At 40.4% G+C, this 72,089-nt stretch overlaps 1 protein-coding gene across 6 annotated transcripts; it reads right to left on the bottom strand.

The window, feature by feature from the left end:
- Nucleotides 1–772: 772 nt before the first annotated feature.
- ZC3H12C (zinc finger CCCH-type containing 12C) lies at nucleotides 773–57,898 on the bottom strand. Of its 6 annotated transcripts, none has more exons than XM_081155185.1 (6): nucleotides 57,757–57,898; nucleotides 27,466–28,217; nucleotides 11,815–11,954; nucleotides 7,917–8,151; nucleotides 6,695–6,801; nucleotides 773–6,033 (listed from the first exon to the last, which is right to left on the bottom strand). In XM_081155185.1, the coding sequence occupies exons 2-6, from the start codon at nucleotides 28,143–28,145 to the stop codon at nucleotides 4,637–4,639; spliced, it is 2,559 nt and encodes an 852-aa protein (XP_081011311.1). In that variant the 5' UTR covers nucleotides 28,146–28,217; nucleotides 57,757–57,898; the 3' UTR covers nucleotides 773–4,636. The 6 variants fall into 6 exon arrangements, with proteins under 6 accessions (XP_081011311.1, XP_081011310.1, XP_081011312.1 ...); XM_081155184.1 differs by lacking the exon at nucleotides 57,757–57,898 and adding an exon at nucleotides 57,245–57,350; XM_081155186.1 differs by lacking the exon at nucleotides 57,757–57,898 and adding an exon at nucleotides 57,205–57,344.
- Nucleotides 57,899–72,089: the final 14,191 nt, after the last annotated feature.

Consider the following 72,089-nt stretch of genomic DNA (forward strand, 5'->3'; position numbering starts at 1 on the left):
CAGCAGAAAAATGTAACTGATAAATGCAGTCTTTAAAATATTTTGTGGCTAATTATATGCCAATTTTCAAAATACAACAGAATTTTTTGGTCCATGAGGCCCTTAAGAAACAAAGGGTAGGTAAGGGATTCCCATTTAGCAATAGAATTATATAGTTCATGAAAAAATTTCAATACTTACTGAAATATCTTTTTACAGAATACTTTTTCTGTGGTTCAACATAAGAAATCTTTCTAATAAATAATGGGTGTGAGCAGGTAAAACACCTAAGTGGATTAAGATGCTTTAATATGACTGTCTCATGGTCTTCTTTTGAAGGCCATCAATAAAAGATTTTCTTTCGTTGTCAATTGAAATACAATTAGTTCCTATATTACCATATATCGGGATTTAATGTATTTTTAATATGTCTGATTTTCTCCCTCTAGGGCAGGGATCAGCAAACTGCAGCCCATAGGCCCAATCTGATCTGCTTGTTTCTGTAAATTAAGTTTTCTTGGCACACAGCCACACCCACTGGCATATATTGTCTGTGCCTAATTTCACGCTGCAGGGGCAGAGGTGAGCAGTTTGCAGACACCATGTGATCCTCGAGGCCTGAACTGTTTACTACCCTATCCTTCACAGCAAAGTTTGTCAACCCTTGCCCTAGAGGGTTTCCCAGACCAACCTAAATTCGTGTATGTTTCTCTACTTTTATTAACACCCGTTCTCTTAGTCTGATGCATGTGTCAGTTCATGTATTTTATGCTCCACTTTATTTGTTGGTATGTACCTAGGAAGCCAACACCCTAGCTGAGCTCCCTTGCTTAATACATCTGGAACACGGGCATTTGCTCTGGCTATAAGCCGACCGGCTTCCGGTCGCTTGGAACTCTCCAGGTGTTGGATGAGCCACACGCTAACAGAGTGGCCAAAGCACTGTGCATCTTATTTTATCTTGAATAAGGAAGCTGGGTGGCCCGAGGAATAGCCACAGCCAAATGTACCTTAGGGTAACTGCCATTCGATCGGGAAAACAGCCCGATAACACACAGGCGCGCACACACCCAGGCACACACACACACACACACCCAGAGCCACCCGCCCACCTACCACACACTAACAGCTACAACATAAAGTATATTTGTTTTATAAATATATTACTGTCTATATACATATAGATACATCCATAAAACACATGTTAAATAATTATCTGTATAATCAATACTACTTTAAGGTTTTTTTGTGTGTTTTAAAGTTACACATTCTATTAAAATTATCAAAATAATTCTTTAAAAATACCAGGAATAAAAACAGTGAAGAGCTGCTTTCCATTCAAGTGTTTCTAAACCTTGCCATTGGTCATCCGGACTCCAGACTCGGGCATGTACATCTCAAGGAAACGTAGTTCAACTCAGGAAAAGTTAGCCATCGAAAGCATAACACCCTCCCATTGTTAATACTTCATGACAAATAGGTATGCATGTATGTGTATATATAAAAACGTTCTTTTTAGTTATAGTACATATGCTTATAAATGAATTTTCATAAAAACACAAAGTTCTAGTTTCTACCAGTACCAAATATTTTATACTGGTTTGCATTTCCTTCAAATGTTTAGGTTAATGACAAACTCTATCAGGATACACACAGAGATCATAAAAAGGAGACTGAAAACTTACATATCACATGCAGGAAAGGAGGAAACACTTAAGGGCCAGTACTTGGCCAGCTGGGTACTAGTCCCTCTGTACTAAGACAGAGAGACAGGAACTGGCGCATCACTGTGTAAAGTACAGTCAACTCCCACTATTCAGGGGCAGAACATTCCAGTCGAATCCTTTCTCCTGGCAGCTCCACTACTCACTAACACACCCCTCTTCTTTATCAGCAAGTCTGGTAAAATATATGATTAAGGTGAAAATTTTGGCTACATTAAAGGTTTGGAGTCAGCTATGGATTTAATTTAATGATGGATCCTTTTACTTATTGCTTTAGGTAATTAAGAATTTGCTGTATCTAAAGTCTGACAAATATCTGATTCTTAAGCTCTGAAAGCAACATTGGTGTTTCAAAAAAGGGGGACAAGTTGTCCCCTTGACGTAAGAAAATGGCTATATCTTAACTTACAATTACACTGAAGGATTTCAGTGTGGGCAGTTCAGAGCTCTTCACTTCAGGACAGGTGGTGGCAGGCCCCACTACTCCCCAGAGTCTAAAATCCACGAAGCAACGACCAAACTGTTAGCTAAAAACATTCAGAAGGTAAAATGAAAGGCGTGATACACATCCCACCTAAAATCTCATTTAGATAAATTCAGTCAAGTTTGTCAGAATCTCCAAACAATTAAGATACTAAAATGAAGAGAATGGAAGCAAAACCTACATGCACAATTTAAAAGTGATTTCACACTAAAAAACAAAAAAACCCCAACAAGCTTAGAATATGACTAAAATAAAAGGTACTATGCATTTGTAACCCTATTTTTGGCACTGGTTCCGCCTCTACATTTAAGCTTGTTCTACAGACAGTGACCCACAAAATCAAGAACAGTTTCATGAGTGAGTGGGGTCGCTCTCAGACACCACCTGGAACGGTTTGTGTGGTTTCATCCGTAGTCTTTCTGGGTACAGATGAGAGCCACGCTCACCTCAAAAACAACAGCAATAATTGTGTAGAACACCACTTTCCTGAATTAAGTTTGCTGAACACGGTTCAGATTATTGGATATGTCAATATGCACAATGCCTTTTAGAAGCATTTACTGTATACCCAAACCCTACTTCGTGCAACACACAGTGTCGCACAAGTAGTGAAAATGTTATCCTAGTCAAAGGTGCTTGGACATTATTTTCAGGCAGCATTTTACCTTTATTTTAAGTTAAGTTCACACTAGATATGTTTTAGGAGAAAGAAAATGCCAATAAATTTATTTAATATATTTTAATATATATTATATAAAACTAGGACAGACACTTTTATTTACCTAAATTGTTACTTTAATTTTCTACCCTATTCTAGACCTCAATTTTACTTAAAAAATTTGTATTTAAATAAGGGATAAAATGTTGCCCAAAAGTCTAATCATAGTTACACATCTGTGTTTTAACTAGATCTACAAATCAAAATAGTTCTTATAGTTAAAAAGATACAATTTGTATCAACAGTAAAAGGTACTTTCTGGTTTTTCAGGGCTTTACTTCGAACTGTAGCATGTGGAGGAATCAGAATCACCAGGGCAGACTACAGAAACAGATTGGAATGAGGCTGTTACGCTGAGTGAAATTCAACAACTGGAGGCAACAGGGAAGTCATGTCAATCACACAACTGTCTGCCACTGATTGCAGTATCTACCTTCTAACCGACAGGAAGAATGAGCATCTAGCAAAACCCATGACTTTGAAACCAGAAATATCCCTTACTAATACTAAAACAGACTTTAGTCTGTATCTAAAACTACACTATTTGTGGCAAGAATCTGGCCTTAATAATATAACAGGCCCCCCATAAACCAACCTTCAGGAAAATGGAAAATATACAGTATCTTACAAAAATGTTAAGTTACCATTTACAACTCCTCCATCACCATTTCCATAGTGCAGTATCAATAAATGTTGCATATCCTCAACACATAAAACCACCTCAGGCCAGCCTTGATAAATAGCAGGAAAGCTGAAGAGTATATTAAATATAAAAGTTGCACTGAGAATAATTAGATTCATTAAAAACAGGCAAGTACTGCGAAAGGGTTATATTATCCAGTATCGTTGTGCCCCAAACACATTAAAAATACAGGCCAGTGGAAATCTAGGAATTCGATTCCATTTCTACTATCTTGAAGCACAGCACAGCTGGATAGCAAAGCTGTAAACTAACAGTTACAGCTTTTGCCTTATTCATAAGAAGAAAAAAAAAATGGAAACAATTTTTTCCATTGATTGCATCTGCTTTCCTTTAAATCCACCATATTAAATTAACTAATTACTTAACGACAAAAAATCCAAACAAAAATAAAACAATAAAAAGTGCCATATTATAAATCATTCTAATATGTTACCCATTTCAGCATAAACTGGTAACTTACATTTGTTTAAAATATAGTCAGTGCTGTAGTATATCTTTGTTTCTATAAATAATGATTATAGCACAAAGAAGCCCACTTTCCCCAAATAAAAATAACTTAAAAAGCTGTAAAAGATTCCAATTAAGCTTGGCTTGAAAAAATAGTTTGCTAGGTCTAGTCAAATGTTCAACATTCTGAAGGTACTGTAATTGCTTGCAATTGATAGAGAAACACCAAGTTAATAAAACATGAAATAAGGATTAAAAAGTGCTGCATATAAACCCCTGATGCACCAAAGATTAATATCAAAGACCCCAGATACATCTAATAAACCAAACTGGAGAAATCTCCAGCCAAGGATATAGCTTTAAAAAGGAAATGTTAAAAAAAAGTTTGAATGTAAAGCAATCCCGTGATACTTGCACTGTGTGGGGCTATACATACAGGTTCCATGATACAGTATTTCACATAAATGGATACTATTTAACCTCCTTGCTGAGAAGGAGATCACATGTGCTATTGTAGCAAACCTCCCTCAGCATTTGAGCTGAACAAAAAAGGACTAAACACCACAAAGATGCATCATCTTTCAATAGCCCAGCTGCGATTTCTCCACTAAAATGGCTGCGGCCAGCTGCTGGGCATCTGTCACGTGAGGGTTCCTTTTCATGACAATTCTCACAAGGTCGGGTGGGAAGATGTTGCACAAGTTGACGTAAACCTTCTCCCGGTTGTCCTGGTACCGCGGGGGGTCCTGCGGCAGCCCGCAGTAGGGCAGCCGCCAGGCGGGCTCCTGCGGCTCGGGCAGGCTCTGGAAGGCGAACTGCTCGTAGCAGGGCTGCGTGCAGCTGTCCGGCAGGGAGTAGGTCTGCCGGTAGCCGTAGGCGTCCATCCCGAACCCCTGCCGGTCCCAGCTCCCCAGCCCCTCCTGGCGGGAGTAAGGCTTCCTCTGCCTCGAAGGAGAACTGTCATACAGCCGCGAGTCGGAGATGCTGTCTAGTCTTGTGGCCACTAGGGACCGCCCTAGGTGTGGCGCCTTAGAGTGTGTCGAGCCCGGAGGAGAGGGATAGTCCCCGGGGCAGCTGGACCGGGCCCCCGCCGCCGGGTGCTGCAGATGCACCGCCAGGTGCGGAAGAGGCGGCTTGTGATGGTACTTTGGTTCTTCGTGACTGTAACTTTGCACTCTGGTTAAAGGGTCGTGGAAATTCTGCAGGAAGGGTTGGGAATTAAGGCGGCCGTGAGGGTACATGTGCTGACACTTTAGATTCTCGTCCAGTTGTGGGTCGGGAGAACTGACGTAGGACCGGTCATTGTACCCCACATACGAGTCACTGCTCCCACAGCTCATGCTCCCTTCACTGCTGCAGTCAGAAGCTACAGAACTTATCCTATAATCCGTGTCCAAGGAGAAGCGCCTTTCAGGACTTCGTGGGCCTGAGATGCTCAAATTTGAATATGCGCTCAGCATGGAATAATACCCAATGTCAACGGGGGAGTCACATTTTGGGTACTGTTCGTAAGGCATTGGCGCTCCATGATTTTTGGTTGCCATCAACATTGGGGGATACTGTCCCTGTGGTCTTTGATCCTGAGGTGGGAAATGAACTCCAGATGGAAGGCCATTGCTTAAAGATGTAGTGCTTTGGGGTTTTGCAGTAGAAGTAGCCGGTATGCTAACTAAGGAGGGTACAGACCTGGTTTCCAGTTTGTTTTTGGTGGGGAGCTTTTCTTCCAGGTCCTGGTAGACCTGAGTTCTGATGCTGGGATCCGACTGCCTCTTCGGAGCGCCTCGCTTGACGTCGGATGTGCTGTCGCCCTTGGTGCTGCAGGGCACGCTGTTGCTTTTTACCAGCCCTCCTTCGTTTGCAGTTTTGGCTGCTGTGTTTCTCGACATGGCACGAAGCTCATCAGCCACTGACCGCTGAGGCTGGCTGCCCCTCTCCGGGTGGTAATATTTGCACTTGTGTCCATACGTACACTTCTTTCCTATGGAGAGGAACATGAATTAGGTGAAGAAACATCCCCCGCCAGGCCTTGAAAACTCAGTCTGGCACTACTTTCCCTCGTGAAAGACACAGAGGCAGAAATGGGAGACACACTGAGTGTTACTCTGCTCCTTATGTCTGAGAAATGCCACCTTTCCTTCTACTATGCTCAGCACTGAGAGAGGTGGCCGAATGATTAATAATGACCTCCAGAGTTTTTGGCTAATACCCTGTGTCCTCAACTCCGACCTGCCTATTCTCTTCTAGTATGACTTTATAAATCAGGTAGAACACTCCCCCCCCCCCCCCTTTTTTTTTTTTTTTTTTAAAAAAAAACAACTATTGCTGTAATGGGATAAAGCCATGCTAATCTGATGTGCACCTAGATGTAAGAACTCCAAATTTTTATCTACCTGGAAAATTCATGTAGAGTTAACCAACTGAGTTTTTGGAACCATGTTTTAATTCAGGGAAATGCATTTGCATTGAACCCAACTAGGTAAAAATAATTACTTTTTCATGGTTAGGATGTTTTCTTAAATTTAATTACAATCAAAAGAACTACATACTATACCATCCAAAATTAAACATGTTTATTAACAATAGTTTAATGACATATGGTGTTCTGAAGACAGATATTAAATACTCATATGGAAAGTTACCGTATGGACAAGGCTGCTTTTTGTGCTCGGGGACAATGGGTTTCTTCCTCAGAAAGTTATCCAGGCTCGGGCCATGCCTGCCAAGAGGGTCATCGGGGGGCATGAACCTAGGATGAATAAAATGCAAGATTACACCTAAGCAGGGAGCTGATGACTTAGTTCTAAAGACAGTGTAAAGATTTATTACTCTAAGATATTTTATTCAATTTTAATCCAAGAGTTTTGACTCAACATTTACAGGTTAAAAGTATTAGTGCACAAGGTTCTTGATGAAAACAAAATTAAAATGTTTCAAGCTACTCTCTTATTTGTTTTAATTCAAACAAGTTTTGAGTCTAGCAGTTCTAATTATTTCTTCCTTCCTCTCAGTCTTTGGATTTTGTAAGGATTTTAGAAAACAACCACAGGGATGTTTTAGGAGAGTTTTATAAACATCAACACTGTGCAGCAGGATGGACCAGGTGGGGAGCGGCCGGGGCAGCTGAGGAAGAGAAGGGAGCGCGGAGCAGGGGCTGACGGGGAGACACCTAGTGCGGGTCGCAAGCTGTGCACAGGTCATCTCGTTTCGTCCGAGCGTGAGCCCTGCAGCATCAGCTCTGCTCTGCAGGTTAATACACTTTTCTAATCTAGGCTTAGATAAATGAAGTTATTTTTATCTAAGTTCACACGGCGCAGTCACAATGTCTAACTACGTCCACTCTCTTTCCACTCTACTGAGGTGCGTCTCAGCTGACTTAGAAAATGTCTTAAGAAAATAAACTTACTGTTTTGGATTAGCTGTGCAATGGAAGCAAGAATTCATGGCATGCACAATCAAAAGCAGTTATGACTAAAAAGCTCTGCTACTAGTTACGTCAGTGTTTGAACTTGAAATAAACTAAGTATTTACCCATAAAATGTGAATTATGTACGGACTCTTATGGGACTGTGAACATGGCTGAGTAATAACACTTGACAAATATAGTGTTTAATATTAATAAAAAGACAATATGGCAACATTAAAAGTTTAAAAATAGAAGACAGACACTCAATCCTACAATCTTAATACAATTAATTTTCACTAATGTGTTGCAGTTGAGTCATTTCTCTGTATGCATACACCATTTACAAACACAAATTTTATGCTTTGTCTTTTTAACATATTTTCCAATGATTCTTAATAGCTTTTCATAATCATAATTCAGGAAAGCAGGATTACTTGCAAGCAAATGGTTTTACTTACTTGTCATTGACAAATGAGTACATTAATAACCGCTCATCTATGAACTTCTTCCACTCTGGTTTTTCATTAGCCAGGTCCCTGTAGTTATCATTGGACACGATTATACCGTCCGACTCAAAAGCCAGCTTCACGATGAACCTATCGTCGTAGCACACTACTCGCCGGCCCTGGACTCGCCGGGACGGTGTAAACACCAGGATTTTCTCTTTCTCTAACTTACGAAGAATTTCCTGATCTGCAGGGTAGAATTTCAGGAATAAATACATATGTAGCACAGGTAAGCCGCATGCACACAATGTGAGCTCTTCTAAGATAAACTGGGCATGTGTCATCATTTAATCAGGGATTATGATTTATAGTTTGTGGACGTAGCAAATTTGTAACTCCCAATAATCTTTTTTCTTAATGGATTTCCAATAACAAAAGCTTTAAAAATACCCACCCCTTGCCTCCCTGCAAATGAACTTAAAAAACATAAAAAGTTTAAAACTTCAGAAACTTTTAAAAGTTAAAAAACATTAAAAGCATAAAACTTAAACATGACTGAGCAACTTGTGAATTAACTGGAGTTACTAATTTTTTATATCTCTGTCTCTCCAGCGGACAATCACTACATGCCTCCTCTAAGGTAAGTACTATGCTAAGTGTTAATGGCCACCAAGATTAAGAATGACCTCTCCTCAAGGAGGCCTTGGGGGTTGGATGGGACAAACATGTAAACTAGGTAAGCAAGGGCTGTAACTGCCACACAGAAGTATGAGCAGGGTACGAGGGAAGTGGGGACGGAAGAGCGATATGGGTCAACTAGCTCCGATACTGGCATGTAGACTTCACGATGTTCCTGATAAAGTTCCAAAGTTCACTGAACCAGAACTTGGTTTAGAGAAGCAGCAGAGAAGTGGAAGAAACATGGGTCTTGGAATCAGCAAGTCACAGCTAAACCTCAGGTTCTGCTACTTTATGTCCATGGCAATCAGCCCTGTTTCTTCATGTCCTCAAATGCAGCCGATGGACTCTGAGGAGTCTGAGTTAAAAGCGCTTAGCCCAGTGCCCGGAAAGCTCTCAATGAACAATGTGTCCTTCCACTTAATTTTGTTTAATAGATGTATGTAATTGTTGATCTCTTTTAAAAATCACAAAACCAATAGAAAATTAAAAGCCCAGTCTCCACTATAGGATCTGTGACCTTTTAATTATTTTGTGTGTTCCCCTGATAAACATTTTGAGGGCAGATGCCATGTCTCATTGATCTTTGTTTCCACCAGCACTCAGCACATCAGCAGATAATAAATGTCTGCAAATGAATACATGAGCTACTTAACCATGTGCATTCAGAGGTCTGCCAGCTTCTTTACTATGTTCATGAATAAGCCTTGGTACTTTACTTGTGGAAATGTTCCATCATATGTGATATGCCTGGACCCTCACCAAAATGACTGAAGGAACAAGTGTGGGAGTCGAACAGTAACCATCGCCTTGCTTACTCTGCATTTCCTTAACAGGCAATGAGAAAAACAGGACACTAATTAGGGATAATTAATTAGATGGCAACTAGTTAGGATAAGGAATCTTAAATAAATATGGGTGCAGTACAGCTAGTAAGTTAACGGAATCTCTGTTCCTAGCGCGGTACCTGATACAGAGCTGAGTACTTGCTTGTAGGTGTTTGATATATCAACAGAAGACTGGCAGAGGCTCTGGTCTGAATCTATATCTGAGAACTTTAAAATATTTCTTATAAAGTTTCTTTTTTTTATACAGTGAAAAAAATATGGGACTATTCAATTTCCCAGTTATTATCTGGTTGAGGTTTTGGTCAGGGAATGATTGTCCTGGGGGAGAGAACACCTAGCAGCCTCTGGCGGTGGTGTGTGCATGTTGCAGAGTGAACTACATGCTGACGGGTTCCACGTGATCATGCCGGTGTTTCAAAAACTACACTGAGCCGCAGCCCACACTGGGGATAATCTTTTCCCTTCGGGTCTCACATTCTGTCTGTGCTCGAGAAGCTTGCCGGCCATTTTCATGTTGAAACACTGTTTCTTTCTCAGCTCAATTACTGAGAATATTTGGGCATATTTCCTTATAATCCTTTCTGTGTCTTTCTCTCTCTCCACTGTTTATACTACATGTACATACGTATGTATATGTGTGCATACACACACACACAATAAAAAAACCTGCCTTTTATGTAAAAGAGCACTTCCTCAGGTCATTAAAAATGCTGCCTAATATTCTAATACACATCCCATCCTATCAATGTACACTAATTATATACTAATTTACCGTATGGTTCTTTTAAAGAATGTATGGTTGGTTTCCATCTTGTTTTCTATTGTAAGTATTTTGCCCTGAATGTCTTTGTGGTCAGAAATCTTTGCTTGGACCTCTCCTTATTTTCTGAGGAATTATTCATAGGAGGGGAAGCAGTAGATCCAAGATTAGTAACATTTTAAGACCAAACTTCTCCAGAAAGGTTGTAACCATTACGTTTCCACAGCACTGTAGGAGTAATCCCCTCAGGACACTGAGAACTATCCCTTTTTATCTCTGCAAATGTGATGGGTGAAAAACAAGACTTGTTTAAATGCACATTTCTTTAATTGCTAATGACACCGGCCTTTGTCTGCAGGCCGACTATCCCTACCGCACTGCCATTATATATTGGGGAGACTTCATGTTTGTTTTATCAACGTGTATGAGTTCCTGACATGTTAGGACATGGGTTCTGTGTTTATTGGTTGTATTTTTTTCCTTAGGCAAATAAGAAGATTTCTCATTGTTAAGAAAGTTTCTCCAAATACAGATGTAAATTCTGATGCAAGTAAATCTATCTTTTCCTTCGTAATTTCTTTAAAAAAATTTAAATTTAGATAGTTCTTCCCAGCCATTCAAAGACTATTTATAGTCTCTAATGGTTTAACTTTTGACAATTAATTCTTCAACCATCTGGAATTAACTGTTATATGATGTAACATAAGAACTAAATATGTATATTTTCCCCAAAGAGTTATCCAGTGCCCTGGTACTACTTACTGGCTGAATTATGCCTACCTCTCCCACTCAGGCTATGGTCTGAGTCCATGGCTCTGGACTCCACCATAACTTGTCTATCCTTATGCTAGGCTGTTAATGGTTTAATGATTACAGATAAAAATAAAGTCCCAAAATCAGATTTCAGGTACATGGTAAGTGGTCTCTCCATTTGTTTTTGATTTTGAAGTGTATTTTCTCCACCCAGTTACTCCATTTTTGCTACTGTTGAGCAAAGGCAGAGAGAGGGGTAAGAAGGGTTGGACGTTGACTGAAAATCACTTAACTTGAATAATAATTAGCAGGCACAGAGGACATTTTTGCCTGACACTCACACATTTAGAAATTAGAAAACAATGCCAAATACAGATATGTTATTGGGATAGAGTCATTTCCTTCTACTTGATACCAGACGGCTTATCCCAAGTCTCACAGATCTTTTTTGATCTGCAGCCACTATAATGTGATTGTCACCTAGTCTAATTTTTATAGCAGATGAGAAAACTGGGGTTCAGTGTGTTGCTCGAAGTCCTACACAGCTAGTGAGTGGCAAAGGCGGAATTTGAATCTAGGTCTCCTGATACCTAGCATGTCTCTAAAGTTCAAAATGTCACAAAATTTGAAGTAAAAAGTTTCCAAATTAAGAATAAAAAAACGGCTTATGTAGCAAGAATGACTAGTTGAGTTAACATAATCAGACTGGTTTAGTTAACAGAGAGTCTGTAAACTTGAAAATAACCTGAATGTTCCACCTGAGATAACGTGGCAGTCACACAGTCTGAGAAAACAGAAACAGATGAGCGCAGTGTTTGACCCCTGCCCAGAAAGGTGCGGAGAGTGAGAGCACACGGCTCGTCGGGCTTACCTGTAATGAGAGCATCAGGGCGGGACTGCTCTTTTCTCCAGGCGGGGACGAAAACTGTAATATCTTTGTGGCCTCTTTCCAAAAACCAATCCACTGCCAACTTTATCCCTCGGCAGGAAAAAACTTCTTTGTTTCCGTGGCTGAAAGATTAGTTTAGGACACTTAAAACACACCAAAACCTAAATTTAACGTAATTCCCACTTGTAAACAGGAGTGAGCACATCATTACCATAGTTACAGGGGATTTCAAATGTCAGATGGAGCCGAACAGCCCAGAGCAACACTGAGTTAACTTAGAGGCTGAAAATCTGAGAAAAATAATAAAAAAATTGGGATGATTTTTGTGTGGAGAAAAAAGAAAAATAAGTTTTCAAATGTAAAGTTGTAGAGGATAATCAGTCAGAAAGATACCTGCTCTCTGTGACCAGATGGGGAAAGGAAAGGGCCTCAAACCGCAAGAATAAGTTAGTCAAATGTAAAAGAGAAGTCTCACAGGAGAACTGTAAAGGCGGAGGAATGGAATACCTGTTCGTTTTTAAAAACTTCCTTCTCGAGAGTTATAATGTGTACATTTCAATACAACGATTAAGTAACGCACAAAATGTATACGGTGACCATGTAAGGCAACGTGTCCATGTGCACTAACAGGAAAAATCCGTTCACCATGTTTAACCTCACACGAGAAACACTTTCCGTGTCTTTCAACGAAAAGACACCTGGTTTCAGTTTAGCACTATCGTGTCAGACAAGGATTAATGGCCACACAAGGGCATTCAAAGCTGGATTAGCAGTTTCAGGGCCTAAAAGAAAATGCCCAGCTGAGAATATAGTCATTTGACAAGTATTCATGCAGCGCCAAGCTCTGCCTGTGCACTGGAACCTAATAATTCAAAACAACTCCTCCAGTGTTTGTAAAGAAACAGTCTCCTACTTTGAATGCAATAATTGCATTATTTTTTAAAAAAAATTATTTATTTATTTATTGTTGACACTGCTTTCTTTTATAGTTTGAGCCCCGAAGGCTGCAATTTTATCTATAGTGGAGCTAGGAAGTCTAAATGATATAGGTAGGTAGATGCTTTACTAACTTTTAGCACAAATCAAACATTAGGTATATTAATATATTGTTCCAGTGGTCCCCTGGGAAGCACTAGAACCATCTAAATATGGTTAATCATTTTAAAAACAAAAAGAAACAGACCACCTTGTTTTATAGACATAGAAGGCTATAAATGCAAACCAGAGACTCGATGGTTCCACACACCCATCCTAACAGTCTGGGGCAGGATCTGAGGTGAAATCAAATGTACTGGAAGTTTTGGACAAAGGGAGACAGGGTGGGGGAGTCTGAGGTCACATTTTGTAGGTACGAAGGCCTCACCTGGGCCCCAGCAAATTATATGAAGTGATGTTGGGTTCATGGGAAACACTGATATCTAATCAGTCTTCTAAAAAACTAGAGAAAATGATGGTACCATCTTTTGAGAGAACATGTATATTAACTGTTCCTAAATACGAAAACTCAACTTGCTGAAAGCTAACCATTTTATTTTACACCAATGCTCTGAGATCTAAGTGTATGATTATCTGCTCGTTAGGACATTTTGTTTACTGAGACTTGAGCATTATTAACTGCGTCTGGCGCTAGGAGTGGACTAGAAGGATTGTCTTCCCAGTGACTTCACCTGGGAAGGGCAAAGGTCACATTTTCCTACGGGAAGAGAAGATTCCATCTTTTGATGAAATAACTTTCATAAAATGTGAGTAAACAGCGAACAGGAGACAAAGATTCTACACGTGCTGAAACTGGATACTGTACCATGCAACACTGACAATAAAGGCTGTTCTCATAGCCTCTCCTTTCCCTCAACCCCCTCCCCCCAGCCCATCCCACAAAACCTCACAGGGAGAAAGCCAGCAGGGGGACAAAAGGGCCGTACTGTGAGTGGCAAATGGAAACAGAGAGAGCCTGGGTTTCTGGGCAGATGGACCCACATCTCTGATCTCATTATTAGAGAAAAAAAGGCCCTCCCCCTTATTTGTTTAAGAAACTGTAGTCATTTTTTTTTCCTGGTATTTGCAGCTACACACATCCTCAGCTGCTACATTAGTTAAACCACAAACCAAAAACACTGGCAAAGCTGTATTAGTATCAGAAAAATTATTTTAAGGCAAAAAATTACTGGCAATAAAAAGTTATTACATAATAGTAATAAAGGAACAATTCACAAGGAAGCTAAAATAATTGTGAACTCAGTCTCCATATGAGTAATGCAAAAGCTCACAGGATTACCAGAAGAAACGAATGAGTCCACAATCACAGGATGGACAGGTGAAGCAGAGAACACTTAGCGAGACTGTAGACTGGACGGTCAATTACAAGCCTGATCTAAGGGATGTGTGCAAAACCCTGCACAAAATTAGTGAGGAGAAAATCTTTTCAAGGACACAGAAAAGACTGATGCAATTAGCTGTGTGCTAGGCCACAGAACAGATTTAAAGGGACATCAGACATCTGTGTCAAATGGATAATATATAGGGTGTCCCCCCAAAATGTATGCACACACTTTGAATAATTATAAAGGCAGTGTTTATTAAAATACACTTCATTTTCATTTAACAGCTATCAGCTGTTAAAGTATATGTATACATTTTTTGGGGACATCCTGTATTTTGACAATGTTATTACATTGAAGATACAAGGTTCTAGTTCAAAATGAGTATTGCTATTCACCAGCAAGCCAATTAACTACTTAATTTAAAATATCCCATTTGTAACCGTCACAAAAACCAAATAAATCTAAAGAAGAAAAGAAATACAAGAGATTTATAGAGAAAGTGAGAACTGAAAACCTGTATTAAAGGGAGTAAGAGAAGACCTAAGTGAAAGGAACAATGTACCATCTTCCTGGATGATAAGATTCGATTTATGAAGATAGCAATTCCTCAAATAATCTACAGTGCACTGCAATTCCAACAAAAATCTTCAAAGAGTTTTTTATGGAACGTGAGATGGTGATCCTAAAATTAACATGGAAAGACAAAAGGCCAAGAATAGTTAAGCGATTCTGAGGAACAAAAGAGGAGGAACTTCCCCACCAGGTATCAATACTTAGTATAAAACTACAGAAATCCAATCACTGTTGTATTGGTATAGGCAAAGATAAAACAACAACACAGAAAACATGTAACAGAAAAGCTGAGTGTAAGGTGACGCACACAGGTATATAGAAATGATAAAGTGACCTTACGAATCAATGAAGAAAACATTCAACAAATAGCCCTAGGGCGATTGGTTATTATTATGGGAAAAAATAAAACTGCATTTTTATTTCAAACCATACACAAAAATAAACTGTAGACAGATCAAAGATTTAAATATGAAAAGAAATATTGTAAGACTTTTAGAAGAAATTATAGGGGACATTTATATCAGGATAGGAAAATACTTCTTAAAGAAGACGGGCAACCACATGCTACACCAAGGAAAGGACGGCTACATTGGGGCACATAAAACTTCTGTATGCAAAATACTCCATAAACAAAAATGCCAGAGACTGGGAGAAGGCACTTGCAACATACAGGACCAACCAAAAGGCTAGTACTCAGAATATATAAAGTACTCCTAACACTGAGAAGAGGAACCAGTTTTTGGGTTTTTTTTGAAAGGCAAAAGATATGAACAGTGAATTCACAGAAGAGGAAACCCAAATGACCAACAAACATGCAAAGATGCTCAACAGTGAAAAAATGCAAATTAAAGCCTAAATGAGACACCACTTCACACTCATCAGAATGGAAAAAATAAAGTCTGCAAACACCAGATGTTGCCAAGGATGTGTGAAAGTAAGAACTCATACATTACAGGTGGGAGTGTGAACTGGGACAATTCAGGAGAGCAATTTGGCAATACTTTATCAAGTCGAAGGCGTGTTTTCTCTAAAACACAGTATTCCACATTTAGGTACAATGAAACCCAACAGCAACCTGAATATATTTAATGCAACCAGCAGTTGGTGTTCACCCTTGGTCCGGCCTTAGATCTCACATGGGAGTATGCTAATGTCTTATCTCCTACAGGGAGAGGGAAAGGCAGACAAGTGGGGATGTGTAGGGTGGGTCCCTGAGTCCCTAACACTTTCCCAGTCAATCTTCCCTTTACCAGGCCAAAGAAATGAATGCTGACTAGAAAATCCCTGGAATGGCTGCTGTTGCCTTAGAATTCCTTGCCAGCCAAGGCCCAGAGTCGCCCCTAGTAATACTAGTCTGAGCAGACAACTACCAACTTGGTCCAAGCTGCAGACTGGACTTCCACAGATGAGAGGTTGTGGGAGACCGGATGTGACTAATCACGTGTTGGATACAATGTAAGGAGCAACTGAGGAGGTTCTGATAACCAGCTATGAAAAAGAGGGAGCCTGACCAAAACAGAAACAGGATGTCAGAGGAAGCGCAGTGTACCCACTGATGCAAAGTAACTATCTGCTGAGTTTACTAAAAAAGTCAGATGATATTTAGGGACTGTGGCTTTAATTTCATATAAACAGAGAAGCAAATTCATTATAGTTCTGTAGCCACTTACAGGCTATCTTTACATGAATTCAGGGTTATTTTTTCTCAGTGACAAAAATAGCTTATTCTGTTTTTATGAATTAGCATGTTCCTTTGGGCCTCATCAATTTCTTGTTCTTTTGGGCCTCGATTTCTTCTTTATTTCAATCCTTTGGTAATAATGGATGGTCTACCTCAAGTGAGTCCTTTGCTGGGTGAATTTGTTGGAAGATTTTGGCCACTTTTGATTAGGTAAGAAACCCTGCATATTTGCTAAAAGGTGCCCCTTCAACTACTTTGGCTCAGTGGGGTTGGGCTCCCAGGGAAAATTCCAAATCCTCACTGCAAATTTTGAGTTACTGCTGAGCAAAATGGGTAATACAGGCTCCAAGGTTGCCTGTGATTCACCACTGGCTTTAATGGTAGAAAAACACAAGAAGCCTGCCAGCAGGTCTCTTTCTTAAAAGCCTTATTTTACTGTCACATTAGGAACAAGCAAGCTTATAAAATCCTGCTTTGCAATGGCCACAGGAAGGCTCGTTTGAAGTAGACACACTGGTACATTAAAAGAGGTATTTTTAGAAAACCATACTTTAGGTAAAAGGATTCCTGGTATCTCTGGATCTCAGGAAATAAACGAATGAACTGGACAGCCATAAAGACTGAATTCAGAAACTAAAAGCTCCTTTTCCTTTCTCCAGGTTCTCAACCCTTCTCTGCTGTTGCTCCTGCTCCCCTATTGCCTTTACCCTTCATTTGTCTCAATCTGGGACCTAGAAGGAGACGATGACTTCTTGGATGGATGGTTCCCAATGGCTTTAGGATCTGGGGGTAACTCCCCTTTGGAAGAGAGAGAATTGCCAACTGTATCTAAATGTTCTGATAATCCCCTGACACTTAACATGCAAAACACAGCAAGGGGGGCAGAAATGACTAACAGGAAGGCCAAGGAGTCTGAGGATTCGGATAAAACACTGTCCTAGAATTAAGGCCTTGGGCTGGCAAATGGTCGCTCTGATAACTTGGAAGAAAGGGAAACAGCAAAATGAGACTGAAACCACAGTGCCCAACAAACCAATTTACTTTTCATCTCAGGATGAAAACACAAAAAATCAGCCCTATTCCTTTGGAGCCCCAGGGACTCGAATGCCTTCTGTGAATTCACTGTTCATATCTTCTGCCTTGCTCACAAAGGGAGCCAACTCTTCTTACCCAGGATTGCTGGGTAGATCGGATGTGGTGAGAGTGCACATGCCCTTTCTCTCAGTTCATATTACCCACCTGAAGGATTATTTTCCAATGCTTTGGGAAGCTCTGCAAAAATGCACCAAGGCTCTGCCGCATGCTTTCCACTTACAGCCCTGTGCAGGAGAATGGACACTGGCTGCTGCTTGAGTTTTGCCTCCTGATGACTCCGCCTGGCTCATCAAACAGGCATAGTGGGGCCAAAGGATAACCCCTCACAGGGGAGTGCCATGGCCGCTCCTCAGGCTGGGATGCCCGTCGTGGGCACTGCTGAGGCAGCCTGAAACCCTTCTGCAGCAGGTGACCTGGAAGGGCTGCAATGCTGCTGCTGGGCGAGTCCCCACTGATTTTCATCAGTGGGTCCCTGAGGCGTTTTCTAACCTAACAGTGATGGATTCGGGGGCAGATTGGAATAGACCCTCAATCATGTCCAGTTTTGTGGCAGCCTTGTTGCTGGAATTTTAGTGAGAAAAGGTATCTGGATGGCAAGGATAGACAACTTCTCAGGTAATGGCAACACAGCAATCCAGTTTTGGGGGAAAAATGGAGAAAGGGGAAGACAAAGAAACTCAAGATCGCAGTGTTGCCTGCCCAGTTAGAATCATTCACAAGGGGAGCACACCTTTTTCTGGGGAAACCAGCAAATAAGACAGGACTCCCTAATGAAGGAGTCAGTGCGTCGCCACTGTAAGAAGCCAAGGGCACCGGAAAGAGGAATGCTGAGACCGAGAAGGTGCAACGATGCAGCCGAGTTAACTAAGACGCTTTACTACGCCCACCAGGAGACTCGTCCCCCAAGAAATCAGACAGGAAGTCTGACGTATCTAGGATAGGAGACATAATTTCATGTATTATACTTTCTTAAGTTTTATATATGCACACACACATACATACACGCACATATATCATTTACAAGGTTAACCACAGGATAGAGTTATTTTAGAATTATAACTGTTATCTCCCAGTGGTAAACGTGAGGAGTAATTGAAAAACATGGAGAAACTTAAAAAGGGAATGAAGTCCTCTATTAAAGGGAATTGCCTCTTTTCATTTTTCATGGCATTGGAAAAAAAAGGGGGACATTTTAAAAAAGGAGAGCAAAGGAATATCTTTACAATTATCTTATTTCCTCAAATCTGATTTTTCTTGAGTTTGAGTATTTGCTTTGAATTAACATATGACTTATAATGTTATACAGAACCTTGAAAATCATAAGTGATTTTTATTTTCTTATATTCTAAAATTTATGTAATAAGTATATTATTTATATTACCAAAGAAAAGCTATTCTTAAAAAGTCAGTCTTTCCAAAACTCACCTAAAATCTAATTACAAAAATTATCCTCGAATGGCATGTTCAGTACTACTACCAGTGAATATAATAGTATTAGTGCTCCTACTACTGAAACCAGTACTACTATTAAACAGAGATGGCCTTTGGTTAGTAGGCCAATACAACAAAAACACCAGTCTTCGGAATTAAGACATGAGTTTAAGTATTTTCTTTGCCACTTTTCTGTGTGATCTTGTCCAAGTCACTTATCCTGAGTCTCGATGGTCTCATACGGTGAAATGGAGATAAGTCCTTACAGGGCTGTGAGAACTGAACAAGGGTGCCTGGAGGCTCAACAAACATTAGTTCCTTTACTTTCTCAAGTCCCTTTAGCCCTAATTTTTAGAAAATGTAAAAAAGCTTGCATTGGAATGAAAATAAAACCAATAAAGTAGATCTTTAATAGCTTTAATCTCACCATTGACAGTAAACTGTCATTTTTAGAGCAATTATGTTTGATGTGTGAAGGTCACTAAACAGTTTTAGTTTAAAAAACAAACAAAATAGAACCAGGTAATCAGGGGATTCAAAAAGACAATCAATTGCTTTTTTGATAACTTTCTATATATCATCTTTTATTTAAATAAAAAACTTGACCTATAAGTTTGCTATACCCTCTTCTGAAAGATTCAAGTATGATTATAAAACTTCTATGACTTTAATGGGTCACTATATCAAGCTACCCTATGATGATAAGGACACAAGTTATCAGGGTTTGTCATTTAAGTGTCTATAATGAAAAATATAAATAAAAAGTATCCTTTTAAATTAGAAAACCGTATCGTACTTGAGAACCTATTACTTCCATGTGCTGACTCACAGCATCTAGAATTCTTTCCTTCATACTACTGAAGGCTCATAATTGATTGATGCCTATTTTTTCACTCTTCTGTCTACTCAGCTTATTATCTGATTCCTTTTCCAAGGTCACTTTGAAGCTAAACTTTGTTGTAGGGATGCTAAATACTGAACATACCACCAGAAAACTAAATCATTTAATAACTATTTATCAAACTTTGTTCCAAACAGAAATTCCACAGTGTGTCTCAGAGGCCCTTCTGAGGATTTTTAAGTGGGAAACAAAGCCCCACCTATGCCCCCCAATTCAAACAGATCTCTGCTCTTGTTTGGTTTAAATACTGGGCTTCTATGCAAGATTTGCAGGATTGTACTGCTTTAAAGGAAAATAAAAGCCTAAGAAATCACTGACTTAGGACAATGAAATATCCAACATCAGAATTATGATAGAGTCTTGATATGAAATAGTTCACTATTACCCTCCAGTTGGTTATGGACACAACAGCAGTGTGGCCAAGAGAGAGTCTTCACAATGGGAAAGGGAAGGAAAAAGGAAAGGAGAAAGATTTCTTTGACCTTACAAGGTCCATAATTTGAAGCCAAAGTTGTTAACAGGAAGCACATCTAGCTAATCCAGATCTAAGGGTATGGTTAATCTAAAGAAGCTGAAGAGAATATACCTGTTAAGTAGATGTAAACTTGTCTTCAATATTTAAAGAAGAAAACATCGGCTTTGATCACTTTTTCCTATTTCATATAATTGGGTAACTTTTCCCATTATCATTACTAACACTAGGTTAGGTGAACTGTAATTTACTTTATTCATGTTACGGGACTACTGATGCTGCTGTTTCCTAGGTTAGGGTTAAAACAAACACATTTGAGATAACAGGGAAGTTTATTGACCGCTGGTCTATTAAAATTCATGACTGATGGCAACTAGAATTATGTACTTAGGGTTATAAAGAGATGCAGTGGAATATAACTAATATTTGTCTTTGTCAGACTCCACCTGATCTAATTAAACAACAAAAAAATCTAGTTCTGATTCTTTGATTCTTTTTGTAGTTTCTAAGGATTTCCTTTAAAACAATAAGAGAAATGGCATACCACTGCTAAGGACCTGTAATACTGATGATGCTCACCTAGAGAGAAACTAAGCTGTCTTTTAATTAATATTAAGCCCCTACTAAGTTGAGTCTTAAAACATATTCCACTGAGAGGCTATCCAAAAGAAATACAATGTGAATTGCAAATGTAATTTTCAATGCTCTAGCATAGCACATTTAAAAAAGTAAAAAGCAGTAGAAATTAATTTTAGTAATAAATTTTGTTTAACTCAATGTATCAAAAATGATCATTTTAACACATAATCTATATAAAAGTTATTTCATATATTTTTGTACAATGTTTTCAAAATATGCTATGTACTTTACATTTTGAGAACATATCCACTTGGACGAAACACATTTTAAGAGCTCAGTCGCCACATGTGGCTAGTGGTTACCATACTGGGTCGTGCAGGTCCATGGCACATAATTTCAATAAACTTCTGTTGAGGAATAAGAAACAAATCTGAATGACTCTAGCAATTGGTAGTCTCTCCTACGGTCTAAACCAAACACGTGGACTAGCTGTCCAGGATGGTTTTATTTACTACAAGTCAGTGCTGGACTTTAAATGGTAAAATGGCAACAGGACAGCAAACCCACCAAACAGCTGGAGGCCAATTTTATCCTAGACCCAATGGCCTTCAATATTCAACTGGCATTGGAAAGAGTTCTCAATTTCTTATAACGTCACAAACCAGATGAGATGCATGAAAGGCTCTGTGCTTTTAAAAAGATTCACCAGAAGCTTATATCCCATTTATAGAGACTGCTAAACTTTGCTTGTATTTTATAAATATATGGGCTGTTCTTGATAGAAAGTTAAGTTATCATAACTAATGCATTTTCTTTGTTGAGATTCTAAAATATCTGGTTTCTGTTCAGACTTTCAGAAAACGACTAAAGGTTGAGCTGGCGTGCTTTTCTACATTCAGTTAACACTCAGATTTGTACTAACAGCAGCTGGTTTCTAACACATTCCCTTCTGGGGGGTGAGGTGTAAATTGTCAAGCAAATGGTTGCTTTATTTCTCTCTTCAGTACCTCTTGATTGGTATACAAAAACAATGATGTTCTTAGTTCGTCTTTCTGTCCAGAAACTGTCTACAGTTTAACCTTCGCATCTATTTTTAAATATATGTAGGTCTCCTTTTCTCCAGTCTTAGTGTTCAAATCCTCCTTTAAATTTCTCTGCAGAATGATCTTTCTTAAAGGCAAATGACATGCCATCTCTTCCTTAAATTCTTTTGGTGGTTTCCTATTCCTAAGAGAGAGGCCATAAGAGCATGAATCCTACTCGCTAAAAGTGGTCCACTTAGATTATTAGCAAAGAAAATATCTGTCCTAATACTCTGCACGAACATGCACCAGTAAGGCTTCCCCACCGGTCAGGAGATCTGATTGAACCCAGAAACCTGGGCTCACTGACCAAGACAGAGGGCTCGTATGGTGGGTGGTGGCGGTGGAATTTCAATAGTTTGTTCATATCAAAAAGAGTCAAGTGTCAGCAGAAGAATTTGTGCTACCGCATAATGCAGAGGTCGTTACGAGGCTCTGGGTTTTTCATCCGCACCATTCTTATCTTTTATAATATTTGGTAGAAGCTAATGTAAGATATAGAGATACAGTTAATTTTAAATCAGTCAGGTGACTAGCATGAAAGCATATTGAAGAAATCAAGGACTTTTAGGAATCAAAGGGCTCTGACACCCAACTGATCATGCTCCCACCCCTGTTGGCTCACAAGATTGTACCTTGTTAATGATATGACAAGTCCTAAACCTAACACCTCAGACTAAAAGAGCGCTGGACTCATTTAAGAAAAAATGTGAATTTAAACTATAGATACATGTGGACAGAGACTAATTCTGTACTCCACTGCTGAACCACCTCAAGTTCAATGGAATCACAGATTTGAAGGCTGGTAAAGCTACTTGGAGGAAATAAAAATCACAGTATCACAAGAATTTCATTTCAGAAATATGATATTAATTATGCTCTATTTCTGTATGTCTGGAATATCCATTTCATGGTACATCTACACTGTCAAGTACCTGCACTATTAAGGAAAGAGGCGTATTTGCTGAATGACCAATTTGCTAAATTACTGAGAAGTATTTTTTTTAAAGAATTAAAATTAACTGCAGCTTTCTGTCAGGAATTGTTAGTCCAGCTCTACTAAATGTAAATTTCATTCTTTTAATGTTTCAGAAACCAAATACTTTTTGAATGTTTAACATTTTATACGCAAAAGTGTAGGGCTTTCTCTAAACTTACTTCACCGTCTTTTCTATTCCTGTGCACTTAAGTCCTCTCTGCTCCTGTATCTAGCAGTGACACACCTGTCACAAATTATGCTAGACTAAGTTCTGGGCATTTGCCTCAACTTTTGGTGAACTGCTCATTCAACAAACTTAACCAGAGCTTCTATCAAGGTGGCACATTTTAAAAAGGATACTAAATAAGCCGAAAGAAGACACATGCTCCCCCAAGGCAACACAGGTTCCCTGAAATTTCAGGACCCTGAGCTATATACTCTGGCTATGTGGCTCATCCCTGGGCAATTCTGGAGTCAATGAAAACCACTGATGATATAAACTGCAGTGAAAATTAAAACACACCTACAGGTCATAATAAAATGGACTGCTAATTTACTATGTTTGTTAAATATTGAATAAAAAACTGGAATAACTAAGTTTTCATTACATTAATTATAATTCTGGCTCTTTAATGTAATAACTGTAATTTACTCAGCACCTATGACATGACAGGTGCCTGGTATTAATTATCTCTAATTCTAATAACAAGCCTGCAAAATAAGAATTTCCCCTTTTTATAATTTTGAAAACTGAGGCTGGAGAGTTTAAACCATTTAGAATTCTGTAGAGAATTAAATTATTTAAAAAATCTATTGTGCTAATTTTAATAAAAATGCCTTTGCTTTCCTACTTTTAATTTACATCTAAAGAATCATTATATCAGTTCCATAGCTAGCACTTAAATAAAGTTAAAACATATTCATCTCATATAGGGAATATATCTGCTTGAGAGATCAGGAAGGAAATAAAATAGTGTTCTATTCTTAACCCACCCCCCACACTTACTTATTATAATTTATTACCATATGTATAGATTTATTATATAATAGGCTTGCTAAACTTATGAGTAGGAAATTAATTTCAGAAGTAAAAGCATGTCATATTTTATGCAACATGAAATGGGTAAAATCTCTCTGAATTTTTGTTAAATTACCATTCTGGGTCTCAAGTAGACATGCATTTTTAAATGACTTCGCTACTTTATGTTGAACTTGTAAATGGCAGAATGTAAAATGTTTACTATGACTTTTTATGAGCTCTGGTACTTTCAAAGTTATGGATGTGGTACCTGGTATTGTGAATGACAGTAAAATGTTGCTATAATAAAAATTTCCTGTCAACTCCCTGGGTCCTGGAAGGCCTGAAACACTTCCATTAAGTGTCGGATTAAAGTATATGACGGAGAGAAGACCCGAATTTGCACTGTTTCACCTGTACAGCAAGGCAACAGGATGGGGCCAGAACACTGTGGGGTAGAAGTCTGCTTTCATAATGAAATAGGACGAGATTTAAAATGCCTTGATTATGCCATCTCTTCTGTACACTAAAGGTTTTTCTGTGGATAATTCTCACCATGTGGGATGAGCAATGCTCAGTGTTTGGTAAATTTTCAGTTTTCCTAGGACTTTTTATCTCCATTTGGAACTAGGTTTTCATCACGTGAGCTGACGTCAGGCTGACCCAACTGTGACATCATTTATCTAGATGATACCCATCTTAAAAATTCATTTCTACAGGATACAAGTTTTATAAAACTAAAGCCGTCTCCCCCCTCCAAGGCCTGCATTTATGTCCAATGCCAAATTCCCCTCTCTTGTCTCCTCCTTCAGAACTTTGCTTCAAAAATTAAACTCATATGCTCAGCTCCTCTCCTGTGGAGGCTCTTCCCCCATCCCCTCAGCTTATACAGTTTCATTCTTAAAAACAAAATGAAACAAAACCCTTTCCCAGCCCTTCCTTCTTTCTTCCTTTGCTCTGCCAACTTCATCCAGAATAAAGCCTAGCTCTATTCACTTCTTGACATCATGCAAGTGAGCATCTATCTTTAATACCAGATGGCATTCTTGAAGACAAGGACTTCCTGGCTGTCATGTCCTCTGAGCTTATTTTCAGTACAACCCACGGGATATTCTCTTCCTAAAGTCTCTTTCTTTTTTGAGTTTGATGCCATTTGTATATCTCTTGGTTTTTCTACCACTATGCTTTTTTCTAACACGTTTTTCATACTAATTTTCCCTTGGATCATCACTTTCTTCTACCTCCTGACCTGTAGATACCCACATTTTCATCTTGAATGGTTCTCAACATAAACTCTGCATCAGAAATACCTTGGCACTTAAAAAAGGTAGTTATTTGGGTTCTACCACAGTTGCACGGGATCAGATTCTCCGAGAGTCCTGGAGGTTGTGTTTGTAAGAACTCCCTGGTGATTCTGGTACAGGGCTATGGTTGCAGGTGTTTCTCTAGGACCTGTTACACCTTCCTTCATTACTCTCTCCCTTAGCAAATCCATGGCATTTTGGCCCCACATATATCATGCTGCTAAGGTAATTGTTCACTAGTCCTGGATTATTATAAGAAAAAAAAATCCTTATGTGGTCACATTTGGGAAAGATTAAAGAGAGGTTATTTTACTGAAAGACCTCTCAAGGCCATATGCATACTTCATACCTCTATGACATTTAAAGCCCTCTTTATAAAAGGGTTGTTTGCATCCAAACTCATCTCCTCTCTCCTATAATCCACTCTAAACATCACCGCCAGATATCAGTATATGGCATAACTCTACTCTTGGCATTCCCCTCCTCAAAAATCTTCGATTACCTTTGGATTAGGGACAACCTTAAATTTCCTAGCCCAGCACTCAAGACCTTGTAATATCTGGCTTGAACCTTTGTAACTGGCTTTTGTCTTTCATTATACGATAAAAAATGTATAGACTTTGAAATCAGACATATTTGGGTTGAAACTATACTGTACCTTGGGCAAATCCTGCAAGTCTCATTTGCTTAAAAAGGCAAGTAAGGCCTGGCCAGGTGTGGCTCAGTGGTTGACAATCGACACAGGATCCAGGAGATCATGGTTCGATTCCTGGTCAGGGCACATGCCTGGGTTGCGGGCTTGATCCCCAATCAGGGGCATGCAGGAGGCAGCCGATCAGTGACAACTCTCATCACTGATGTTTCTCTCTCTCTCTCTCTCTCTCTCTCTCCCCCCCCCCTTCCTCTTTCTGAAATCAATAAAGATACATTTTTAAAATAAATGCAAGTAGGATAATACAGGTTCCACCTGCAAAGGTTATTTTTGGAGAATTACAAATTGGCCCTTCTCATACCCTGTGCAGAAGTACTTGTGATCACCTACTACAAACAGTGGTCCTCAAATATCAGTACCATCATTATTAGCGGGGTACTTTTTACAAAAGGAATGCCTGGGCTACACCTTAATCTGCAGTTGGTAGGTCTGTGTGTGGACTTGGTAGGTCTCTAGCACATGTGGCTACTGAGCGCGCGCAGCACTATGAGTCCAAAATGAGGCGTTCTGAGTGTAAGATGCCCGATTTGGAGACATGAAAGAGTACGGCGAAAATCTCATTAACAATTTTTAAATTGATTACATGTTGCAATGATATTTTGGCTACGTTAGGTTAAACAAAATGCATTATTAACATTACTTTTATCTGTTTAACTTTTTAATGTAGGTACCAGAAAATTAAAAATGACACACGTGCCACACATTATACTTCCACTGAACAGCACTGCTCCAGAATGTGCATTTTCAACAAGTTCTCCAGATGATTCTGTGGCAGGTACCTTCAAATGACCTTTGAGAAACAATATATAAAATTCTAAGCTCTATAAAAGAAGAACTGAGGCCTTCATATATCTTTATATCCCCAGTGTTCTGAACACTGTGAGCAGTTGATTATATAGTACTAATTGAATTTAATTTTAAGGCACCAACATTTATAAAAAATATTTCATTAGAAGTTCTCCATTTGTTCTTTCCCTCCCAGTTTCTAATGAATTATTTTTGAATAACATCTCTTAAATAAAACAAAAAAAATTGCCTTGATTTGTTCCCAAATCATAAAAATAGTTTATTTCCTAAAACAATTTGTGTTTTTCCCCTATGATTATTTGACTTCATGTAGAAATAGGCTATTTATCTGACTAGATTCCAAAATTGTTGAATATTACTGTACTCAAGTTCTCCATTTAAAACTAGTGGTTAACATGAAACCAAGAAAAAACGCTAATTTTTACAGCATAGTAATAGAGCCAGAAGAGAAAAAATAAGAGACATATCCGGGGAAATGGGGTCTCTATTCAGGGACAAATGGGGTGAAAATGGCTGACCACTCTGGAAGTAGAGAGACAGAACACTAAAAGAGAAACGTGTAAGCTAATGCTAGGATACAGAATAACCTTGACTTTAATGGCTGTTAGAAAAGTCACACAATTAGAAATACCTTTCAAAGGTTGTTTGGTACTAATCCCTGAAGATTTTCCCACCTACCTCATTGCCACATTGCTGCCATCAATAACTACTGGTCTCAGATTTTCTCCATCATCTGTCACGATCTCCTGCAGCATTGGAGAATCAGACCGCTGAGACTCCAGGGACGACGTTTCCCGCATCACGCTGTTAATAGTAGTAACTGTTTGTTCGGCCTCACTTTTATTTCCAAGTTTGACGAGTTCTCCCAAAATATCATTGATTAAAGCATCAGTGCCAAGTTTGTTCAGCACCAGCTGAACCTGTTCTTCAGAATAACCCAACTTCAGTGCAAACTCCAGTTTCGTTTGGTACTCCCGCACCACGTCGGGCGGCTTCACTTCCCGGGGTGCGGTCTGGGGCTCTTCGGGTTTCAAGTCTTGTAAGATTTCACCGCGTTTGAGGATGTGAGGCTCCAAGCAGGGAGACCTGCACAGCTGTCTGTGAGCCTTGGCTAAAAAGCATGGCTCTGCCGAAATGCTACTCAATTGTTCCGACTCGTTATCAGAATTTGTGCTTTCTTCAGAGTCACCAGAGCTCGCATTCTCTTCAGACACCTCTTTTCCTTCCTTCCCGGAATTAACTTGATCCATTGTTGGTTTTTCTACCATTGACCAAGGTACAGATGTGCTTAAATGTGGGTCAGTGCTCTCCACACAAAGGTGGCCTAGGTCATGCCCCAGATGATCCTTCAAGCCCATGAAGCTGTTCTGTGTACCTGACTCCACTTCGCTGTTTTTTCCGTATTCCTGAATGCAAAGCACTCCGTATTCCTAGAGAAAAATGTAAAACATTTAGAATTTCATATTTACTGTTTCATTTGTCTCAATATACAAGTTGAAAGAGAATTACCCAACTATAAATACCTACTTTAGGTTATGCCCACACCCTCTCATCCCTCAAACCCTAGCCAAGATAGTACCAGGCTGTTTTGCATATGAAGTTGGCAATTAGAAAGGCCATGTGACACCCCTCCGCCCCGCCCCCCCCAAGTCAACAAAATAAGTAGTGAACTGGATTTTTTTACCAATTTTTGTCTGGCTCCACTATATCATACTGCTTCTCAACCTTGATGGAAGAGACTTTTTTACTGTTAGAAAGGCCTACCTATGTTTCTACAGTGACACACAGAATACTATCAGGAAGAGTGTTTTAGATATGCTACGGCAGTTTATGTCTATTTAAAAAAAAGAATTCATAAAAAATTTGTAAAAATTCTTTTAAAGAGAAAGCCATGTGGAAAGAAAGGAAACATTAACTTACAATTGTAAAAGTATCATTAATTAAAAAGTTAATAATTTCAATGACAGTCTAGAGACATTCAAAAATAATTCCGCTACTGAGTTGAAAGAGCACACATTCAGCAACAGCCAACAGGAATTAAATAACTGATGAAGTCAATTATATTCCATTTAAGAGATGAATAGCTTGGCCCTAATAAGCTTTATTTTGTGAACATTGAACACAGTAACAGAATATAATTTTTAATGTTATGCTACCCTTATCAAGCACCAGGGACACTAGAGTGGAGGAAAAGCTCTCTTATTCATTCCAGGGAGTGGGGAAAAGCTCTCGTATTCTATGAACATTTATAGATAGGAGAGAAATAAAATATTTCACATAAAATTAGCAGCAAATAATTATGTACACTGAATGTTATCTTAATTTCTTAAATTTTTATGGCAGAAAATACTTCTATATATCAGATAATAAACCGTTATCTGCATTTGATTAAAAAGTCATCTTTTCTCCTACTTTCCCCCTATAAAAATGCTTTTACTGTTTAAAATGCTTCTGCTGCTTTATCGTTTTCCTTAAAGTCTATTGGGAATAATTGTTACTTCTCTACCAGGACAGCTTAACAAAATAACATTATTTTCTCCTGTGCTTCACTGTAAGGCTTATATTTACATCAGTAGTTTACTTATCAAGGCAATTCCAGTGTTATATCCATGGATATAGTATGCCAGTGGCAGCTCAATTTGAGACTGTCATAAAACACCTATTTACACAACCTAAAAAAAGATATTGGAAAAACAGTTCATTCTAAAGCTCTTCAACATCTTATTTACACTAGAAAGGAGCTATTATATAAACGTTAAAAAAAATGTTAAGTGATTTTCTAAGTCACACATTTGAATACATACTTGCTGAACTTATTAGAGAGTGAAATATTGCTACAAAATGAAATAAATTATATTAATTATGGTAAATACTAGAGAACATGGCAATCTTTTACTTGATACAATACACTTAAAATTCTTTCAGTGTAGAACTCCTACACACTTCTACCAAAGTTTCTTCAGATTTTATCCCTTGAGAAGACAGACGTTAATATCACTGTTCTACTAATGTAGCCTCCATTAGTTTTAAAGAAACAGCAAACTCTCCTGGCTCCTGACTATACAACTGATAAAAAGAAATATTCCTTAGGCGAGCTCCATATACATTGCTTCATTATGAAACTGTATCCATTTCAATTTTTTTCTATTAATATGGATATGCATGAGCCCAATTATTTAGAATTAAAGGAATTTTGAAAGCAAATCTTTACACTCACTGATTTATTAACTACTGTAATATACTGATGCCATAATGCAAGTAACAAATCACAGCAGCATCCTAATAAAGGGATACAGTTAAAAGAAAAATCTGCACTGTGGCCTTCGTAGAGCTCCCACTGAAAGTATTTTAAACAAGAAAAACCTATTGGAAGCTGGGCTGCCTGGCAACCAGAAGCTGGTTGCTAAGCTGCACTCTTTTAACATGCCATCATGAATGCTAGCACAGTGAAAGAATAATTTGGTATGAACAAAAGCCTATAAAAGAGACTGGGACTTAAGTGCGTCTGGTTTACCCTCAGAGAACAATGCAGCTGCCAAACCGATCTGGAAGCTCCGACATCATTGTTCTGTAAACCCCACAATCTGCTCTGACTGCAGGAAGTGTAGTTAATGGGCAACATTTTTGATCTCCCCTGAAAAGTTTGGGTTTTGCATAAGTGCTGTTGTGAGATAATTCTTCAAGATAATAATTCACTGACCAAATCCCTAGACTGAACTAGGAGATATTATTTTAATTTTGAGCAGTAGCATTTTTCTTATGGACTGTTTCAAACAAGACAAATACTTTATGAAAAATACAGCCAGTGGGGAAAGTTAAGATGAAATGTTATGTTTACAGCATAAATAAAATTTTTATGTTTTTCAAAGAAACAGAACCAGATACTGTAAAGCTTTTAAACCGAAAATTAGCCACACTAAAAAGTATATAAATCTTTATATATCACCTTCAGTTTAATATAAAAGTGTTGGTGACACTATGTAAATCTGCTATATACTTTTATTACATGACTATGATACAAAAGAGAGAAAAATGAGATTGTCAGTTGTTTGCTTTTTATATTAAACCAGATAAAACTAATTTGTATATGAACATATTTAGTGAATACTACACACCTTTAACTTGTGGCAATTCATGCATAAGTGCTGTTATGAAATAATTCTTCAAGATAATAATTCACTGACCAAATCCCTAGACTGAACTAGGAGATATTATTTTAATTTTATATATGCCATTTAACCCAAAAGTTTGAAATAACTGAGCTAATATGATTTTTAATACTAAACATAAATGTAAGCTTGATCTAACCTATTTTTTAAAAATTAACATTTAATTTTGTTGCAAAATACTTTTTCTTTTAAAAGACTTTGGTTTAACTTTTTTTCACACTGAGAGGCCTCTCTTCATCTTCCAGATTTCATTGGTTACCTCAGAGAAAGTTATTCAATGTTATCTTGTCCTAAACAAGCAGTTAAATAATTTTTAGTACCTATAAATCAACATGCTAAATATATAATAGTACAAATAAGGTCAACTGAGTTCACTTGCCAGGCCTACAAACTTGAAATAACCTGATTTGTATTGACCCGAACGGTAACGACTTATTTTTTAAACTTTAACCACTAAAATGCTTCCTTACCCACTTGTAATTAGTAAAGGATTGCCTTAATATGGCCCTTTAAAAAAAAAGGAACCTGGCAATATCTTGAAATCATTCAATAAAAAATTAAATGCTAAGATTTAAAAACTGATAAAAATATTTTCACATGTTGCAGTACTTGTCAACGAATATGTAAAACTTACAAGTAATGAAAAGAATCTTAGGATAAAGAATGGCATATGATCTTTTGTTCAATGCCTTAAAAATGATCAATATAATTTTGAAAAAGAAAAGATAGTGAAGACTCTCATAATAACATCACAAAATTTATTACACGTAATGTAGAAAATACTTTTCTCCTTAATTTCCAAGCCATTTATTAGACTTTTAAGTTCTGTATTTACTCAAATGCAAGCATATATAAATCATCTGTAATCAACTATTAACTAATAAGGGTAATTTTCCTCAGTTCATGAAGCAGCAAATAGACAAAGTTTCACACATAAAGTAGGTCAGAGTTTATACTCTGACAGTTATCAGAAAACTCCAAGAAATATGGCTTAATTTTTAAGTTTTATATCAGGAATCCATTATAACTGGTCTTTACATACTATATTCATGAACACAGGAAGTATTGGGCAAAAATATAATTGTCTGAAAACAGATTCCTACACTTATAAAGGTATAGATTTCCTCCAGATATTGTACTGGAAATAAAAACAATTTTTCTTGCTAAAGGCCCAATAAGTTAAAAATCAAGTAATATTATTTGTTGAAAAAGAACAAAATTTTCATAATTTTGTAGATGATGATGAAGTATAATATTTTAATGGCCAAAAAGAAACTTTATCTTAGCAGGTTAATAATATAATGGCTGTTTACTCGAAATTTGTTGCATATACACAAACTCCCCATTTAGTGAGACTTTCTGAGAGTTCTCATTAGATAACTTGGATAACCCTTCTTCTCGAATCAGATATAATTTATCTTATAGTCTAAAGAGCCTCATATTAATCAAGAATATTAAACCATAAACTTGTTAAATCAGTTTGTTTGTTTGTAATGTAAAGTTACAATGCCATAAAGTGGGTTCTGGTTGTTGTCCAAATGGTAATACTAAGAGAACAATGAAAATAAAATAATGAATATGTAATAAATACCTACTGCTGTAGCCTCTGTGTATTTAATTACCATTGTATTTCGGGGAGTGCGGTTGTCAGCATCCCTCCCCTAACAAAGGAAGGATGTCCCTTTGAACAGATTGGTTAATGCTCCAGGGCAACAGATGTCTACTGGAACTGTGGGAGACCAGCAACTGGTGGCCTGCCCATCTTCTGAAAACTTTCAATAGACTTATGCATATGTTCACACAATAGGGCATGTGGTAGAAATGAAAACCTCTTTTTAACCCTTTATGCTCTTTCCTTCTCTCCCAACTGAGAGATGAAAGTCTTTGTCTCCTCCTCCCTTACAGGACTCTTGAAAGCAATTGTTCTTGAAATGACATCTTCAATCTAATATCTGAAACTAGTGCAAGGAAAGAAAAAGATGGGAGAGAAGAAATTAGTAGCTCTAAATGAACACTGAAACTTCTGACAAAGCAATTGGATGCTTAATCATCATCTTTAAAACAAGCTGTTTGAAACATCTATTTATATCAATCCATCTTCCCAAGCTAGGTTTTTAAGACAATGGAAAAATCTATCTAATCTTACTATCATTTTACAGCACCTAGGTCTGACAGGGACACCTTAAAGAAGCCTAAGAATGTGACAAGATAAAATCTAAATTCATTGTTTATAGAAATATCAGAACAAGTTACAACTTATCTTTAAGTACCAAATGATTACATGCCATGCCTAATGCCTTGCAAATGCTCATGAAGCTGTAATTTTAAAATTCCAGAATTATAAAAATGTAAAAAATTTTCACATATTTTCCAGAAATAATTTAACTTTCTGGTATTCTAGCACTCTGTAGTAATTTGTAGGCTTTCATTTGAGGTGCTTTCTATCCTTTACAGAGTTCAAGTTAACACTATGAATATTTACTAAAGTTTAACTTCCAAGGCATGAAGTAGCACAGATACTCACGTTAGCAGGGAAATACAAAGACATTGGTTTCTGAAGCAGCTTCAGCAGTAACTCCTTAACACAATTTTAGCTGCAGACTTCCAGGCAGGCAAGAAGAACAATGAATGGCTGAACAGATGGAACGGCAATGTCTCTGCTTAACCTACTACTGAGTGGAGTAACAGCCAATCATAGGCCAGAAAGCTCACAATTAGTTGGCCAGGCAGATGCAAACCAACCTCAGCACCCTGCGTCCAGGTTTTTAAGATAAGCAAGTTGATGTCACTCTTGGGGTCTGCCCCAGGCAGCATGTGTATTAACGAGGGGTGTGCGGCAACAATAGGCCATACAAAGCGGACTAGTAGGCAGCTGCTCTTGGAGCGCAGTCATTAGGGAGCAGGCTGCCAACGAGAAACACCTGGCTTGGGCAGGCTTCAGCTTTTCCTCTTGTTTCTAATGCATGAAACAAAGAAACCAATTATATTTAAAGTAGCAAAAGTTGCATGTTCCCCAAAACTTGGGGCTATACTCTAGTATAGCTTTTTGTTTTTGAAAAATAAAGAAAATGATGTGTGTCAAAATAGCAATTAAAGACTGCAGCAATCCCTTTTCTATAATAAATGAGTTACTGATGAAATGAGACAGATTATAATAAAACAATTTCCCTGGAAATTCTGGGATATCTAAAATATTGGTAAGTGTTGATTTGTTGCAAGACAATAAAAAGGAAAAAAAGGGATGATGAAAATAACATTGCCCCCAAAAAAGGTTTAAGAGCTTACAAACAGAAATTACTTTAAAAAGTAAGTTCACCGAAGTATAGGGTAGGAAGGTAAAACAAGTTGGTGCAACTTTGTGCCAAATGACTCATCTGAAATGTTTATTTAGACAAAACTAACTTCAACCTAAAATCACCAGAACAGCCCATCTTCTGTATGTCAAGTGTAAAATTCTTTTATAATGGATACTAATTAAATAAAAGCAAAACCTTGACACCTGTTTAAAGTATTTGTACTTCATAAAATGTGTATGATGTAATATTCAGATTCCAGTTCAGCAACTAGTTGACTTTATAAAGAAGAAACATTGTGATATTTTTGAAGGATATAAAAGTATACAAGAAGCAGGCCCTTCATTGAGGAAGCTTGTTACCCTTGATTTATTTTAGAGTTTCAGAGTGCAGTATTTATAATGCAATGTACTCCTTGCTTTTGAGAGCTGCATACATTATGTCTGAAGTGGCCTCTGATGATGAAAAAATTCAATCAAAATTCAAACACCATCAGATGTTGAGAGAATATTTCCCTACTACAGAAAAAGGAAATCTGTTGCTGCCCTAGTACCTACTTACATTATGTAGTGCACACACGCACACACACGCACACATGCAAGAACCTCCATTTCATTCCAGTGCAAATTAAAAGAGTAAAGGCAAAAAGCTGCTCTTAAAATACAATTTTTTACTTAGGCCTCAGCTTTTCCATTATACATGTAAATAATCATGAACTCTAAGAATGTAAGAGTTGGTTAGAGTGCCCTGAACAGTCAAAATCAACCTCTCCTTTGACACACACATACAGAGGCCACTCATAATTAAGATCATTTGTGAATACTTGGAAAAACACCATACTGGCTGGGACTCTTGATCATATCCTTACTGAGCCACTTGAATGTACATAAGCTCTTCTCTCTGTACGGAATAAGAGGAAGGTGTACTTCATATGGTTCAATTTTTCAGTTATCTCACTGAAAGCATTCCTTATGCCTACTAAAGGCCTAAAAATTATTGTTGTTTCCAGAAAAAATTGAAATATAAAGTATGATATAGATCACCATTTGTCTACAGATACATTTCCTCAAAAGAGCTTGAAGGTATGCCATCTCAAAAATGTTAGAAAACTTACAAATCTGAAAATAATTTTAAATTAAATTATTGGGTTTCTGAATGGCAAACTAATTTCTAAAGCAAGAACTATTCTTTTTTTCTGCCAAGGGTTACAGTCATGCCTCTGCAATAGTTAACGATGGTCTAATTTCATAGGCCCGTTAATATAATCTCTAATATTATGTAGTTTATTGAAAACTATAAAGTGAATTACACAGAATTCAAATTTTATGTCTTGGGTAAGCATACGAACCTCAAAGAAATGGAGAAAATTAGAATTTATATTATTTTTTTCTTTTTTTGTGTGGTATTTTTTGAAATTCCATGAGTAAAAGGTATCAACCCTGAAAGGAGTAAGAAAGATAAATCAAGGCCACCAGTATGGTTTAGTAAAGGGACTTCTGGTAAAACTGAGTTTGACTAAAAAGAGATAAAAATGAAAAATATAACATCTATTCATGCAAAGTGGTTAAAACTAAAACCTAATAAAACTTAAGCTATGCACTGACTACAGAGATCAATATTTACAGTCAATATTTATGAATTCATACTAAAAACTTTTTCTTTTGTGTATAAAAAGGAAACTCTTCAGTATGAATGGACAGTCTTCTTTCCCTTGGGCTCTTTCTTCTTTTTATCCCTTGCTACTATAGTTACTATTTTATAGCTTTAATTCAGGAGGAGGAGGAATCCTCTCACTAATTCCTGCCGCGGTGAACACAAAGAATGAGAGAAACTACCAAGAGCTCAGCAGGCAGCCTGATCTCCAGCACTGGATTAAGCTTTTTTGCAAACACCAAATAAAGGCAGTGATCTGAAAAAGCTAATCAGACCCTGCTGTGGTATTTAGACTATCTGGGTTGCTAGTATTGGATAATGTTAAGCACATTAAAACATCTGTAGGTGAAAAGAGGGCCATCGGCTGTCCGTCTTAGTCACACTTCCCTCGTCCGCTTCCCAGGGCAGAGCCAATACAAACAGCTGCTGGCTCTGCTTGGGTCACAGCTATCAATGACTGTGCAGTTACTACAGGAGAAACAAGAAAACAAGGCTGTGTAGTTTTAGGCAGATACTAAAATCTATCAGTACCAAGGATGTCACCGAGGAGCGAGCGTGAAACTCATGAGCTTTGATGCTAGTGTTTGGAATCAATTCTGACAGTGGTGATCCAAGCCCGCTTCCTGGTACCTTTCTCCTAACATGGGTTTGTTCCCCTTTAACATCTCTTTCGAGCCTAACAATAACACCATAGAAGTAAGGTTATTATATGAAGTTTTACCAATATAAAAGTTAAGTTTTAACTTTTTTACTCCAAAAAGTTAAAAACTTATTTTTGAGAGTTAAAAAAACCCAACCACCAAGAACCCTAATTATATCCATGGTGTAAAAGAATGGAACAGAATCAATCAGGCACTAACTCTAATCTCTGGGTTATTATACTTAGGAGGTCAGGTGGGCCATGAGAGTTTTAATATATTTTATTTTCTTAAGTTACTTACTCCTTCCTTCCTCGAATACTCCCTAGGTACATCCCTGCCAAAGTAACTTTTACTGACACCTCTCTTATGCTCAAAAGCCTCAGCAGCAAACCATGAGTCTCTGGTTCTCTGCTTTGTTTTCAAGGCTTTTTCCATAAGCTGGGCCCCTCCAGGCCCTGTAATCTTATCTCCCATTTCACCTGAGGGGAGGGTTAGCACAGGGAAAGCCACCTTAGGTGTCCTCTGGCAATGCCTCACCTTCCCAGATCACACCTGCTGTTCGAAGCCCCGCTCAAGGTTTACTCCATAAAACCTTGGACTAGCTCATATTTTTACTGCTGTCCAACTTCCTTTGAATGTCTGTAACACAAAGGGTCTGTACAGCATAATAAAAGCACTTATTTACAAACCAGGCTGTAAGCTTCTTGAGGGCAGAGCCATCATCCAAAAAAAAACCCCGACACATGCAGCAGTGTGCTGGTATCTAGAAGACATTTGAGTGAAAATTATGGCCAGTAAACAGGCTCCTGACAATAGGAATGCAGGCATTCACGTGAGCAAAAGTGCTCCCTGCTAGTTTTCCTCTTTTGTGACAGGGTGAGCTTATCAAAGGGCCCTCAGCTACCTGCAATGTCCGTGCAGCCCAGGGTCTGCCCTTGGGGCTGTTTGCTGCTCTGGAAGGGAGTGGGCTCAGGCCTCTCGGCGATGAGGTCTTTTCATGCAGTCTCCTCTCGCTTCAACTTCCCACCTAGAGTGGCGCCGGTTGAGGATGAGTGACGTGATGGGAAAGTCTGGAAAGAGGACTGTGGGCGCAAAGCCCAGACCCTCACTCACGCATCTCTCTTCAGGGTCCGCCCAGGTAGGTGCTCGCTAAGTGCAAGGCTGCTTTGCTCTCCAGCACTGCCTGACGCAGAGGGGTTAAAGCTTTCTAAGTTGGGGGTTCAATGTAACTGAGCTCTTCATGCTGTGATCTTAAGTCATGTTCTGCAATAATTCTATAAAAAAAAAAGTGCTGCTATTAATTTTGATGTCCACCTGCCTGGCTTCTCTATTTCTCAGCTGGTTCAGAGCTAAGGCAGGAAAAAGGGCCCCTCAATATCCTCGACAGTAAAGTTTTGTTAACGGTAAAGTTTTGTTATAAAGAACCATTAAGGGAAAAAAGTGATAAAAAGACTTACATACATTAACTCTGATAAGACTACTTTAAAAATACATATGAAGGGATAAAATTAAAAAAAAAGAAAAGAAAAATTCTGTAATAAAGATAAAATGCTTCTCAAAATAAAATTCATCGAGTTTGATTAATCTTCCAGTACCCTACCACTAAGAGCAGACAACCCTCACCAGTCTTTAGGGTTCAGGGACAGATACTAAATAAATCCACAAAAGCAGTACTTCTTCCCGGTGGCCTAAAAACAAGGAAACTTTTCTATAGTCATTTTAAGTGACAATATAACCCATATTCTTAGACTTCAACTATTTCCCAGTGATTAGCTTCCCATTTAGTATTTTAAAAAATTCATTAGACAAGCCTTTAAGCAGATTAGCTTAAATTCCTATAAAACTTGTACATACTCAAGGAACAAGGAGTCTTGGCAAAGGTCGGGAGTACAAGTCACACCCAAAGCGCTGATGTAACAGGTTACTATAGCAACTGATACTTGGGGGAGTAGTGGAGAGAAAATTCGTGAGAGAAAAAGGGCACACGTGATTCGAAACAAAGTAGAAAGCATGTGGTATCATCCACGTTAACAAGGCACAGTTATACTCAGTATAATTGAAATGCTGAGGAAAATCTGACAAAAAATGTGCAATTTTGTAATAAAGTACGTACAAGACATTCTTGGAATTATATCACAACTGGATGGTGGTTAAATGACACTGTATGTCGTCTGGTAATGTCAGTATTTACATTAGCGTGATCAAAGCCTAGTCAGAAGTCCTCTCTCCTGACACCCCTGCACTTCATTTCCCTCCTTCTCCTCTATGACACTCCCCACTTCCCCCCCAGTATGTGCGCCTATCTGCACATCACACCTTCAGGCTGCAGTAGCAGCTGGGGATGGGTGCAAGTCTTGTTCTTTAGGTGTTAAGTAGTTCTGCTTAGCAAACTAATTCAAAGCTCCTTGACCAAAAGCATTGTTAAAGTGAAACTGACAGATTTAGGCTATAAAGAATAATTGTACTAGATAGAATTAAAGTAGGGCTCCAGCCTCAGCAGTAATTGAGGGTCAACCCATGAACCTGGAGGTCACAGTTTGATTCCTGGACACATACCTGGGTTTCAGGCTCAATCCCCAGTAGGGGGCGTGCAGGAGGCAGCCAATCTATGTTGATGTTTCTTGCTCGTCGATGTTTCTCTCTCCCCCTCTCCCTTTGAAATAAATATATTTTTACAAAATAGGGCTCTATCATTAGGTCTGTCTGTTCTTGCTAATGGTCTAGAAGAGACTGTAATAGTAGTATACTAAATGGAAAGGAACTCAGGAAAACAAAGCATGGTACGCAAATAACACAAAAGGAACTGTCAACCAACTATGACCCAATAAAAGTTCTCTGTTAATTATAATTTGATCAAAATATAAGTTCTTATTAATGATCAAGATAGAAAATAGTTCCTTATGTAACAATTCTTGTAAGATGGGAAAACAAAATGCTTGAGTTAATACTTCCTATGGCCCTTGATTTTAGACAACTGTCCCAGGGTGCAAGAAACTGAAAAACACTGAGTAGCTGACAAAATGAACTTTTGTTGGAAAATATGCTCAGTGAAATTAGCACAAAAGTTTGTTAACAAAATTTTTCTTCAGAGAGTTCTATTCATGCCAGAGGGAGAGGTAATAACTCAGACATTAAATTTATTATTCTGAGCATTTAGGACAAGATCCCTTCTAAATACAAACCACCATATACTATAATTAGTTAAATCTAGAACATGAATCATCCTAAACAGCTGCCAATGCAATTCAATTATGAACTCGGATAGGGCAGGGACTCATGTTTTATTTTCTGATTTATCTGCAGCACCCAGCAGAGTGCCTGGCACGCACAGGCACTTAATAAATATGTGCTAAGTAAATGATGGCATTTCAGCATCGGGGCCAAAACCTCTTCTTCAGATTTATTTGTTCTCTACTTACTTTATATGACCTGCACTCCAGCCAAACAGTTTGGTTACACATTGGAATCATCGGGGGAGGTTGAAAACACAGGGCTTGGATTCCAGAGTTTAATCCTTAGACATTTATTTATTTTTTGGTCTGGGTGAAGCCTGGCCATACTCCAGGTTATTCTAATGTGTAGCCAAGTTTAAAAACACTGACTTAAAAGTTTCTTCTAAAACACCTTTCTCCACAGCTTCACATGTTAAAATCCTACCCATTATCATTAAAGATTCAGCTAAAAACCCAACTTTGCCATGAAAACTTTCCTGGTACACAGTTAAACTTACCTTTGGATTATTTAAGTTTTGCACAGGGCCCGACCTGACACGGTTAGGGTTTGATAAATAAGTCTGGGAGCATGATACATAGTAGAAACACAACAAACACTTATTAAAAGAATGATGGATAGTTGGTTCCCATTATTCATGGATTCTCTATTTGCAAATTTGCCTACTTAGTAAAATTTGTAACCCAAAATTAACACTCATGGTACTTTGGAGTCATTCTACAGACATGCCTGCGCAGAGAGGTAGAAAATGTGAGATGCCCAAGGCACATATCCTTGCTGAGGCTGAACAGAGTGAGGCTTTCCCTTCTTATCTCAGCTCTCCTACTGTAAACAAGAGTCCTAAAAAAGACTATTTAGTGATACTTTTTTGCATTTTTGTGCTTTTTGTTGGTGAATTTGCTGTTTAAATGGCCCCCAAGTGCTGAAGTGCTACCTATTTGTTCCTAAGAGCAAGAAGGCTGTGAAGTGGAGAAAATGTTAGGTAAGCTTTTGTAGACATTGATTACAGTGCTGCTGGTCATGAGTTCAGTGTTATGAATCAACAGTATCTATAAAATAAGGTGTAAACAGCAATACATGTACAACAGGGTGTACCAATTGGTGCGTGAAAATGTTTTGCCCTGTGGCTCACAAGAGCCTAATCCCGTGTTCCCTGTATGAGCAATTGTTCAGTATTTGCAGCAACTTTTAGAACATACCTACAATGAAAAACAAGAGTTGGCTGTAATTTCTCCCCCTTCAAAACTCTGAGAGATCTTATCTGCAAGTTTTAATACCAGTTTTATTCAGCAAATGGGATGCTCCTAGGGCCTGGCTCTGAGACTACAGCCAGAACAAAGCAAGTCCTTCCCCCACCAAGCTCAGAGCGTAGTGTGGGGTGGGGGAGAGAGAGAATATGAACAATAAATACACGTCAGGGGATGGAAATGCCACAAAACTTTCAACGAGGGAAGGCTTCTCCCGTAAGGTAGTATTTGTGCCCATATCTAAATGAAGTGAAAGGAGAGGTGCAGCAGGAAGAGGGAGGATTAGGGACAAAGCCCTGAGACTGAGTATGTTCCTGGGTCATCGAGGTGGCCAGTGTGACTGGCGGCAAGTGAGCAAGTGGCTGAGTCAGAAGGTGAGGTCAGAAAGGTAAGGTGAAGAGAAGCCAGGTCACGTAGAACTTTGAAGGGCAATGCTTCTCAAATTTTACAAAGCATCTAAAGATATGAGGATCTCGAAGATTCTGACTTGGGAAGTCTGGGGCGGGGTGTGGGATTTCCACATTCTAAGGAGCTCACAGCTGATGCTGTTGCTGTTGGTCCAGGGACCCTACTTTGAGTAGCAAGGTCACAGGCCACAGCAAGAACTTGGATTTTATTCTGAGGTGGGAAACCTTTGGAGGGCTTGAGAAGAGGAAGTGACATGACTCAATTTTATACTAATGTCTTATAAGCTTGGCCTACCTCCATACTTCCAATTGTGTTACATTGATCTTTACCTATTTCTTTGCCTGTACCATTAAAAACTGTAGATTTATAACATATTGGGTACCTTGCATGTGCAAATCTATCATTAGTTCTTCTCATTTTCATATTACCCTGGATGTTTTCGCATATGCAGTACATGCTTTCAGATACTTTAGAATTGTTCTGAAAAGTTTTAACTCAAAAGCTGTTGGGAGTTTGATGGAGTCTGTGCTGCAGTGATACCTGCTTAAAAAGCACTTCTGATTATATCAATCAAGAACAGTTTAAAATTTTCTCTAACTTTCAATATAGTTACCTAGATTTCTTAATGGGGACTTAGGAATTTCTTATTAAACTTGTCTTAAAAACATTTTGCTCTTGTGAATGGAGGGTTTTTCTTTCCCCATTATATTGAGGCTCTTGGGTTTCCAGGCATATAATAAAATCATCAGATTGTCTCTTCCTTATCAATGTTTGTATCTCTTGCTCCATACTTTTATCTCATTACACTGTAATATTAAATGACACTGATTATTTTGTGTTGTCCCTGATGCTAATGGGAATGCCTCTAGTGCTTTATTATTAAGCGTTATACTGATTGCTGGTTAGGTTGTGCACACACATAGATATACAACACACACACACACACACACACACATACACACACACCCCAACTTGGACAAATTTACCTCCCCATGCCTCAGTTTCCTCAGTTGTAAAAAATGTTTATTTTGAAATTTAATGAGCTAGTCAATGTAATTAGAACACTTGGAACAGTGCCGGGCATATACTAAACACTGAATAAGTGTTAGCTACATGAAATTATGTTTATATACATGTATGTATATGCACATATCACTATACAGTCTTTAAAAATCATGTACAGAAATATATTCTCCTCCTTCATGAGTTAAGAAAAAACCCTGAAATGTGGATTTCATTAAAATAATATAATAATTTTTTTCTTTGATTTAATATTGTGAAGTCTATTAACAGACTACCTAATACAGAAACATGACTACATTTTGGAAGGATTATACAAAGGCGGGCAAAGTAGATTTACAGTTGTATGTAGAACACAGAGTTTATTCTTATATTATTTATTCATTACTGTATTATTTTCCATATGAACAACTGTAAACCTAGGTTTGCTCACCCCTATATATGCTGATATTTCCCTAAAACTTTTTATATCAATAATTTTAAGATTAGATAGTCATTTTCTTCAACTTATTTGCTTTGCCACATTTGGGCACCACTATTCTGCTGACATTAGAAAAGGGATATGGTATTTCACCCAAACTTTTTCTCGTTGGCAAACCAACTGCCCAGTGTATGTACCAAAGGGAGCTAGACTAGACTGTAGACTGGGCCATGTGTTTCTACACAGGCACCATTATTTCTGATGTACTGGTATTCTGAAAAGTGTCCCTGAACCCTTAGTATAAATGTCAGGGTAGAGTTTACTCCAGCATGTGGTTCAAAGAAAAGACAACGAGCCAGAGGGAAATCCCGTAACTTAGGGATGTAGGAGCCAACACCTCACCCTGCAGCCCCCCTGCCAGCTAACCCAGTGACCAAGCACGCTGCGGGACAGCTCTGTCTCAGGTTGTTCAGCTATGAAGTGGAGGTAGTAACAACACCAACAGCAAAGGGTTGTTTTGAAGATCAAAGGAGTTAATATACATAAACTTAGAACAGTGCTTGGCACATAGTAAAGTGTTTTCTTTAAAAAGTTTGCACAGAAAGTACAATTGCAATACAAAAAAATAGAAAACCTCTTTTTCATGGTCTTATGTTCTCATTAACCTAATTCTAAAAGTTTTCTCTTTAGTATTAAATGGGAAAGAGTATGCAAAAAAAGAGGCTACTATGCAAGCAAAGGCTACAACTGTGTCCCATTAGCTCTTCTTACCACATGTTTATAGAACCAGACTATCAAATGACCTGGAGTTCAAATGCCCTATGCTAGGTCTTTGTTCATGAGCTTAACCATGTGAATTTTGTTAAATAATTTAGAATGTCTCTCAGAGGGAAAGGGTAATAACGTAAGTTTAGAAAAGCTAAACATACCTATCTTTTTTTGTAAGAAAAACTGACGACGTGTCATATAACACTTTAGCTACTGAGGGCAATTGGAAGGTAATGTGAGAAAGCTTAGTAAGGAACATGAGGATAAAAACGGTTAAAACCAGTGATTTAGAAAAAGTACATTGATCTGATGGTGGACAGGAGTGATGGGATGAGGGAGAAAATGGACAAATAGAAAATATAAGAGGACCTGAGAGGAAACAGTTTCTGGTGGAAAATGAGAAAACATTTCTTTGGGTTTAACAACCTAGATGGTGGATTGTGAGAAATTACTTAAAAATAAATGGCCGCAGACAAAGAGCAGCCATCTCTTCCCACCTCAAAAACATTTTAATTTCTAGGCACAGACTTTCCTAAAGTAATAAACTGGTACGCTTTTCAGAGTTATCTTCCTCCTAAGATCTTTGTTCTTAACTACTGAAAGATTAACTCCACGGTAGTTATCTCCCTTAAATAGTTGTTAACAAAATCTTTTATGTAAAGATTTTAATGGCTGAGGAATTTACTGACAGTAGTATCATTTAAACACAGAGTGCCTTGCTACTTACGGCATTTTTACACATGCTAGCTAGTAGACCAAATTTTATTTTAAAATTGTTTACAACTAATACATTTAATAAATAATACTCTGATGAAAGGCAGGAAAATAGCAGAATGATTACCCAATTGAAATAAGTGAGAGGTTAAGCTAGTATTCAATGAATTCACGTATTCACTCAAAAAAACATTTATCTGAATGCCTATGAGAAAGAAATAATGCTATGTGAGGAAGATGAGAGAGGTACCCACATAAATACAGCTGCTACCCTAAAGAATATAAAATTTATACTAGGGAAAGCAGACAAATGAATATCTATATAACACAGGGCATGTTGGAATTAATGCTGTTCATAGAGGTATGTCACCGACAAAGACAGTGGCTTAGATTTGAGAAGGTCCTGAGAGTTGACACTAAGCTAAGGACCGAATGATGGTGATGACATTCCTACAGACGCTGTGGTGCGCGTCTGTGCAGGGCGGAGATGGGGAGTGGGGTGAGGGAGGGAAACACAAGATTTTCGCCCGGAGCAACAAAATCATAGGCCCGGAGATGCGAGAGATGATAATATATACAGAATTACGTGGCCAGTTCAGGGAAAGTCTCGAACGCCACACTAGAGTTTCAACTTTGGTCTTGGGAAGCTATGGGAAGTTTTAAAAATAGGGAATGAAGTATTTCTACACCCATTTTAGAAGGTAATGGGGTACCGCTGAAGGCTTCTGAGAACGTTAATGACGTCTTTTTAAGTACTTTGAAAATGACAACTCCAACTGTATCAGTTTTGAGGAGGCAAGAAACTCAAAGAGGACAAGTTAGGAAGGTTTATCACAGTTCAAACCAAGGTGACTGGTACCTAAAATTATGCAGGAAAAAAAGAGAAAGAAATAAGAGACATGGGTGACAAAGTCCTACATACTGTTATTAATACTGGGTTCGTTGCTTACTTTCGTAATTAAGGGACAGGCCAAGTTTCATTTAGAGGATAGGAATATAAAGATGCACATCTTTTCTCACCCAGCAGCATAGGATGCCCAAATGCTATCCATGGACCCTTTGGGGAACTGCAGAATCCAGGCCCAAAACTCCTGCTTAAGAAAACGAAACCCTGGAAAGCCTGCCGAGGCAGAGGCGGGGGCACGCGAACTCTTCATGTTTGGCAGGACAGGGGTGTGGTGCAGACAGGCAGTTCTGGGCGGCTGGGGAGGACTGCGAGAAAGGGGCGCACGCCGGGCACGAGTGAATCACGGCGAGTGACTAAAGGACGAACCTCAGAGAAGCGCGGAAGGGCCCTTGGGGCACCCTCAGCCTCACAGCCCCCCGCGCCCCGACACCCGCGGGGCCGACAGTGGCGCCCGAGGAAGGCGCGGGGCGGCCCGCGGGCCCCAGGGCGCAGGGGGTCCCCGCGTGGCGCTGCTGCCCCCTCTCCTGCCCCACCTTCCACCCTCCTCCCCGGCCCCCAAGGCACCCGGGCTCGGGGCTGCCACCTGCCGGAGTAAAGGCGCCCGTCCAGGCGGCTCCTTCCAATCCCTCCCCACCGAAAACCAGGCTCCCAGTGACGGGTCAGTGCGGGTATCAGAGCAAGGATCAGACAAACGCCAGGTGTGGAGGACTCCAGAGGAAGGGGGTGACCACCGCAGGGACAGCGTGCGGAGCCCAGGGAGGCAGACGACGAGAACCGGGGCGCAGGGGGGCAGCCCGCCCAGCCCAGCTCCCTCCGCGAGGGCCCGACCCAGCGCGTTTCCTAAGCAAAAGGCTACTGGGCAGCAAAGATTTGGCAATTAAATAAACTAGTCTTCAGAACCAGTCATTCTCAAGTAAGTAAATGGTCATTTTATTTTCGATTATAATTCTGATTATCTTTTTAAGAGTTAATACAAAAAGTTGAGGTAGAGGCCATCAGGCACTGAGAAGAAAATTGTTTCAGAATTTTGATCAAATGTAAATCCATGTTGAACTGTCCTATTTCGGGTGTTTATGATCAAATAAGTACCTAATTAAAATGCACATAAAACTTAAGTACTCATTTGCTAGCAAAGTAGGAAATAAACACTTATGATCCACCTGTCATTCCGAGGGACGATCGGGCCCAAGACTCAGCACCCGACAGCAAGCCTGCCAGACTGGCACCGGCTCCTGGCTGTCACTCAGGAGCTGCACAGCGCCTTCCCCACCGGCCTCTGCACCAGGCTCCTGGCTGTCAGTCAGGAGCTGCACAGCGCCTTCCCCACCGGCCTCTGCACCAGGCTCCTGGCTGTCAGTCAGGAGCTGCACAGCGCCTTCCCCACCTGTGTCTGCGCTCAGGTGCCCTCCCAGCACACACACGGGAGGGTCTCCCAGCTACGCTGCAGCTGCCAACCTGGCACTGCTTCCCAGCCACCGAGGCCAGCAGCCAAACCTCCTGCTTCAACCAAACGCACAAAATTAACTTGATGACATTTTTTTCTTATAAGCAGATTCCTGATGTTTTTTCAAAACCATACTTTAAACATACACTACCTATACTCTGAATCTAGTCTTATTCAAACCTCCTTTTTTTCAAATCCTCACCAGAGGGTATTTTTCCCATTGCCTTTTCAGAGTGGGGGAGAGAGAGAAACATTGATGTGAGACAGATCCACTGATTGGTTGTCTCCCCAAAGCGCCCTGACAGGGGCCAGGGATCGAGCCTGCAACCGAGGTACATACGTGCCTTTAACCAGAATCGAACCTGAGACCCTTCGGTCTGCAGGCCGAGGCTCTAACCGCTGGGCCAAACCTTCCTTCTGAATAGGAATGTTCCCTGCTGATGTTCTTACTCAAAAGGGAGTTTTCAAAGACTTGAGGACCAATCAGAGGATCTCTCTTTAAGGTAATCAAAGACCTGGTAGAACACTGAAAAATAGGGAACTTAATGGGAAAAAAAGGCAGTAATTTGAAGCATTTTTTTCTTTAGAAAAAAAAAATTTGGTTAATTTTCTTACAGGAATTACTAGAATTGGCACATTCTCCATTTTCAAGAATGCGGAGTTAATTCCTATAATTCTGCTATTTCTCTTGGCTGGTTTATTCATCCACCCATAACCAGGTCAGGAAAGAAAGAGTTAATCTCCCCCCCCCACCCAAGCTTTACAATCCTGGGGGTGAAAGTGGGAAGTATTTGGAAGAGGCGCTCTGAAATACGAGTAAACTGGTCAAGAGCATGAGGAGGGTCATGGAGGAACCACAGCTGCTGGCTCTTCCAAACCCCAGGGAATGCTAGGAAACACGCAGAAGGGAGAACACCAGGGCTAAGAGGTGTGGAGATCTACAAGCAGAGAAATTCTGTTCAAGGAACTCAACTACTTTTAAAGCACACTGGGCAATCAGCTTATTTGTGAAAGCTCCATCATTCTATCCACAAAGATGACAAAAAGCTCTGGCAATCCAAAGCATTAGATTTACTTCTCTTATCAACAGGCCTTATATAATGATGCTGGCATTAAACTCCAGGATATAAAGTATTTAAACAACAATAAAAATGACCCTTACATCTCAAGTACTCAAATCATTCACTATGAGTTGCTTGACTTCAAATTTGAGATACAGACATGCATTTGTGCTAGACCAACTCAAACCAGCAGAATGGAAACATATTCTGACCATGACATAAAAAATGAGAAAATAGCAGAGAGCTAAAAACAAATTTTAACACCCCACCCCCAAACCCAGTATCTGTAAATTAAAACTCTCTTCCAAATAACTCTGTAAAGAAAAATTAAGAATAAAATTATGGACATTTAGAAATGGATGACAATAAAATTGTAACCTGTAGAAGATAGAAAAACAAATACTCAAAGAAAAATAATAGTGTAAATGTATTTAATAAAAAACAAGAAATAAAGGAACTTAACATTTAAAATGGAAAGGTTAAAATGAGCAAACAAACCAAAGTAAAGTTGGGCAAGGAAATAAAATTAAAAACAGAAATAAATTAGGAAGATGGTCGTAACACTGAAGTGGGGAAGATTTGGAAAGATAAAAATTCTGTGTAAGGTCATTTTCATTTCAGATACCAATAGCTATCCAAGGGGGGCTGTCCACAAGACAGTGTGTAAAAAAGAGAAATCAGGATTGGAGATAGAAATTTGGTAGTCATCAGCATGTAGATGGTACTTAAAAATTTAGTATTGGATGGATGGAAAACTGTAGAAAAAGGAAGAGACATCAGAACCAAAATTTTGTTAACAGGATAGGAAGACACTACCTAGATTCACATATAACATATTTTCTTATAGTATACATTGCTATGCTTAATCATTTTAAAAAACATGCTAAATTAGGACATCCGTACAAAAACTACTTAAAAATCTCATGATACCACAAAGTGGTCTTCCTGATGGCCTCCAAAAAGTTCAATTTCAGTAGCACTGTCATTGTGGGAGTTTTAAATGATTTCAACCTTTTTTTTTTTTTGGGGGGGGGGGACAGTTTTCAAATAGTGTTCTGAAAGATGCCTAAGAGGCTGACTAAGGAGGGCATTGGGACCTTGATTCTGAGACCTCATTTGAAAACAGTTTTATTCCAGGGAGCAAAACTGTTTCATTTACTTTTGCTAATATTTTATAAATGATGTAACAATAGTGAAAAGAAGAGTATAGGTCTCAAAGTTTATATCACTGAGACAAGGACATGATCTTTAAGTGGGCTGAAAGCAGTAAATTTCAGCACTTAAACTTCATATTCAATTAAACAGTCAAATAATGAAAAAATATTTTTACAGATATGTCTAAAAGATTCTTAGGAATTTAATGGAAACTTCTCATAGTATGCACATCTCTTTTAAAGTTTCTCACATTTACTTTTTATAGATATTTTCAGGAATGTGTGTATAAAAGCAGGGGAAACCTGTGTTAGAAAACAACAACCACCAGAACTTAAAAAATAAAATACCAAGGAGGAAGTCACACTAAAATAAGAATTAAGCCCAAATGACAACTATTACTACTGTTCTCTGATTTAACCAATGCAATAAGACAAGAAAAAAAGAATTACAATATTGAAAAAATTCATATTATTGGGTCACTATGATATATCTTGAAAATCAAGAGACTTAACTAAAAAAGTATTGGACTAAGTCCTTTAATTTAATTAACAGTATATAAAAGTTTATTAAAGGTAGATGGGTATTTAAAAAATAACTTTCTTTTATACCAGCCACTACCAGGTATAAAATATAGGTATATGAAGTATAAAATATGAAGGAAAATCTTTCTTTTAAAAAAAATGTTTTTATTGATATTTTAGAGAGAGAAAGGGAGAGGGAAAAGGGGGGAGGGGGAGAGAGAGAGAGACATCAGTGAGAAACATCATCAATCAGCTGCCTCCTGCATGCCCCCTAGTGGGGAGTCGAGCCTGCAACCCAGGCATGTGCCCTGACCTGGTATCCAACTGGCAACCTCTAGGTACATGGGACGACTCTCAACCAACTGAGCCACACTGGCTGGAGGGGGGGGGAATCTCATTCTTAATAAATCTCATTCTAATATCTCTCAAAGACTTAAGTGCTTCAATTATACATTATCGATTAATCTCCACACCATGATATTATATGGTATTACCATCATAACAGGTACTATTACCACAATTCTACAGACAAAGCAGCTAAGGCTTAGGGAAATTAAGAAATTTGCCCAAGATCACATAGCCAGTAAGTGTTAGAACAGAACTCAAACTCAGTCTCTTGGATACTACAGAATAGGCTTCTCAGCACTATTATGCTCATTCTTGTCAATCAAAAGAACGAAGACAGGTTTGTGTGGGAAAATGGTGATAAGAGCAGAGAACGGATACTCTTGTATTGCTGATAAGAATATACATTGGTGCAACTTTTCCAGAAGACAATTTGCATGGTCACATATAGGAATTTGTTAAAAAATATATTCATCAGTGTCTACAAAGAACTATATACGTGTACATTTATCACACTGTTCTTTAACAACAAAAACTTGTCACATTCTAAATACTCAACAATATGAACTTGATTAAATTGAAGTACTTGAATATGTTGGAAAGTCATTCAGCCAATAAAACTAATCTTTTAATAGTATATTTAATGACATAGGAAAACATGGTATGTTTGAACAAACAGAATGAAACTACATATTCATGTAATTTTTAAATAGGATGGGTATATTGACTATGATTTTAAAAAATGAAACCACTGATACCAAAACTTTAAGTTATATCTCTAGGTAAGAACTATAGATGCTTTTCACTATCATTTTATACTTTTTCTGTATCTGAAAATGTGATAAAATGAAGCAGTCAACATAATAGAAATGCAGTTTAGAAAACATTTCCCCTATTTAAAAACTATTTTTTCCTATGTATGATATTGCTAATTTTAACATACTTTATGCCCATGATTTTTATGTTACTTAAGGCATTTTTCTCTCTTCATAAAAACAGAAATAATACCTACTTTATAAAAATAATTTATTGCACATTTGAAGCTTTTTAGAGCTGTGCTAATCATTGAACATTACAGCAAAGTTCCAAAAAGTATCTAATACATAATCATCAACTAAGTGGGGCAATCAAAGAAAATGATGACTTAAAGACAAAACAAAAACATCTAAGTCAACAATGAGGAAGCAACTTCAATTATTTCGGGAAACCTGCTCCCTTTAAGTGGACAAAAAAGCTAAGATCTGAAGCAGAGAAGTCACAGAACAGGATAAAATTAAGCCCACAAAATTCTGCATAGGAAATGAGTACAGATGACGAAGAACAAAAACTAATTTTAGCTTCGCCCTAAAAGAAGTAATAGGCTTGAAGGCCTTTTGAACAATCTGAAACACCTGGCATTAAAAGCAGTAACAGAAAACTTGATTTTATAGAAAATTTATATCTGGTAATCCCAATTACTCCTCACAGTTAGGAGCCAGTGAATAAGTAGAAAGAAAAAATAAAATTTCTGTCCAATCCAATTGATACTGTTAAATCATTTTTTAATACTGAGTGCCCTCTATGTGCCAGGAGCTTTTACACTTATTGTCTTGAAACAACAAAAACAGCTTTGCAAAGTGCATAGTGTTTGATGGATGAAAAATCAAAGAGAAACTTGGTCTCGCCTAGGATCACAGCCAGGGCAACGCTGGGACTCAAACCTAGGTTTAGCTGATTTCAGAGGCTCTACCTGCTCTCTCTATACAGTACAATCTTTCAGTTCTGCAACCTAGACTATCTGAGTATCCTAAAAGCCTTTTTAATCACTGCCTAAATACTTTTATTTTGGACATAATATTAGCTGTGGTTATACAGTTTCAAAGCCCACAGCAGATATCTGCTGCATATTAGAAGGAGGGAGTGACAATGTCAGCAAGGAACAGCTAACATCGAGAAAACACCAAAAATCATTGAATCATTGATATAAATCAAAATAAATCATGGAGTCCTGTTGCCCATCTTTAAAAAAAAAAAAAAAGCATGATAAGTACTGCTATTTTAGGATAAATCAGAAATCTCAGTAACATCAGTAAGGTTAATATCTCTAGGCATGAGCTCCATCACCTGGAAGATAGGCAAAACAACAGTGTAAACTACAGAATTGTTATAAACCCAAATTAGGCAATGTAAATGCTTAATATTATGCCTGGTATCGTACTAATGCCCAATAAACATTAGCTATTATTATATTTCATATTAAGTGAAATTACAGGCCACATATTACTTGAAGGTAGGAAAATATAATGCATGTTGTACACATTCTTCCATTTAAAATTGTTAAAATGTTTTGCTCTTGAAAGCCTTTAAAGACTAACTTTTTAGAAAATTCACGTTCATAATATCCTTCCCCAGTTAAGTGGGGTAGATAAGGCTAATTATATTTTACAAGGCAAACGTGTACGGCCCCTTAAGAAATCACATTATGTATTCTAATTAAAAAATGTTTAGGTAGCAACAGTTGTGTTATCTGCTCTGCATTATTGTGTCCCATCTCTTAACCATGTACTGACTTCTGTTCATCCTACCCACAACAGCTGATTATTATTATTTAAAGTACTATCTGGCCTTTAACAATAAAAACACATTCATGAAGTTTTCTACCTGTGCCAAACTCTGTAAAAGACTGGGACGACAGAGTCCTTACCCTCAGGGAGGCTAGAGACTATGAACAAGATAAGAAAAAATCCTACGCATAGTATAAGGAACTGTTGTCGACATTTCATATTATCAGTTAATGCTTATGATGTAGGTAGTATTTTCTCTGTTTTCTAGATAAAGAGCAGAGACACAGCAGAAAAGAAATAAGAAACAAAGAAGAAACAGTTAAATATCACTAAAAATGCAAGTGTTGTGGAAAATATGCAGTATTTTGAAAGTACAGGGAGTAAGCAAATAATTTTGCATGAAACTGGGGAATTAGGAAATGCTTATATTGTTTTACTTTAAAACCCAAGTGAAAATCCTATAAAGTACAACTACAGGAATAAAAAATTGTTAGGAAAATATTTATCAAAATATTTACAGAAGTTATTTCTGGGTAATGAGATTCCAGAGGGCTTAATTTTCTTTTTACTTTGCTTTTTCTTAATCAACTTGTACTACTTTAATAATTTAACATATAAGTTGGAAAAATATTTAAATTAGGTATTGAAGCTCATCTAAAAAATTGTTAAAATTTTAAAAGTTAATACTTAGTGCATTCAAACACAGTATGCAATCAGCACTCTCACTCTTTGCTAATGGGTGTGTATTTATCAGCACAATTTTTCTGGAAAGCTTTTTGGCATAAAAAACCTTAAAACTTACTTATTATCTTGTGTGATTACTTCTAGGAATCCATCCTAAGAACACAGATGCAGAAAAAAGTTTCTTTACTGGGATATTCAATTTAATATTAAAATGTTGGCAAAAGAAACCCAAATGTTAACTGAAATAGAAGAATGATTAAATAAAATGACATGTTCCTAGGAAGAAAATGTTTGAAATATTTTTAATGGCATAAGAAAATCCTTATTGTATGTTAAAAGGGGAAGGGAAGGTGGGATACAAAGCTCTATGAAAAGTATAATTCCAATTATATAAGAAAAAGATGTATCTTTTAAGAAACAAACTCCCAAGAAAGATGATTCCTTTATCTTATATAAACCTCACAACAACAGATACATTTATGAACATGTATTAGGTTCCAGAAACCTCAATATTTGGTTAAAACAGGGACTCCGCCTAAGTTGGAACTCTCGCTCTGCCATTAACTGTGAGACCCATCAAGTTATTTAACCACATTGTGGTTTGGTTTCCTCATCAAAAAAAAAAAAAAAAAAAGAGTAATAAAATACTTCTTCATAGGCGTGTAGTAAGTATTAAATGCATTAATACAGATGGAACACTTAGAACAGCAAGGATAAGTTATTAGTCTTAAACCACAACAGAGTAACCCAAGTGAGATCTAAGCTGAGGCGTGAATAGCAAGGTGGAGCCAGGCAAAAGGTGAGGGGAGCTGGGGGGGGAGGGGGGGTTAACCCTTAGCCACTTGATAATCTTAAAAGCAGAATACTCTGAATGTTCAGAATGTGCTTGTGGGCTTTGCTTTAGGCTAGCTCGCTGAGCATAAGAATTAAGGTCAGTGTTGTGATGGAAAATCATATATACTATGCTTTATGGGTGGCTACTCCCTATTTTCATTTTTAAAAAGTAAAACAATCCTCTGTCAGATAGAAAAATTAAAGAGAGAAAATCATACTGAATGACCAAGATATTGAGTATATTTTGGGATGAAACAGATTTTTAAAAATCACATTCTCAATTGTTGATCATTTCCCTGAACTGTAAATAGTGATACAGCAGCAATGATAACGTTTTTGATGAATCTCAACATTATAGGTTTGCCAAGGCATAAGATTTTATATGTTGTAGGTTCATGAGGCATATTAACACTTAAAAAACAAGAAAAGCTTTTAGAAAATTTGGTACATTTGAGATCCAACCCTAGAATCTCAATATTTTTGGTTTAAATTTAGAATCCTGATTTAATAAATTTTTGTTATTTACTGACCTTGTTACTTAATATTTCTCTTTCCAAAAACTATACCCCCAAAACTATCTTTGCCACCTTAATCACCCACTATTCCCATTACCCACTGAATGCCCTGAACACAATAGGCCACCCAATCCCTGCTTTCCTGCCAGGGTCCCTTGACTCCATTCATTTAGAAATGACTCGCACAAAGCTCTACCTACAGGCACACCTCATTTTACTCTGCTTCTCTATTGTGCTTCACAGAGGTTGCTTTTTGTTTTACAAATTGAAAGCAAGACCCTAGCCTGAAAAAAAAATTACCACTGGCTTTATTGCGATGGTATGGAAAGGAACCTGCAATATCTCTGAGGTGTGCCTGTACCTGAATCCTACCTTTGAGGCCTGCCATGCGGCCTTCCCCAGTTCCCTCCTGTCACGGAGGACATTTGATCTAGCATTATGCTCTATCTGGTTATAATCTCCTTTTACAGGTCAGGGGATTCACATAGCACCTAGATGATACTAAATAATTATTAGCTGAGGGAATAGTTTACCAGTCTCAAAAGAACAGTAACTACAGATTAGTTTACAATCCTAAATTCTAACACCGAAAGAATAAAAACCCCCTACTTCACAACTTGCTTGTTTCTTTAAAACTGCAATCAAATCAGAATGAAAGAATTCTTCTGGATTTATGTACAAGGACGACGAAAAACATGAAAGGTATAAAATGATATAAAAGGGTATAAAATGGCATAAAAAGCTATAAAATGATAGCAACTTTTATATGTGATAGAAAATAAAATTAACGTCCAAACTATTGTGGTCAGCTAGAATGAAGACAAGGTAACCCAGCTATAGAATGAAAAACATTTAAAAAAAATACAATTTCCATTAACCACTTGGGGTACAATTTGGTGGATATAATCCATAAAAACATAGCTCCAGAGAAGCCATTAATATAAAGGATATCTTTATTAGTCTGGTAATTAAAACAACAGTGTTGTAAAAGGAAGTGACTAATAAAAACTTTCATCAGCATACAAACATTCCAAGTTTGTTTCCTATCCTTTAATATTTTCCATTATAATAAAGTAGTTTCATTAGACTTTCATTATTAAATGCAGGCTAAAAAATACTGGCTTTTTTGTTGTTGTTTTGTTTAGAAGTTCATTTTACTTCACTTACAGTGTTCAAGTACTTTTGTGATGACCAGATGCTAGAGGCAGAACTGCAACTTACTTTGAAAAGGTAAATAGTCAAATAAACATTTTGAATTATAGACAGTTACCAGACCATTCTGATAGTTCTAGGGTAGCTTCAAGTAGACAGATTTTAGGAAATTTAAAATAAGAATGTCAAATTGGAAGAAAGCAGGTGAAGAGAGAGGAAAGTCTGAAATAGGCATCTTCTTCAGGTTATCAAACTACGATAATTTCACAAGTATCTGCTTCTGCTATTTTTATATTCAAATATCAGATAACACTAATATTAAAAAATTACTAAAATTAATTGTATATTGTAAGTGATCAAATAAATGGAAGTGTTACCCACTGAACCCTAAATATATTAACAGTTTAAAAATACAAACATTTGTGACCTCTTGTGGTTCTTGGAAAATCCAAAAAATAGGTTTGAGGCACAGCCACTGTTTTCTGTTTATAACATGTACTAGGAAAAATATGATGAAATAAGTGAAGAAATGAAGTACTTTCCCAAATTTCTAAATATACAGTTCTTAGCCCGAAGTACTTCTGCACCTATTGGAAGATGGTTAGAAATATATAAAGGATCTGAATCAACAAGGGCCTCAGGGGCCTGGGGATATTCCCACACAGTCTTGCATCCGGTAGGAAAACCTTCCCTAAACCTGAGTTAGCATTTCACCTCTTAATCCCAAAACACGGGGCACACCCCAGGATTGTTATCGATTACCCCAAAGGCAGGAAGCTCAGCTAGAGTCAGCTGTCCTTAGAGCCTAAGGCTGTGTTTTAAGGAATTTAAAGGGGGCGAAGGATGAGGCCGTTGAGGGCAGAAAAGCGGGACTCAAGCCCCCAAGTTGTACGTGTCACACGGCTTTGGACGGAGTTAAAAGCGCAGCGGCCGGGCTCAGGCACGCGGGGTGGCGGCGGGAGTGCGGGCGGCGCTGCGGGCCGGCGAGGGGCCAGCTGGGAGGGTGTCCGCGCCGGCCTGGGCGCGGGGCCGGGTGGGCAAGGAGAGCCGAGGGCTGGGGCTGGCGGTGTCGGCCGGTGCCGCACCCACGAGCGCGCGAGGCGCCGAGCCGCAGGAGCAGGGCTGCGGGTCCGTTTCCATCGGCGGCGCCGAGCTCGCCTCCATGTTCGGCGGCCGTGCCCCGGGGCGGCCGGGACTGGACCGGCGCCCTAGGCCGCGGGGCCGAGGAGACCGGCCTCGCCGCGCCCCGGATCCCGGCGGCGCTGCGCCGAGGACGGGGAGGATGCGCTCGGCTTTCCTCTCGCCCCACCCGAGCCCCGGGGGCCGCGGGCGCCCAATGACTCAACCTCCCGGCGTCCGACCCGCCCGGGCCTGGAGGTCGCCGGCGCCGCCTCTCCCGCCCCAGCCCCGCCGCCCGCGCTCCGGCGCGGCCTCCCGGCCCGCGTCCCTCCCCTCGCCCGCTCCCTCGGGACCGAGCTCGCCGCGGTGGCCCCTCCACCCCTTCCCGAGGCACAAACCTGGGGACCGCTACCCGGCATGGCCGACCGCGCGACGGAGCGGCGAGCGGCGCGGGGCCGCAGCGACAGCGGCCCCCTCGGCTCGGCTCGGCTCGGCTCGGCCCGGCCCGGCCCGCCCCGCGCGCCTCCCCCGGCCGCGGCCCCGCGCCCCCCGCTCGGGCTGGCACCACTCACCCGCACGCGCGCACGGCCTCGGCCGCGTTGCTCAACCTACTTGCAGTGTCTCAGCGGCCATCACAGCCCGTCCCGGACGCGGGCGGCCCCGGGGCCCCGGGCCGCTCTGCCTCCGCCCTGGGCCGCAGCGCCGCTGCTAGGGCGCGGGGCGAGCGGGAGGCTCCCCCATGCCGGCCGCCCGCCCGCCGGCCCCCCGCCGGCCCGGCTCAGGCGCGCCGCCCGCGCCGCTGCTCCGCGGGCGCCAGCGGACCCGGCTCGCCCGCCTGCCCGCTCCGCCTCGACCTCCCGCCGCCGCCGCCTCCGCCCCTTCCCTCGTTCCCGTCTCCCTCGCCGCCTCCCGGGCCGCGGCTGGCAAACCAGCACCTGCTGCTGGAGATCACCGAGAACTGAAACAGGAAACCCCGAGCCAAGGGGAAAACCCGGGAGGCGTGGAGCGGGGTGAGGGGAGCCGCCGGAGCCCGTCAGGCTCGCCCCGGCCGCGGGGGCTGCCCGGCGCCCCCGCCCCCGCCCCCCGCGCCCCTTCCCGAGCCCGGCCCGGCGCCGCGTCCCCACCTCGCGTCCGCGCTCCCCCAGCCGCGGCCGGGGGGGCGCGGGTCCGGGCGGCTGCGCCTTCCCCGCAGGTCATCCCTGGGCAGTCAAGGGAATCGAGGCCGCCTTCTTAGGGCAACTTTCCCCCGGCGGTTCGCTTATTATCAATGCGCCGCGGCGAGGAAAACCCACGGCGGTCATTGGCCAGGCCGAGGAGGGAACTTAAACAAATGAAGCGGCCGGCGCTCTTCCAGGGGAGGGGCTCCTTTCGGGAAGGAAGGTGGCCCGGCTGGAAGCGGCCGGGGGTCCGAGTGGGCGTCGCGCCGGGGACGAGTCCAGGTCCCCTTCGGGAGGCGGGCGGGGGGTGGGGGAGGCGGCCGTGGCGCGGACTCGGGCTCCCGCGCCGCGAGCGCGGAGGCCCTGGGGGCGGGGGCTTCCGACCGGACCGCACGGCGGCCCGCGCCCAGGCCAGCCGCCCGGACACCGCGTTGGGGGCCTGCGGCGCTGTCGCCGGGCGCCCGGCTCCCGGCCGCGGGCGGAATCCCGCAGCTCTTCGGGCGCGAGGGAAGGGCGCTCGCGCGGGTGGGGCCCGCCGCGCGCCCCGCGCTGGGCAGCGCGGATGAACCGCGTTATCTCGTTGAAGGTCCGCCACGCCGCGCGGTACAGCCCCTTTGTCAGTCGGCAGACGGAGGCTGGAGAGAGTCTCCCGCCCCGCACGGCTGGGCCGGGCGCGCGCGGAGGTGCCTGCCGCCAGGGCGCAGCCTCGTTCCCGCAGCCGGGTCCATGCCTCCCGCGCGCTTTCCGCCGCCACTAAGCCCCTCGCCTCTCCCAGGTGCTCCGCGTAGGGCCCATGCGGTTTAAGCCCGGATTTGTTCTTGGTCTACTGTGATGCCCATGATGCTTACTGTGGCGGCTCAAACTTTATGTTTTCCAGTTTCATGGTCTCTCTTTCTCTCTCTCTCTCTAAAAAAAAATAAGTAAATAAACTACCTTTATGGTTTAGTTGAGCAGCACAGGTGTCCTCGCCTCTTTGGCCCGCATCTGTTGCTCTTTAGCGATCTGATGATGATGATGATTGGGGGGGGGCAGCGGAGAGCATTGTACTGGCTGGTGCCCCGGGGCACCCTGACACTGCCTGGGAGACGAAAGGGAGCACCTCGAGTCTGTTTTCCCCTTCCGTAGGCCAGCCTTGGGGGTCGTCAATAAAATAGCTGGCTCGTAGGCTTCTCTGGAGCATGTGAAAGCCCTCTGGCCCCCACTTTTAGTACCATCTTTAAGACCCTCAGGAAGCCTGGCAACCTGCTCTGGGCAGCCAGCCCCGTGTCTGTTGGCAGGAAGGAAGCATGGTCTGGGAGAGCATCTCCTGTGCCCTGAGCCAGACCCTCAAAGGGCTCTTGAGCAGTGCTAGGGACGGGCGGGGAATTAGAGCCTGGCCGGCTGGCTGGCTGGCAGCAATAAGCGATGGCAACTTTGGCATGATTTTTGAGAAGCCAGGGAGCTCCCCTACTCCACAATATATTGCCCATGCAGCCTACCTTATGTCCCTCCATTGACTCAGCTGAATTCCATTCAATATTGATTAAGCAGAGTTATAGGGCGGGACCCTGTATTAGGTCCTTCAGAGGTAAGAGACATGAGTCATAACTATAACTGATAACATTTGGTGAATGCCTACCACGTTCCAGGCACAATTTTAATATTTTGCATGTGTTCTCTCATACAATGCCCACAAAACCCCTATGAGAGAATAGCTGTCACTATTTCCATTTTACAGATGAGAAAACTGAGACCACAAATATAGTAAGTAACGATGCAAGGATTGAAATGTAGACAGCCTGACTCCTCTAGAATCAGGAACCATTATGTGAACACAGCCCTGCCCTTAATTACCTTACTGTGTAGCTGGGGAGATGGAAACATAGGAAAATGGAAAGAAAAGGAAGAAACTAAGACGAGAATTTACAAGTGTTAAATGTGTGTATGGGTAGTTAATGCGATGAAAGTTCAGAGGACAGAGGAATCTCTTTAAGTTGGAGTGGTTGGGGAGTCTGCGTAGAAGATGACTGAGTTTCAAAAAGGGGCATTTAAGTGGGAAAATGATGACGAATAATATTTTGATAAGCAGAGAGTATAAGGAAGGGCATATCGGTGGAACTGCATAAACAGAGTTCTGGGAAAATTTGGGAAGTAGGGAGAGAGGGAAGGAGTTTGAGCTTATACACAGTGTGGCCTCTGTGAAGTTTTTTGTTTGTTTGTTTGGGTTGTTGTTTTTTAACACGAAGTGACGTGGAGAACATCCTATTTTGGAAAAGCCAATACTGTGAAGGTTATTGGATGGTTTGGAAAGGGAGGGATTGAGGCAGGAACACAAGTTTGAAGACCTACATGGGAGCTCTGACATGAAATCATGGAGTAAATAGTGAGAGAAAAAGAAAAGACAGGTGAGCGAGTATTACTAATACTGTGAATTAATAATCACCAAAGTTTTGTGACTGACTGGATACACTTAATGGAGATGGAATTAAGAAAAGGGAGAAGTCCAAAATGACGTAGTGAGTGTGAATGCAACTGGAAAAAAAGGGTAGGTTTAGGGGCAGAGGAACTACTTTTTGGGGCAAATGTTTAGAATAGTTTGGTTTTAGGCATATATTTGTGGTAATAGTGGGATATGCATGTGGAACTATTATATAGTATTATGTGAAAGGGAAAATAGTTGGATAAGTAGCAGAGGCTTCTATCTGCTATTGAGAGAGTATGAAAATTTTAAGTGATCGCTATTAGAGCTGAAAGAAAATTTCTAACAAAAATAAAATGCTTCTATGGCTCTGAGATAAATGAGCATTAGGGAATTCCTCTTTATTCCAAGTTATGTTTACTTAAAGGAAAAGAGAGTGTATAAGAAAGAAATTTCATGGACTCAAAGAATGTAAGACTGATGAAAAGAAGAGTTAGAAATCATTTAATCCGACTCCGCTTTTCATTTTGCAAATGGTAAAATCGAGGATCAAATTTTCAGTGTCGAATAGCAAAACTTTAAAATAGGCATCAGCTAAATATGGTACAGTTATGAGTAGCCAATCTGTATCTGAGTTATAAAATCAAGTCTGGACCTTGAATTGTGACATTGAGTTGCATATATGTTAAAAATCTGAGTGGCCGTGACTCCGTAATAGGCAAAACCTTGAGCAGCCTCACAAGTTGAAAGCAAATGCTTTGGAAAGGACGGGTTGGGGACAGGGGGTGGGAGGGGAAATGACTGCAAGGGCAGCACTTCTTTCTAAAATATAGCTCCTAGGTAGACTGCCACCAACCTAGATTCACACCTGAACCTTAAAAGACAAGAGTTTCAGGTGCCCACCACATCCCATCTGGTTGCCTCAACCGGGAACTTCTAATTGCCCAGCCACCTATCTAAGACCTCCAGGGACAGTAGGTCACCCTCAGGTTCAAAACTGACCCCCCCCCCCCCCCCCCCAGGAAAGGCTTCCAGTTCAATCCAGAGCTTTCCTAGTGGTGCCCTTAGGAGTTTTCTTATCGAACATGTGTGAACCCAGTGGCTACACTTGGGGTTGCGAGAGAAGTATTTCTCTCGCTCTCGTGTCTCCCGCCTCTACCATTTCTGCCCCAAACACTTACCTTAGTTGAATCAATGTCAGAAGCCGCTTGGAAGCACCTTCGTCTCCAGCTCTTTAGCCAGCACTTGATTTCCTCTAGTTGAAGAGCTTCATCCACATAGCCAGGTGACTACTGTGATTTTTCACTCACAGTTTCTTTTATGTCTTTGAGAGAAGTTCTGGTTAATTCCAACAGCCTATGAAATGTAAAGTTTCCTTAATATCATTGCCCTAAACAACCGTTTCCTAAGCATGTGCTTTAGTGACTGGTTAGAGTTGCTTCTTAATGCTGAGTTCTTAGGGAAAGGAAACTAGAGGCCACGAGGTTTGTGCTGTTGACCAATCCCAGAGCTGCTTTCCTTTGATGAGTTGCCTCGATTCCACAGGAGCAGCGTGACTCTCAGCATTTGTGGGAGGCCACCAGAGAGCCAGAAGAGCAAGGTTTCCAATATGCTTGTGTGGTACAGCGTGTGCTAGGTTTTCTACCTGAATCAGACAGCACGGCTGCCCTACTTTCACCACATTTGGCCAACATAGGAACTTTGAGAAAAAGAAACACTTAATAATAGAATAAAAAAATGCTCCTAAGGTGGCACTTTGCCATCTTGATGAGGACAACACCTGCCATTGCAGTTCATCCTGCCCCCCAGAAGTTTTGAAATTTTTATTTCAACACAGAATTTCAGGCGTACCTCTGCAAGCCTCTGTTGTTTCAAAAGGAAATTGGTATACAGAATTACAAATGTACAAAATTGAGATAGTTGAAAACAGAATTATGGAATGTCCAGGTTAGAGTGCATTTTACATTAAAAATCCATGTCACAAGAATTGTAATTGCAGCATTGTTTACAAAGGCAAAAAATTAGCATCAACTTAAATGCCCATTAATAGGAGGCTATTTAAATAAATTGTAGTTATCTTTATACATTAGAATGCCATTTACCTATTAAAAAGAATGAAATGGCTTTATGTGTATGAAATAAACTAAGATCCATTGTCTATTGAAAAATTAATGTGACCAGTGTGTAGAGTAAGCTACCATTTGTGTGAAAGAAAAAGAATATCTCCACATTTGCTTATGTGTGGGTACAGTATCTCCGGAAGGACACACAAGAAACTGGCAACAGGTTGGATTGAGCTGAAGAACTAGGTGACTAAGAAGAAAAGGTGGGGAGAGATCCTGTTAACTCTGTGCCCTTTTATAGCTTTTGAATTTTAAATTGGGCACTTAAATTAGCTACTCAGAAAAGATTTTTAAAGCCTATATTTATTGATGATGTGTTGCTATTTTCCCTGCCTTTCTATGCAATTTTATAAATAAGTAGACTTTTTTTTTTTTTTTTTCCCAAATAGTAGCACAGCCACAAGGAAGAGGAAGTTGCAGGAGTCATGTGAGTTGCACGTGTAGAGTCCGGGGCTTCCCAGTCAAAGGAAAGATTCCTATGATCATGTGCAAGGGGAGATCCCATAATTGCTAAAGGATTCCCAACCAGCATTAGTGAGGTTAGTCACTGATTTTACAACGTAATTGTCAAAAGTTCCAAATGCAGATTCTAAAAGATTTTTGATGGGAACTATTTTAACTAAGGGGAACATTCAGGGAAGTTCTCATCAGCTGATAGGAGAGAAGTTCATATAAACTTCAGGTATCACAGAAGGCCAGCAGTAGGCATGGGGCAGAAGGAGCATTTTTATCCCATAATACTCATTACTTAGAATTATATTTGCTGCCCGGCCAGGCGTGGCTCAGTGTTTGAGCGTCGACCTAGGATCCAGGCGATCGGGGGTCGATTACTGGTCAGGGCACATGCCCGGGTTGCGGGCCCGATCAGTGACTCTCTCATCATTGATGTTTCTATCTCTGTCTCTCCCTCTCCCTTCCTCTCTCTGAAATCAATAAAGATATATTTTTTTTAAAAAATTTTATTTGCTTATTTGTTCTATCACGTTTCCCCACATCAAGAATGTGAGCTCCATGAAGGCAGGAGCTCTGCCTGCCTTGCTCCCTGCAGCATCTTGAGTTCTGTGCCTGGCACATAGAAGGCACTCGGGTTTTTTCCAGACTTCAAGACCATAACATCCAGTGGCTCTCTGGCTTCTGGCTGCTTATTTAGGCATTAATCTGTTAGAAGGTAGTAAAAGCATGGCCTGGGAGCCAGGATTCAAGACCCCAGGTTCCAAAATAGTGGGCAAAGCAGAATTCAAATCTCAAAAGAACTAGGGAGTTGGAAAAATACTGAAGCATGGAGTAATAAGGTAAGGAGCCAATGACTGAGCTAGCAGAACGAGGTAGGAGCTTGGCTTAAAAAACAACAAGCAGCAAACACATTAAAATAAAACAGTTTCCCTAGAAAAATAGCAAACATCATAACAATAAAGTAGAAGAGACAGGCCCATAATTAGGGCTACAGTTTACAGGAAAAGCAGGATTATTGTCAGAGCAGATCTGCTGCTGAGTCACTGCACCCCACAGAGTTGGGTGGTTGGGGTGGGCAAGTCACTGACAGGGTGTCAGTTGGCTTCAGAGTCTGGTATGGGACACAGGTCAGCGAGCCTAGTCATTAAGGTCAGAGGGAATCAGGGGAAACAGCCAATCTGTTTCAAGTGCTCACATGCATGGGAAATGTACACTGTCAGCTAATTTTATTTGAAGGTGGAAATTAGAGGGAATATTCAGCCAAAGAGCATCCAGGAGTCAGAAATGAGGAGTTCAGCCAGGCAGGAAATGTTAAGCAGATCTCCACGGGTCCCATAAGTGAGCACTATAGGCCTGGGTAGGACATAATTGATGCTGAAGAGATAAACAGACTAGAGTTATCTGATGGCTTTTAATAGTTTTGGTAGGTCTGATTTTATTTATTCATTAAAAAATTTTTATTTATTGGTTTTAGAGAAGAAGGGGGGCGGAGAGAGAGAGAAACATCGATTTGTTTCACTTATTCATGTGTTCATTGGTTCATTATTGTATGTGCCCTGACTGGGGATCAATCCTGCAAACTTGGCATATCAAGATGATGCTCTAACCAACCGAGCTACCTTGCCAGGACTGGTAGGTCTGATTTTAGAGAAATGATTTGTCTTCTGTCTTACCTATTATCTGGCCAGTCCAGAGCACACTGGTTTTAACTTATAGGCAGGGGTAGAGTCAGGCTATGTCTCATGGCCCTTCAGTTTGGTCAAAACATTTACCTTATTGGGAAGAATGCCAGTAGTCCCTTAAAAATGTGTCTTTAGCTCTTCACTCATCCATGACTTCCTCCAGTTTTTGAGTTTTATACACAGAACCCTGGCTTATTGAGAAGGACTAGCCATCTGGGTCCTACTTTTAAACATCTGTTTTGAAGAGTGAACATTATCTGTCTTTGGAAGCCCCTACTTTTTAATCGTGCTTTCCCTAGATAAATTGAGGGATTTTTCACTTTATTTTGGATAACTACAAGAGGCAGTTAAATGTTCAGTTAGCTTTGGCAAGAACAACTTCTTTACTAAAGACACTGTCCTGACGAAGTGTATGGCCACCACTTTCTGTGGTTTGCTTTGCTAAAATATGTGTTTGCAAGAACATTTTAGAGTGTTGGTAGGGTTGGGCCTATACAATTACTTGTAGTGTCATGGCAATTAATTATCTCTGCACAAAAGTAGGGGCTTTCATTTTCTAAGACTCATATATGTAGCCAACTAATAGTGAAAATGAGACTCAAGTACTTCAGCTATATGGATCTTGAACAAGGGTTAATGACAGTGAATTTCACTGGCTTTAGCATCTAGTACCTTTTAGTATTCTAATATTTTAACTTATAAAAGACATGCTCATTGTAGAAATTTTTTAGTGCATTTATTGGGGTGACATTGGTTCGCAAAACCATACAAGTTTCAAGTGTACAACTCAACAAAACATCACTTGCACCCTGCATAGTGTGCCCATCACCTGAAGTAAAGTCTCTTTCCGTCCCCATTTATCGCCCTCATCCACCTTCCCCCACCCCCTTTCCCTCTGGCTATCACTGTACTGTTACAGTCTGTGTCTATGTGTTTTACATATATTTACATATATATATATTACTTAATCCCTTCACCTTTTTTCACTCAGCCCTCCACCCCCACCCCCACAGCTGTCCGTCTGTTTTATGTATCTATACTTCTGTTTCTATTTTGTTTGTTAAATTATTTTGTTCATTAGATTCCAGATATAAGTGAGATCATGTGGTAATACATGCTCAGTGTAGAAAAACTTTAAGGCACAACAAAACATAAGGTTTTAAAAATACAAATTATCTCTCCTCCCATCAACTACCCTTTACATTTTTTTCATTTTATTCCATTCTACATCTCTACTCCACTACCTTTCTTGATTTAATCAAATCAAACATGTGCTTATTAAGTTCCACCACTGGACTTGGAATAATAAAAAAGACATGGTCCACATCTCAAATGAACCAAATATTTTCTCAGAAAGGCAAGACATACATTTGAAGAAAATCTAGAGAAAACACTAAATTAAATATGATCAAGTGCCAAACATGCCTGAGTTTGAGGCTAACTCAGCTGTAATCCCTAGGACGGGGATCGGAAAATAAGTCTCTGTCCACCTTAGGAATTCATTCATTCAACAAATGTTTATTGAGCATTTACTTTGTGCCGCTATGAGGAAGTACCACTACTTCCTAAGGTGGACTGGAGAACTCCTAAGCCCAAGGCAGTTTGCCTCCCTCAGTCTATCTAGCTCACTGCCAACTCCAGCTCCTCTTCTACCGCTCATTCCCCTGAGCACCTGGCTTTCTTGGTCCCTCTCTCCGGAACACTCTTTTCTAAATATCCACAGGGCTTGTTCCCCAATGTCTTTCAGATTTCTGCTCCAGTGTCACCCTAGTACAGAAGCCATCCCTCAACACCTCACCTAGCACATCACACACATCCTTCCATCATGTACATTCTGGTCACTACCCATCTCCTAGCTCTGCTTTTTTAAAAAAGCGTTTATAAAAATGCTATGTATATGTGCTCTTCAGATAAGATGCCTGTATAAATGGAAATTTGTTTATCTGAAGGTGAAAATGCAGGAAAGTGCTTTTCAAAAAGATAAAAGGAGAGAGAACAGTGTGACATCACAGGAACCCAGACACAGTCGTTATGGCGGTAAGGCTTTCTTCACAAGTCCCCAAATGGGTATAACCATGAGACAAAATAGTGACAGAAGTCTCATGTGTCCGGGTACCTGCTGAGCCTCACAATCAGCCAGAAGCCAGTTATCTAGTCAAGATGGGATTTCCATCGTGGACTCTGCTTTTCTCTGCCTTTTGTTGTTACTTCTCTCATAGTTCCTACTTACTTCCCCGATCAGTCTCTATGGGACCTTTCTTCTGTCTACTTCTACAAAGAATTCCTCTCTGACCCATTATTTCATGGCTCCACACACATGTCCTGGGTTATCTCGCCCATTCCCATGGCATTCGTGACTACCTACATTCTGATGTTTGCCAATCGATATCCGTAGCCCATAGCACCTGGCACTGGGTAGGCGTACAATGAAAGCACATTTTATTTATTTATTCAGAATGAGGGGAGCTCCTACTGTGTGCCAGCCATTATTGTAGGTGCTGGAAAAGTTTTCTGCTCCAGTAGAGCCTATTTACATATGATCGGTATACAATTAAATAAATACACGAACAAATAAAATAATTTCACATACAAGCAAAAGCTCTGAAGAAATAAATTGGAGTGGAGTACTGGCAGGTTTGGGACTGGCTAATGGGCAGGGACCAGGGGAGACCTCTTTGGAATCGCATTTGAGCTGAAATGATGCAAAGGAGCTAGCCGTGCAAAGCACACTCCCAGGAGAGGAACTTGCATGGAAGGACGTCCAGGCACTGGAAGCAGAGGCTCGAGGAGGAGCGTGAGGAGCTTGGAGAGAGGGAAGGAGCTGGCGAGAGTGGGGGCCCGTCCCTTCCGCAGGTCCGGTGCTCTCGCCTGCCCCAGGCCTCCCGTCTTCCCACCTTCTGACTGCTGACCGGCCTCTCCTCCTCTCTTCACCTGCCTGGTTCTTTAAGTACGTGAGGCGGTGATCCTTCTTTGCTTTAGTAAAGCTCACCGGCAGTTACAGTCCACGCTTTTGTTTACTTCTGGGCTTCCACACAGGCTGCTCTCTCTGCCCGTGACACCTTTCTCTTAATACTTTGCAAATAAAGATTTGGTTCAGCGATTGACTCCATTCTACAAAGCCTTCTCTGATCGCTATCTGGATTAGATGCTCCTCCTCTATGCTCCCAGAGGCCTATGTGATAACTGAGGTACAGCAAAGTTGAGTGACTTCCTCCAGATCATGTGAGAGTCAGGATCTGAACCCAGGCAGCCCAGCCCACCCTCTACCATTGTGCGCCAGTCCCTGCTTCATAAAGCTGCTGGGACAACTATGTGGGGTGATGACCGCAAAGTGTTTAACACAGCCCTGACATTTGGAAAGTACTCAGTAGTTGTTAGCTCCAGTTACAGACACAAATTCTGCCCCTGGAAAGCTTATGGCCAAGCGAGGGAGCGACAAGTCTGGTAAGAATCTGAGTAAGACGGAAAAAACGGTTTCAATACCTAGGAAGACCTTCAGCGTCGGTTAGTTGCTTCCCTCATTTGCATCCTTCTCTGTAAAGTACCTGTCACTTAATAAGAGTCATGACAATACTCTCTGAAAAGAATGTATTAGAAGGAGGAGCGTGTCTTATGGAAAAATGATAAATTCAGTTTGGGGCATGTTGAACTTGTCTCCTGTGGGTGCTTCTGGGACGTCCAGTTAGAGATGACCAACAGGTTGGACAAATGGCAGCAAAATTCACCGTTACTTAAGCCTCACCCTTGATTCGTCCCTCCCCTCCCCTCCCCTCCCCTCCCCTCCCCTCCCCTCCCCTCCCCTCCCCTCCCCTCCCCTCCCCTCCCCTCCCCTCCCCTCCCCTCCCCTCCCCTCCCCTCCCCTCCCCTCCTTCTCCCCCTCCCCTCGCCTCCCCTCCCCCTCCTCCTTCCCCTCCCCTCCCCTCCCCCCTCACCATCTAACCTGGAAACCGGGCCTTGTTGATTCTGCTTTCAAAATATACCCCTAATCCACCCTCTTTTCCCCTCTGCCTCCGCCCTGATCCGATCGACCACCCGCCCTCTGGGCCTCGTCTGCTTCTCCTGTAAATGGAGACACTGACAGTATTTGCCTTATGGGGTTGGGTAGTTTATGTAAAGCCCTCAGAATGCTACCTAGTGTGCAGAGAGGGACCAAAAAGTAGAAAGTGGGCCAAGATAGTCTGGGGCCCTGGAACCCACTGGATGAATGTTTTAGAAGAAAAGTAGTTATCAGAGGTTAAGAAGATTGGGAACTTCCAAATATGTGATGTCTTGTTCCGTTAGGACATGTTTACACAAGAATGGTAAAATAGAAAGTTGAACAATGTTGTTCCCCTCAATCAGTTAATCAGAATAGCATATACAATAATTATCTGCAGAAAGGTTGAGTCAATTAGGATCTCTGAGTTTGAGGGAACAAGACTCAGCTAGAATCGAGTTGACTCAGGTCCCCTCTGTTGAGTCAAAACTTTTTGTGTCAGGCCACCTCACAGAGCGTTGACCAGTCTGTGGACTGGTTTCACTTGGGGTCAGCTGCCCATCCTTACTTAATCAGTGGGGACCAGAGAGGGGTGTGACTAAGCCACCAAGGCTGGGCACAGCTGCCCTGGCAGCAGGGGCTCAAGACGGAGCAGTTTCCTTCTCACTAGAAGTGGCTCTGGGCCCTGGGTGTGTCAAAAACCGTGACCGACCCTTACAGTTGAGGGATGCAGTTACGTTGAAGAAAGGTAGGAGGTATGAAGTCTAATGCCCGGGTGTGAGTCCCAGTAATCCAGTTCCACTTTGAAGCAGCTCTGTGCTTTGAGCACGGTGGTCAATTTTTCTGGCGCCTAGGTTCCCTCTGTTAAGCAAATATGTTTATCATTTCATAAGGGTTTGCTTTGGAAAGCTCTGTGTGAACTAATCACCTTGAATCATCCAGGTCCCAGATAACCTCGGTGCTTAGTAGGAGCGATGGATGGTTTTAGTTGAATTGTTAATTGCTAAAACTTTTGTTAACATACTGCTCAAAGAGGCACTACTCTCAGTGACTAGGGCAGAGATATAATTCCCACAAAAGATTTTCTTTTCTTCCCAGAGGTGTAGGAAGTAGAAATTCCTTAATGCTAATGAGAGATCATATGGCCAACTCCAGCAAGACAGTCTACACATGCACGATTTACTGCTATGAATTATCTCTTAAGAAATAGGGTGAAATGGGATGGAAGAGCTAGTCAAGGCTGTTCTTCAAAGGAACAGGTCGTCGTACTAAGGAACCCTGACAGGAAAGTAGGAGGAGAAGGAATACACTGAGGGACAGTCCAATGGAACAAGAAAGTTGACCTAGGATTTCAGAGCTGTTCTCTGTGGGTGGGAGTCACTCCCTCAAGCACCCCAAGTGGCCCGTCAGGGTGGAGAGAGAACAGGCTGGAAGCCATAGGATGGTGTGAGCACTCGAGGGCAAGTAAGAAGGAACAAACGGTTCAATGCTGGTGCGCATCACATGTGAAACAGTTATTGCCGCCTGGAAATACATTTTGCAATTCAAAGCGAGAATGCCCGAAGCTGATAGCACGTGTTTTTGTGATGGCTGCCAGCTGCCTTGTGGTGCTTATGTCTCTATCTTTCCTTCTCTCTTAGCCTAGAAGAAACTACCCTGTTCCTCAATCTAGAATATATACCTGGAGTAATGTGGCCAATATTTTAAAAAGTAAATACAATGAGATAGTCAGGATCCTGGACTCATATGATAGAATTTACTAAAGAATATTGGGACGATAGTATGGGGAAGGCCTGGGGGTGCGGTGGATGCGGGGTGGAGGGGATCAATGGGGGGGGGGTAAGGGGACATCTGCAATACTTTCAACAAGAAAGATAAATTTAAAATACATTGGGCACCTGACATAAGCTCTAAAAGGGCTTAAAAACCAGGCTTGGGGGCTATTTATAGCCTCCATGTCCAGGCACCATGTCCAACATCACACCACAGAAGTGGCCCAGGGAGATAACAATGTCTCTGTTGATAGATGTAGACACCACAGCTTGTCCAACCTCCAGCCCGATGCTGGCACTAGAGATGGCCACGAGAACCGTGTGCCTGCTGCCTCTGGAAAATGAATGTCGCTTCTGTCCCTGCTATTACTATTGCCACAGTGGGCTCTGTGAGGTTCCTTCTTTGGTCACTAGCTCCTGGTTCAAAATCTGAGGTGAGTGCATCCAATCAGAGGAGTCTAGACATGTGCTAGCGTGTTAGCTAAGCAAGCTGGGCCCTGAAAGTTCAGGTCCTGTAGTGGCAGATGGACTCTGCCCCTGAGGTTTCTCATGAAGAGCCAAGAGGTTTAGACACTGGAAAGCCAAAAACACCAAAAAAGTATACAAGGGTTGTCTTCTAAGAATGTTTCATTTGGGTCAATAAACCCTTGATTTAGTCAATACGGGATACTTTAGCATACAACTCCCAGTCCACACATGTCCTTTCAGCCCTTGGCTCTCGGCAGCTCCTGAGAAGTTCTTGAGAAAGTGAAGACAGTACTAATTCATTAGATGCTTTAACCTACATAATTTTTCTCTCCTGGGAAATATTATGTAAATAGCTCTTTAGTTCAGAATTTTGAACTTTTACTAGCATTAAAAATCAAGATGTGTTTTTTGTTGTGCAGAAATAATTTTTAATACATTGAATAAATGCTCGCCCACAAAAATAGTAAGTTGAAAGAAAAGCTTATGTATTATAAGATACTTTTGTGCTTAAGATTTGTCAAGATTAAGTAGTATTACACGTCATACTACTACTAACACTACTCTTACTACTACTACTAAAAACAAGGGAGGAGTAACACACTAAATATTTTATTCTTAGATTGAAAATTTATTTTAGATTTCTGTCTAGACCTCTGACAGTACAGACACACAGAAAAAAGCTTGTCTCTTCTTGTTGCCAGTGGATATTTTTGTGATCCAACATCTGGGCTGTAAATAACAAGCTCTCTTATCAAAACTATCGAATAGTCATTTCATAATTGATTAGCAATGCCAGCTGTGACCCAGAGGCATGCCACATGGAAAAGTGTCTAGTATCCATGTCCCCTGTACATTCTTTCCCAACTCCTAGTATAACTAATTTAGAAGTTAGAGAATTACAAACCAGATGGGAATTAGACTGTCCTCGAAAGCCTGGGAGATTTTTGTCCATATGTTTGTGGTTCTATAGCAAGACCATATTTTCCCAAGTGATGTGAATAAAGGGACGAGTGGCCTTTCGCGGTGCTTACTCAGTCTCTGTCTTTCCTGTGAGTCATTATTGCTTAGCAGCTCGATGCTGTGTGTCAGCCTCGCCTTCAGTGTGTCATTTTCATTCATTTGGAAACTAAAGAGCTGTGCTTTGCACCATGTCCTTAATGTCAGCAAACCCAGCTCTGCTGGATTGAAATGCAGAGGTGTATTTGCAACTGGTGCAAAGTGCTGCAGGCTGCTGATCTGGGCCAAGCAGCTACACTGACCTTGAAGGCCCCCTTCAGAAGGGCTTGAGGACCGCACACTCGGGGCTAGTAACACTTCAAGGCCAGCAAGGCAAGCAAGCTACCTTTATTTTGTGAGTGAGAGGTACAGAGTATGTATGACATGTAGGAGAAGTGTGGGCTGATAGGAGTCACTGTAAAATAGTGACAA

The sequence above is a fragment of the Miniopterus schreibersii genome, assembly GCF_964146895.1.
Source record: "Miniopterus schreibersii genome assembly, chromosome: 12".
In the NCBI taxonomy this organism is placed as follows: domain Eukaryota; kingdom Metazoa; phylum Chordata; class Mammalia; order Chiroptera; family Miniopteridae; genus Miniopterus; species Miniopterus schreibersii.

Coding starts and splice junctions, on each gene's coding strand:
- ZC3H12C (XM_081155183.1), bottom strand. CDS start 33,504: ATGTCTTTGTATTTCCCTGCTAAC. Junction 28,218..33,480: donor CTTTGTATTTCCCTGCTAAC/GTGAGTATCTGT, acceptor ATTTTTCTCTAG/GAATACGGAGTGCTTTGCAT. Junction 11,955..27,465: donor GGCAGCAATGTGGCAATGAG/GTAGGTGGGAAA, acceptor CTAATCTTTCAG/CCACGGAAACAAAGAAGTTT.